The sequence below is a fragment of the Anas platyrhynchos genome, chromosome 21 (genome assembly GCF_047663525.1).
Source record: "Anas platyrhynchos isolate ZD024472 breed Pekin duck chromosome 21, IASCAAS_PekinDuck_T2T, whole genome shotgun sequence".
In the NCBI taxonomy this organism is placed as follows: Eukaryota; Metazoa; Chordata; class Aves; order Anseriformes; family Anatidae; genus Anas; species Anas platyrhynchos.
Genome location: NC_092607.1, coordinates 16027434 through 16097579, shown reverse-complemented (window position 1 = coordinate 16097579; position 70146 = coordinate 16027434). Strand labels below are relative to the sequence as shown.

Below are 70146 nucleotides of genomic sequence, written 5' to 3'. Positions count from 1 at the left end.
CTCGCTCCCTTCTGTCTTTTTAACGCCAGCCGAGGCCACTTTGGATTTTTTGGGGTCTGGCTGCCTGCCCTTGGCTTCTTACCCCTCACTACCTGCTCTGCAAAGAACCGAGGGCTCGTTCTGGAGCAGAACTGCCCCGTGGCTGGCACCTCGCCCCAAGGGTGCAGGGAAGAAGCCCGGGTGGTGCAGATGTCCCGTCCCCAAGGGGTGACCACGTCACCACATCATCGCCCCTGACTTATGGTGCTGCCAAATGAGGTCAGAACGGTCCCGGGACCTTGCCGCGCTTGACGGACGAGGGAGCAAGGCGGTCTCCGACACCTTGCTACGTGCGCTGCTCTACTGGGGAAGAGTTTAGGGGGCAAATCCGGCTTCTCTGAAAGATCTCTGCGTCTCTAGAGCCCTCCCGATGGAGCTGGGGCATCCTGCGCCTCGCAGCCTCTCGCCCTCTGAGCTTCTGCAGTGACACTGTACCTGGCCTCGCTGGAGCAGCGCTCGGGATGGGGTCCGCAGGAGAGGAGCCGCATGGAAGGAGCCGTACGGGCACGGCGTGCTTCCTCCCTCCTGCCTCTTCCCGGGGCTGGATGCAAGCCCCCTGTCCTCAACCGCTTGCTTGGGCGATGGATCTGCTGCGGAGCAGCCCCGCGAGCTGCGCGTCCTCCGCTTCTTCCCTCCTCGCCTCGTCCCGCATCCCCCGGGAGCCCTCCCTAAAAGCGCCTGGGTTTTCCAGGCGAGCGCGAAACCAGGCAGTCCCACAAAGGTCGGGCGAGGGTTTTCTCGCCCCTCTGCTACACAAGGAAGATGCTCTGCTAGCGGCAAGGTCGCGTGTCCCACGTCAAACACTGCAGGGATGGAGGATGGAGCTGGCTACGGGCTGGCTTCCTTGGGCAGACGCAATGCTGAGAAAAAGTGGAGCAGAGCCGAGGAGGGGAGGGGGCGCCGAGAGTTGGGTGTATGCGGCTGAATCCGGCTACGTGGCTTTTCGCAGCCAAAAATAATGAAAATCTTCCCTCGCCCAAGTCCGGCTTTCGGGAGGCTCGGGGCTCGGCGTGGCTTTAGGAAGCTGGAAACAACGAGTCTGACAACAGAGGTTTATTGAGGTCGAAAGCCTAACCTAGGAGCCGTCGGGGGCTCTCGTGGTCCCCCTGAAAATGCCCAAGGGGACGCGCCCCACCTTGCAGGCTGCTGACAGAGCCTGGGGGGGGAACCGGAGGCTGCCGTGATGCTGCAGCCCCCCGCCTCGCTGGACCTCGCTGCTTTTGGAAGAGAGCAGGCTGGAGATTTAGCTCTGCGAGGCGCTGAGCTGCAACGGGGCTGTTGGGGAGGTCGGGCAGGAGGGGACCACGGCCCCGTGCTGCGGCCCCGCAGCGTGCAGCGAGCCCCCCAGTGCGGGGGGCTGCGGGGAGCGGTGGCGAAAAAGAGGCAAATGTAAAATAAAGCAACAAAACCACCCCCACCACGGCAAAAAAATGATAAAAAAATCAACCTCCGCAGGGGGTGGGTTATTCGGGGAGCTCGGGGACTGCACCGGGCTTGCCCTTGGGGGGTCCCGCAGCGCAGGAGCTGTGCAGCCGGGGGGTTATTGGGGCCCGGCTGCTGCTGCTGCTGCCCTTTGTGCTCCGGGGCCGAGCCCCCCTGCGTGTCCCCCCCCCCCCCTTTTTCTCCTTGGTGCCCTCCCCGCCGCCCCCCGGCCGCAGCTGCCGGGCATTGTTCGTGCTGCTCGTCCGGGGGGCGAGGATGCTCCCGGGAGCGCTCCGAGGCTGTTGTTGGGTGTAATTAAGGGGGGGGGGGGGGGATGGTTTAAAGGGGTGAGGGGGGGGGAGGTTTATGTCCCCGATTTCCATGAAAATGAAGCTGTGAGGCTCCTCTCTTGGCATTCACCGCGTGCCTTAATTGTATGGACATTAAATCAAGGTCCGCTGTGAACACGCAGAGAGGGGCTCGGGCTCGGCCCCCGCTCGGAGCAGGGCGGGCGGAGGCTGGGGGGGGGCTGGAGGAGGCTGGGGGGGGGCTGGGGGCAGGCGGAGGCTGCCGGTGCCGAGGCCGCCCCGGTGGGCTCCCCCCCCCCCCCCCCCATCCATCCCAGGGCTCCCCATCCACCGGAGGGGGATGCGGGGATGTTATGGGGTTGGGGAGGGGGGGGGGCAACATTAAGCATCGCCCCCCCCCCCTTCTCTGCCCCAAAACCCCGGGGCTCGGAGGCTCCCCCCCCCGGGGGTTCCCCGCGACAGGACGGACGGACGGATGGACGGACAGACGGACGGACAGACGGCAGCATCCCCGGCTCCGACCCCTCCCAGACGAACCACCAAACGCCCCCCCCCGGCTCCAAACCCCTCCGCCGTTCCCCATCCCACCCCCCCCCCGGGGGGCCGCCGTCCCTTGCCCCGGCAGCCCCCCAAGTCGGGGGGTCTGGGGGGGGGGCCGGCGATGTTTCGGGGGGGTCCTCAGCCCCCTTCCGCCTCCTAGGATGGGGAGGGGGAAAGGTAAAGCCCCCCCCCCACCTCTCCGTGCTGGCGGCGGGGGCCGAGAGCATCCTTCCCTGTGCGCCCCCCCCCTCCCCGCCCCAGCTCCGCCGGGGGTTGGTGCAAGCAGCGCTCCACTTCGGAAAAAAAGACGAATGCGGAAAAAAAAAATTAAAAAAAAATAGGAAAGGATTAAAAAAAAATGAAAGAAAGAAATTTGGGAAGGATGGGGAGCAATAGGAGCGGGTTCGGTGGTCGCTGCCGGCCTCGGAGGCGTTTTAGGGCTTTAGGACGGTTTCGCTCCCGATAGCGCGGCTGCAAATCCTCACCCCCTCCCCTCCCCTGCCTCCCCTTCCTTTTCGTCCAGAAAATAAAAAAAATAATAATAACAATAATTTAAGAAAATAAATAAATCACAAGCCCGTTAAGGTCGCTTGCAAAAGGGGCGAAAAAAAAAAAAAATATTAATTAATTAATTAAAAAAAAATCCTGCTGCTCTTCCAAGGTAGCAGTGGGGCCGGGGCGCTCCCCCAGCGCTGTGGCCCAAACCCCAGCAGTGCGGCTCGGCACGGGCAGCCCGGAGCAGATTTTTACCCACTCCCGTGGAAGCAGCGCTCGGCGGCTCCGGCGGCACAAACTCTGCTGCCTCGCTCAGATCCAGTGCAAACGCCCTCCCGTGGCTCAGGATGCTTGTTTTTGTGTCGGCAGGCTGGAGATGAATAAGAAAGGCGCCTAGTCTCTCATTAGCTTTGAATTTCAGACTTTTTTTCTCTTTCTCTCTCTCCTTTTTTTTTTTTTTTTCCTTTTCTCTCTCTCTCTTTTTTTTTTTTTTTTTTTTCTCTCTCTCTCCTCCTGCCCTGGAACAATGCAGAAGGACCCCAGCAGAGTGAAAACCAGGCTCCCGCTAGGCTTTAAAAGCAAGATGAACTTGGTGCACCACCCATCTTTCTCTTCTCTTCTCGTCTCCAAAGCTCTTTAAAGGGGTTATGAGGCGTCTCTCTCAATTTATCCCTTTTCTCTTGATCTTCCTAGCAGAGGGGTTTGGGGTCTAGTCCTGGCTGTTTCAGCTGATCTCATCCAGGCTAAGGGATTAGAGCTTCTTCTCCGCATCCCGGCTCTCAGCACATCTGCTGATTGGGTTCAGCACAAGAGGATTACATTGGGACCCAATGACGTCACCGCCAGGACATAAGTTCTCCTCCATTAACCAAATCCTCATCAGCAAGATGTCCTTGAAACTGGAGGAGGAACATTCAGGACTCCATCACCAGCCCGTCCCCACCTTCCTCCCGGGCGGGCTGCCGGGCTTTTCGGAAAAATATTGTTTAAGCTTTGAGCACTTGCAGCTGCAGCGATAACGTACTGCTCCGGGCTGGCGGACCGAGGCGGGGTAGCAGAGCGCGCGCCCTATAAATAGGGTTCTGCACCTAAACTGTTAATCAGAGGAGCTTTATATATTCTGTTGCTTTTTCTTTTTTTTTTTTTTTCTCTTTTTTTTTTTTTTTTGTTGGGAAGGGAGGGGGTGGAGGGGCAGGGGGGGAGGGGAAAGCTGCATCCTACAGTTATATTTCCAAGCTCAGAAAGACATCAGCGGTAATTTTCTTTAAAGCTGACACGGCTGTAATTTTAAATCCTTTTTTTTTTCTTTTTTTTTTCCCCCATTTTTTCCATTTTTCATTTTTTAAAATTATTTTAGAAACGTGTAGGATTTCACCCCCGTTCCCTCGGAGAAGAGACAATGTGCCCCGTGTTATATAAAGCCGGAGCTTCCCCGTAAAGCACACAATGCGAATTTTACGTTTGCACTTTGAACGCCAGCTTGCTCCTTGCTCCCCGCGCCCGTGAGACGATGAGGGCCTGCGTAGCCGAAAGGAAACGCTTCCCACTTCCAACCAGCAAACTGCGGGAGGATTTTTGAAGTTAAACCCTTCCACCCTGGCTGTCGGAGCAGCGCCTCCGGCCCGTGGCCTGCCCCAGGCTCCGCGGCCCCGCTGTGAGCCCCCGCCGCAGCGCGCCCGTCCCACCGGGTTTGGCTGCGGCTCTCGTTGGCTCAACTTACAGACCTCGTCACCTTACAATGCAAAGGGGCACCAGGATTTATTTATTTACCTAGGGTCGCCAAATTTCATCTCTGGGGAGAGAAAAAAAGGGTTGGAGAGCAGCAGGCTGGGTCCCGCTTGGAGAGGTTTTGCTCAGGAGCCTTGCGTGTGTTTCGTTTTCCATCAGCAAGCTGCTGCCTCGCTGCTCATTATCTGTCCCCCCTCCAAACATGCACACCCCAAAAATGCAGCTGCACACGCACACACTGATACCGATTTGGGGCTGGGAGCTGCAGGGCTGGGGCTTTCCGCAAGCCCCTGCTCCTTGCCCAGAGGAACTTTTATGGCCAGGGCGCGATGCGCATTTGCTAGCAGAGCTTTCAGGCGAGGATTTATTTGCGTCTGTGCAGTCCCCCAGCCCCTGGCATTTCCCTCCTCAGGCAGGGGGGAAGGCAGGAGGCGATTTTGGTGGCAGGCATCTTGTTGTGGCCCTGGAATTCTCCCCCAGCCCCAGAAACAATTGTTTTCTGGATGGCGTCTCCCTTCCCCAGAGCCACCCCAGGCTCCAGGGGGGTGGGTGGTGAAGTGGCCTCCAAATACCATCTCCTAAGGAGCAGCTTGGGTAGCGGTGAGCAAGCAGCAGTGCTCTGCAGCGAGGTGCAACATCACCTCCCGAGCCAAAGAGCCATGTTTAGCAGGCGGCCTCAGCGCCGCGAGCCTTCGCCCTGCCTGCGTGCGCTTTTCTCCTTCCCTTTTGTAGCGCCGCAGTGCCCGCCGTAGGCACCGAGCAGGGGGGCGAGGGGAAGCGGCGTTACGCAGCGAGGGGAATTCTCCCTCCGCTTTCCCTCTTCCGAAACGCCTTCGTTTCATTTTATTGTTTCAAACCTGCTTAGTTAGAGCCGTATTGACCTATTTACCCCGACAGACCGCCGCTCCCGACCCGGCATCGATCGAAAGGAAAACAAGGCGACCGAGCGCGGCCTCCCCAGGGCCCCCCGCCCTGCTCCGCACCCCCTGGAGACCCTGGGGCCTCCTTTTCCCCCAGCCTCCAGCCCCGACAGTGCTTGAGGCCGGCCCCATTGGGGCTCAGTCCCCATGGGGTGCCCATTCCCGGGCTGGGGATGTGCGGGGACGCGAAGCAGCCTCACCCTTGGCCTCTCCATCAGCCTCCCCATCGGCCTCCCCTTGGCCTCCCCCTTGTACTCCCCCTCTCGCTGCCTCCGCCGCCTCCCGGCCTTCGCTGTCCATGGTATTGAAGGCACCAAAGGGAGGCTCAGCTCCGGCCTCCTCGGGCCAGGAGGTGCCGGGGGGGTCCCTCCAGCCCCCCGCAGCCTCCCGGAGGTTCAGGGATTTTTGGCTGAGGTTCAACCCCGCTCCCCTCTGGCCTCCCCCAGGGGGCTGAGCGGGCACCGAGCAGCATCAGGGGGCCGCGGTGCTGCTCGGCGGGGCGGCAGCTCTGCAGGACAGAGCCCCCAGCCCTGGCTCAGCCCCAATAAAGTTTGCAGGACAATAAATTCCCCCGAAGGCTCCTTCCCGGCCCTGCAGCCTCCTCCAGGGTCGCCAGCACTGCCAGCGAGACATTTTGTGCGGAGCTCGGCCCTTCCTTAATCCCCAGCGCAGCATTTCCACGGCCCGGAAGAAAACAGTCAGATGATTTGCAAAGGGCCCCCCTTTTTTTTTTTTTTTCTTTTTTTGGCTTTTTTTGCTTTTTCGTTTCTTTCTTCTTCTCTCCCCCCCCCCCCCTCCTCTTTCGCTCTCTGCCTTTTTAAACCTACCACCTACTGTTCCCCGAACAAAGGGATCCCGGAGACGAGCGACATGCCTCCACTTTCCTGCCATTTCCAAGCCTCGCCATGCGTAGACGACCGCCGTTACAGAAATACCCGGGATTGAACCCAAAATCGACTGCGGCACCGCAAAACCTGCGCGGCCCCGGCCCAGGCCACCGTGACACGCGCACACACCGCTCACAGATCACCCCTTCGCCTCCCCAAAAATGCCCCCTCCTTTATTTCTGCCGTATCGGGGCCGCCTTTGTCTGTCCCTTCGGCACCGGGCTGCGGCCCAGGTAGCGGGGCAGCACCCAACACCAACCCCAGCACCACCTCCGAGCCCACCCGCGGCCGGGCAGAAAGAGAAATCGCCTTAAAACGAGGCCCAGCTCTGCCTCTGCATCCCCCCCCCCCCGAGTTTTTTTTATAGGCTCTGGGCCTCTGCTTTCTGCCCCAGAAATCCCAAAAAGGGACCGGCGGAGTTTGGTCCCCCCGCCACGATTTCAGGCATTCTTCCACATTTCTCCTTTTTTTTTTTCTTTTTTTTCTTTTTTTTCTCCTTAGAAAGCAAATCATTTTCTTAGAAAGTAATGACACTTACAAGAGGTTTGGGAACGAGATCTTTCTATCATCACGTCTCCTCTCCCTCTTTTTCTCTCTTGTCTCCTTTTGGTCTTCTCGGCTGCTGCAGGGTGCTGGTGTTTGGTGTGTTGGTTTGTTGTTGTTGTTTTTTTTTTTTTGTTTTTTGTTTTTTTGCGGATCTGTAATAAAAAAATAAAATAAATAACTCGCCTCCCTCCCCTCGTCCCCGCGCGATACACAATTTGCTGATTTGCAAAGCCTCTCCCCATGTGGAAGAAAGCCGCCTGCTCTCCCCACGACTCGCTTTCCTGGCCTCCCAGCTCCTTGAGAAAGGAGGAGGGCCTTGTGCATTACAATTCCATTCAGCCTCATTCATTCTGCCTCTTTCTAACGGTCTTTGGGCAGCAAATCCACACCGACGGGGGGTCAGAGCCCCCTCCTCGCGCCCCCCCCGGCCTGAAGCGCACACAATAGCCGTCAGCTAACAGCACAGCAGCAACTTTGAAACATTCAGCCTTCCGAAGCCAAGAATGCCTGCAGCTCCCCAGCCCCCACCCCTGCCACTTCTTCCTGGGCTTGACATTTCAAAAACATAGAATGATCTTCATTTATTTATTTTTTTTAAAAAAAAAAGGGAAAAAAAAATTATCCGCACGTGGTTTCCCAGGGCAGAAACCCCGTGTCGGGAATTTCCCGGGCAGGAGAGGGTTGCTGCATCCCGTAGCTAATTACCTGCTGCCCCTCTCCTTGCTGGAAAAAGGTTTTTAAATTATTTTTTCCTTTCCCCGGAGGTGTTTATTTGGTCGGATCAGCCAGCAGGATGGATCCCAGCCTGGTTTTTCCCAGCTGTGGGCACAGCTGAGGGCCGAGAGCTGCCGGGGGGTCCTGGTGGCTGCGTGGGTGCGGAGCGCACGGCCCCATCCTGCTCCCGGAGATGCTCCATCCCCATTCCCAGTGCTACCCGAGGGACTTGGGGCTGATTTTTCTGGGGCTTTGAGACCCCCAGGGCTCTGTTCTCCCCTGGGATGAGGAGCAGTGAGCAAGCAGCAGCCGGGCTGAGGGCCGAGCTGTGTCCCCAGCCTCTCGGGTGCAGTTGCAGTTCCTCCTCTTGCTTTTTGCTCTGAGGCTCGTGTGCTTTCTCCTCTTTCTGCCTGTCCTCAGCATCCCACAGACTCTCCTCACCCCTTTCTTTTCCCGGGGAGCCCCCCAGCTCCCAGCAGGGCTCCCCCAAACCCCAGGATGTTATGCAGGGAGGGTTTTGTCTGCAGGGAGCAGGAGGTGCTGTGGCACCGAGTCCCCACTGCTGTCCCCACTGGGATCACGGGGACTTGATTAGGGTTTCAGCGGTGGCAGAGGGGGATCAGTGGGATCAGTGCCTCGGTGTCCCCAGCTCCCTGCGTCCCCAGGAACTGCTGAGTCCCGGGGACAAGGCTGGGGACCCGTCCCCTTCCCGTTGGACTGGGACAAACCCAGGGATGCTCCATCCCTCAGGGGCTAGCCTGGCTCTTCTCCGGAGAGGGAAAGGTCCTGGGAGGAGCGGGCAGGCACCTTTGGACCTGCTTTGGGTTCAGATTTGGGTTTGGGGAAGGGCTGTGCTGTCGGGTCAGGGCTCCGCCATCCCCCCGTCGCTCCCACACTGGGGTTTAGCCGAGGTGGTAGCAGGAGGGGAAGGCCACAGCTTCCCTCCACGGATCTGAGGGAAAAGGCCGGTCCTAGAGGCAGCCCGTGGCTACTGCAAGCCTTTTCATACAATTAAAAATCAATGACACTCGGTGCACGCCCGCAAATAAACGTCGCCCCCTCTGCCTCCCTGCTCCCCTGCCCACCCCCTCCGCCGGCCGGTGGGGAAGGCATCTTCTCCAGAGCCTGTTCATTACTGCTCTACTTAGGTGGGGAATTGCTTAACCGCTCTCTCTCCAGTAAATCATATTAACTCCAAGCACAGCTATTTATAAAATGTTCCACAGCCCAAGAGGACGGCATCCAGATCACTCGAAGAAAATTAGGCGATTAGGCGTGCATAATCCCAGCCCGGCGCGGCTCCGTGCAGAGCCTCGCCAGCCTCCTGCCTTCAGCCAGTGCCTGGAAGTAAAGGAATCGCCGGGTTTATGGGAGGCCCAGCCCCATCCCGATCCTGGGCAGGGATGGGGAAACGACCTTCTGCTGGGCAGAGCACTCCCGGCTGCCTTCTGATGGCTGCGAGACGAAGCCAGGCTCGGGGAGGGCTCCTCTCGCGGCCCCGCTGCTGCACGAGGGCCCCTGCGAGCATCTGAAGCTCTCCGGGCCGAGCTTCTCCCCCCCCCCTTCCTCCTTTTGCGACCCATTAAACGTCTTCTATACATTTCCTCTTCATCTTGTCAAGGCCAGTTGCTCGATGACTGCTGGTTTCCCAGGCAAATCACACCAATTTCGGAGTTGATGTTGAAGGTCCGCATTGGCTCGGCAGGGGTCCCAGCGAAGCACTCATCCATGGAGCCGGAGGTCAGGCTCTGCCCTGCTTCGCCAGCTGAATTATTATGATTTTTTTTTTTTTTTTTTAAGGCCGCGTTGCTCTTTGAACATTCACGGATCGGCTGGCGACGAGGATGACAACAATAACCAAAGGCAGGGCGTCCTCGCCGCGAACGCGCTTCTCGAGCCTGGCCGAGGCTGAGCGGATGCCGAGCGGTTGCAGCTCTTCCTTGCACCCTAAAACCCTCCAAGCGATGGGTTTTTAGCGGGGTGCACGCGTGCAGCACCCCATTACCTCCGAGGGCTTTGCCCTCAGCACCAGGAGCGCCCGCTGCATGGCCCCTCGGAGTCTGTCCATGCACGTCCAAGTTTGCGCTCCTTTTTTAAGGTTTTTAACACCTTATTTGCTAAAGGGTGCCACATCTGCACCTTGGCCCTGGAGCGTGGGCACACGTACACACACGCACCAGGACCATTTGTGCATGTGCCTTTTCCCTGCACCCCCGGGGACTCCGCCGTGGAGGTTAAAAATAAAATAAACCGGGCTCCCGCTTTTCCCCTCTTAGGCTCTTTCTCCCTTTTTCCCGTTTCCCCTCTGCCAGCTTCAGCGTTTTTAATTAAATTAGGAGCCTCAATGATGTTTTGCTAACTGCAGCTCCCCGCTTCCTCGTGGAGTAGCCGGCGGAAAGGTATAATTTTGCAAACAGTTTCTTTAAGAGCTGGGCCTGAAGTGCCATCAGCGGTGCGTGTGTGAATGGAAAAAGAAACACCTCCACAAAAGAGGGGATTGTTCCCGGAGGACAATCCGAAGGGGGCCCACTAAGGCCTGTCCTTCACAATAACGACGGAGGGCGATGATTTGAATGCAGGGGGCCCTACTTTCAAATCTGGACAAAAACAAAATGGTAATAAGGGTTGAATCCCTCACTGGTCAAAGCAGTGGGCAGCAACTGGTCTCTTTAACTCCCCCCACCCCCTCCTTCCCCCGAAGCGGACCCCAAACAAGAGGAACTCTCCTCCTCTTTAACTTTATTTCCTTGATTAGCTCTAAAAAAAAAAAAAAAAAATAATCACCCAGGCGGACTCGGGGGAAGTTTTTTCGGGCGGTTTGAAGGGCGAGGAGGGCTCCTCTTTGCAGGTGCCGTGGGGACGTGCCTGGCAGCGGGCAGGTAAGCGCCGGGGGGGCTTCTCCTTTCCTACCACGCTCAGGGGGCTTCTGAGGGCTGCCCAGGGCTGCCGAGGCAGGGACAGGGAGATATCGGGGTACGGTCCTTGCTGGGAAGGGGCTGGGATCCATGGGGACGTGGTGGTGGTGGCCGTGGCCGCCCTACCTCCAGATGTTGCCTGGTTTCGCGGGGTCACTTCGTTTTCGGGCAGCGCTCACAACATCCTCGCCGCCGAGCCAATTAAACCCTCGCGTTCGTAGGGTGGGCGCGGGGGGGAATTAATAATTACAGAGCTATGTTTAAATACCGCTTGCCGCTTGTTTGGTGGGGTTTCTGCGAAATGTTGGCAAAAGGGGCTCTGGAAAACCGGGCGCAGGATCTGGCTGCGCCGAGGGCTACGGGAAGGGGGGGTCTGGCCACTGATCGGCCTTGCCCACTGGGCTAGGGGCACGGAGGCTGGCCCCTCGCTGGGGACACCTCCAGCTGCTGCCACCCCAAAGCCCCCCACCCCATCCCTTTGGCTTTGCTCCCCCCTGCAGCCCCCAGTTCAGCCCAGCCAGGGCTGCTTATCCCATCTGGGGGGCATCCAGCACCCGCACCCCATGTCCCCGTGCACCCTATTATTCTGTATGGACCTCACAGCGCCCTACAGCTCCCCACCTCCTTCTCGGGGCATCCCCATCCCACTCAGAGCCCCCACAAGGGATGAAGAAAGGGGGCAGCCCCCCGCATACCCACAGCCCCACTCCCACTTGTGCCACGCTGCCCGCTCCCCAGGGACAGCTTTTTAGCTCCACTCGCATGGCGTTGCCAAACACACCGGGCTCCCCTTGTGCACGTGTGTGAGGTGTGTTTGCGATGTGTGATGGAGATAACTCGCAGAATTTATTTTTAAGCTGACACAGCTCCCATCAGCAGGGAGGACATCCCGCTGCTGGCTGTCCGCATGCATTCTGCACCCGTCTGTGCGCCACCGTGGCAGCCCCAGCCCCAATTTTGGCTGTGCACCCCTTGTTTTCCCCCATTGAGCAGCGTTTCTGCTCACTCCTTCCCCTGCTGTGGACCCATGGAGAGCCGGGCTCAGGGCTGCCCAGTGCCCCCCAGCCTCCAAGCCCACATCCCACCTGGGTTTGTAACTTCAGCACGTGTGAGCAGTTCTGTCCCTGTTGGGAGGACAGCACAGCATTGGGCAGAGCCACCAGGTACACCATAGCAAGTCCCTTTTCTTTGAAAAAAAGGCACAGAATGGCTTAAATTGTAGCTTTTAGGGAATGGGCTCAGCCCCAGCCTTCCCTGTGAAAGCATTCCGCAGTCTGGGTGCTTTGGGGAGATTGTTTTACTCTAAGGAAAGGGGAAAAAAAATGTATTGTCAGCACGTGTTTGCCACCCTCCCTTAAAAAATCAGCCTGGCTCCCTAAGGAAGGTCCCGGTGAAGGCAAAAGGCACCTTCCTGCCTGCCTCCTGCAGGTGCTGCGCTCACCCAGCCACCGCCGAAGGGACAAGCACACATCTTTGTGTGCTGGATGTCACCACCGTCCCCTTCCCCTCTTCCTTTATTTACCAGGAGTGCTTGGAGAAGGAAAAAAAAAAGATCTCCCTCCTCCCCTCACCCCGCGAGTTTCACCTCTCCTTCAATATTTACCCGAAAAATCTTGCTCCCTGATAGAGGCGGGAGCCTGTTTGCTTAGAGGAGGCTTTCCAAACAATTTCAGCAGCGGGTGAGCAGCCGGGCAGCATCCGTGCAGGGTCCAGGCACCGCTCCGAGCTGCTGCCGCAGCCGCAGCATCCCCGGCAAGCCCTCGCGCTGCAGCTTCAGCATGGAGAGACTGAGTTCAGATCCCCTAAACACCACCCGGGGAGATACCCCTGTCCTCAATTCCTCTGTGCCAAGCCTGGCGGTCCACCAGAAATGAAGGCCCCTCGGAGTTTATTATGGGAGGGGGAAGTGCTGCATCTCTGCTGCTGCAGCATCGCAACCTGCAGCGGGGTTTTTTTGGGGGGGATGCGTGCGCTCGGCGTGTGTCGCAGCGACGCTTCGGCACGGCTCTGCCAGGCTATCCCAGAGCATCCGTCCCAGTCCTTTTGGGGTTTCATTGCTTTCAGTCTCGGTGCTTCACTGGATGAAGTTTGGGGCGGTATTTTCTAGAGGGAAGAGCGGGTTCGTGGTACCCGCGAGGCTGCGGGGGTAACACAGTGTAATCTGTGGTAATGGGGTCCTGCCGGTCCTGCTCACCCCCTGAAACGTGCTCAAATCTCACTTTAATGCTTGGATTGAAGGCAGGGGAATAATGCAAAACAATCCCTTTCATGGGGAGAATCGGTAGAATGAAAAATGCAACCTCAAATGTTCCTAGCTGAGACAAAACAAGAGCATGTTCGACAGCGTCTAGTTAAAAATAAAGGGGAAATCTCTTAATGCAATGACTGAATTGCTGTAACAGGCATCAAAGCACCCCGATGCTTTGAGGGAACTTTATTTCCATCAGTCTTTTTAAAGAGCACAACATAAAAAAATAATAATAATAAAAAAATCCCTTACCATCCCGCCTCCCTGAAACCCTGCCATTTTCCTCATTAATTTTGTAATTAATCAGTTTAGAAGTTCTGACTTATTGGATTAAAGGGACGGGGAAATGCAATTCCGCCCAGCCTGATTTGAATGCGCCGTTGTGAAATTGCTCGTTGGAGCCTCCTGCCTCAGCTCCGTGCCCACGCCGAGGAGGTGAGCGGGCGGCGGGCATGGGAGCCCCCCCGGGACCCTTATGGGGACCCGCGGCCAGGAGGTGACGGGATTTTCTCCCCCTTTTACCACTGGGGAACAGCAGGACTGGGGGGTCCATGGGGGTCTCCCAACTCTGGGGTTCCCCTTACCCTCTTGGGGCTGCCCCCAGCCCTTCCTGCTGCCTTGGGGCTCAAGGAGGAGCCCCCCACCCGCTCCCACTGCTCAGCTCCCCCTGGCTCAGGACATGGTCAGTCTGACAAAACAGAAGGAGAGGGTCCCCCCCTGCTCCCTGAGAGCCCCCTCTGCTTGTCCCATCCCTGTCTGTCCCTTCCTGTCCCTGCCTGTCCTGTCCCCAGCTTTCAAAGCTCCCCTCCCGCTGGTGGTCACCTCCCCGCTCCCTGGCACTTGGCAGCTGGGGCCTGTGGATGGAGAAGGGCTGCAGCACAGGATGGAGGCACCGCAGAGCATCTGGGGACAGGAGGAGGTGGAGTGACAGAGTGTTGGGTTTTGGGGAGACCCAGCTTCTCCTCACCACCCATAAAAAGCCACGAGGATGCTGGCACCCCAGCAGCTTTTTCATCCGGGTGATCCCCAAGTGCCAGCCAGCTGCCGTGTCCCCAGCGTGGTAGCCAGTGGCCTGGTGACCTGCTCCAAGCCCTTCCCTCAAAAACCTCTCCACATTTGTCCTTCCCCTGAGCCACACACGTCCACAGGACAGGCAGCACGGTGCGGGGAGCAGCACAGAGCCCACCGCAGTGTTCCCCCGGGACCCAGCTCCGCCTGGACCCAGCGCCGTGCAGGAGGCAGGAAGCAAGAGACACGGCACGGGCTGATTTTGTGCAGTGCTCACTTGGCAATTAGACACGTCCGGTGGATTATTTTTCTACCTCTGCCTTTGATCTTTTGAAAACCCGACAGCTTTCTAAACGCCGTTCCTCTCTTTGCAGCCATTTTGCATTTCTGGTGCAATTAATGTGCAGCGGCGTTCCCTTCCCTTCTCCTTCTCCCTCCAGTTCTTCCCCGAACTAACAGGCACATTTCTTCTCTCTCCTCGTGTCATCACCAAAACACCAGAATTACATAAAAAAAAAAAGGTATTTTGTTGGTCATTTGAGGACATTCTGTAAACCTGATGCCCTGACCCTCCTGCTCAAGATCTGTTACTAATTTGTAAAACTGGCAAAACTTGCACACGGAACTGGATGCTTTATGCTAATTATTTTCTAATGATTTATTTATTTATTTCAGTAGTGCAGCAAATCTCTGGAGTTTCTGCATTTGGTTTGCCCTTAAAAGGGCTCGGTGTAAATGTAGGCAGCACAGCAAAGCGCATCTCCTCGGAGGACGGGGAGCGGGATGGGGTCTGTCCCTCCCACCTCCGTGCCAGGTACCAGTGACCTTGGAGCAAACCAAGGCTCCTTCCCGTGGCGTTGGGTGTTTGGGTGGTGCTGGTACTGCTCGTGGTTCAGCGTGATGCCTCCCTGCACCCTTCTCTCCCTTGGTGTTGATGTGGTAAATGATGGCACTGAGCATGGAGCAGGGAGCATGTGCCCGGCTCTCAGGAGAAGAGCAAGCAGAGCATTTAATTTCCCTTTCAAAGACTCGTCTCAAGGCTTTTCTGTCGCTGGGTTTGTTTGCACCAGCATCCGTCCTCACCCCTTCCCTCCTCCCATTGCCCCAAAGCCTCTGCCAAGGCACCTGGGGACATCCACAGCACCCTTGCCCTGCCAGGCTTCCCAAAGCATCGCTCCCTTCTCCCTCCGAGAAGGATGAGCAGAGACCTCGTCCTGCTTCATTCCCTCCCTGCATTCTCTTTCCATTTCCCCAATCTCTGCTCCTCCTTTCCTGTCCCCTGATAGTCCCAGCCCTCCCTTGGCAAATCCCTTTTGGGATCAAGCTGTTCTCAGGGGCATGGAGGTGAAAATCCATCCAGAGACCGTAACACCCACCGGCTTGGCTATTTCTTCTCCCAAAGATCTCAGTAAGACACAGGAGGTAGGGACAGGCATGGCAAAGGCATTTTCTCACTCAGGATAAGTCCCTGTCCTACTCCTCAGGACAGACTATTTCATACGGTGCATGTTTGCATAGATTCAGCACAAGGCACAGGCCATGCTGCTATTTCCCTAATATTTCCACTTTTCTGTCTCCTGCTGTGCCACGGTATCGTCTTTACTAGGGACACACAGATTTTTATATCCCTTTTTTTTTTTTCCTTCCCGTGCATGTCTGACTTGCTTTTGGGGGGTTATGGTTTCAGACTTATTGTTTATTATTCATAGCATTAATAATAGGTGTCAGCTTGCTGTAGTAATTAAATAATTAAGAAACTCGTTCCCGTTTGGTCAGCCAGAATGCCCCATATGGCAGAAATATGCCTTACGCTGCAACGAACTAAATATGTACGTAGCTGGGAACTCAATGTTAGGTTTAGCTACCCATAAAGTTAAATATGTGCATTTCTTACCCAGCCAGATCCTCCACAGACTCATAAAACAAGTGATACAGTGATCTGCTCTTAAGATGCTCTAAAAGCTCGGAGAAATTTGTTACGAGTGCTCCTTCTGCAGGCTCTCGTTCCCGTGAATCGGCACCGAGATTCATGGTTTGCCTTCCCATCCCCTGCTCTGGGCTTTTCCAAGCCTCCTGTTGGGAACTGGGCACCCAAGTGTGATGCTGCTTTGTGGGAGATGCTGCTTTTTGGAAAAAAAAGATCATTGTCCTCATGCTGTAATAGTTTAGGCATTGCCAAATGCTCCTCGTGCTGCCCATCACCTCCAAAGGGTCACTCTGCCCAGGCAGGTGATGGGACCAGCACCCCATGGCTCAGCACCTTACAGTTTGGAAGCAGCCAAGCCCAGCCTGGCTGAGAGAGCATCTCCCCACTCCCCCATCCCTCCCTGGCTCCCTCCTGGGGAAGAGATGGGCTTTCACTATGGCACAAGGAGTTCCCAAGACCAGGAGCTGTAGAAACCCTCCCTGCACTGAACCACAGCCAGTGCCCGAGGGATTTCTGCCCCTTGGATGAAGAGCAGAGGCTGAAAACTGTGTGAATAAAACCAAAGGTGCTGAAGGTCTGATGGCTGTCCTCTGTGCCTCAAGGTCAGATGTAGCTGAGGAAGCCAGGGCTGCACCTCTGCACGTCCCTGCTGCCCTTCTGAGGAAGAAGGGAGCTGAGCTGAATTCGTGGCCTCTTCAGTTTGCTCCTTTACCATTACCCAACAATTGCAGGCCAGCAGAAAGTTCATTATTTTATTGCCTGATTTCATTCCTGGACTTCTCTCCACCAGCTCCTGTTGCTCTCAATGTATATGATCATTTGCTTGTGCATTGGCAGACCTAAACTTGGAGTGGTGCAGAGCTGCCCATGGCCATCACTCACCCTCGCACTCTCAGCCCAAGGTGGTGGCCAGGTGAAACAGCAGCAATCACTGCTCTGACCTCAACGAAATTCAGCTCCCTCCATAGTTATGGCACACCCGAGGACAAGACCCAAAACCCCATAAAGAAATGTAGTTACCCAGGAAATCTGCAGAGCGAAACCAGAAGGTCCTGAGCAGGACACAAGTGGAGGAGAGCCAGGTGCCCGTGCAGCTAATGCCTTCTCCCACCTCGCTGATACAAACTCCTGAAAGGTCAAGAAATAAGTGATTGATTGGAGGCAAGGTAAATAGCAAAGGAAAATACAAGTTCAATCACACAGAGGTGAGCTCAGTTATTTCTTTACCTTTTTTTTCTCTCTCCCCCCTGTGCCCAAAGGACAAACGTTGGCCACACGCCGGAGTTTAGTGCAGGTGGGCTGAAAGCCTGTGGAAGGGAACCGCGAAACCACAAAACCAGAGCCAGCAACATTTCGCCAGCTCCTTTGTTTAAAAAAGGGGGAAAGCATTACTGTATGGCGTGTGATTTCAACAAACCTCATTTCTGTGCTTAAATATACAAACCCGGTGAGACGTCTGCGCCCAGGAAAGGTCAGGCTTGGCAGGTTTTTCTAAATTCCTCGGTAGAAATTTGTGTGACCCGGTCTGGTAGTTTTAAAAGCCGGCAATGGGAAAATGAAAACAAACTGTTGATGGCCTAGAACACGTATATAGAAGGGATCTGATGATATAGCTCCAAGGTCATAAATGCTTGGAATATTAAAATAAACAGCGGAGCTCTCGAGTTAATGAAAAGCCGGTTAGGCCAATAAACATCTAAAAGAACACATATGAGCAAGCATCCATCTTTTCAGTGCATCGAGTGAGTGCTGTTTACAGTTTTAACAGATTTTAGGGCCGGTTCCTGTTGGAGTGGGCAGTAAACAAGTGAATCACATGGTCACGGTCCAGGCTGGATTTCGAAGTCACGCAGAGCAGCATCCAGCAGCAGGCAGCCCTGGCTAACTGCTGGGTGTCCTCGGGAGTGTGGATGGGGGATGGACGTGGGTTTGGTACGTACGTGGCTCTATTCACACACCTCGCACCCTCTGCACAGCCCCAGCAAAGGGCTGGTTGCACACAAAGGAAAAACAAATGCATCACAAAGAGAGTCCAGCACCAGCTCTGAAGGAAGAGCTTGAGATCTCCTCGGTGTGCTCAGCATCCAGCACTGCCCAGGGGCTGGAGAATCTCTGCACAGCGTAGGTCCGAGCCCATGTGCTGAGATGATTGCAGGCCAGTTAGCGTTATCCCCTGCCCCTTCTTTTATTTTTCTTTTATTCAGACATGCCATGAGCATGTCTTTTAGCCAACAAAGAGCTTGTGCCCAGGTTCAGCGTGCCCCTCCGCGGTGTTTTGTCCATCTCGCCCGCCCCATGCTCCACCCCGCGCCGATCTGAGAGCTGCCGAGAGCAATGAGTTTCACCCTGAGCATACCCGGGGAAGGGAGGAAGGCTGCACTTTGCATTTTAAATCCTGAAAACATATTTTAAGGGCTCTGCTTCTGTCTGTTCTCCAGTTCTTGAGAAAAACTCAGCTAAGGAAAGATTTTGGTAGGAGCCCAAAAGTGACATTCGCCTGCCTTTTCCAGGTAATGCATATGCATGCATGCAAAACTCAGGCATTGGTTGTTTCTGCCTCAGGATTAAAAGCTATGGCATGAACAGAAATAGAAGCCCATCTTTACAAAATTGCTTTTAAAAACCCCATATGCCGGTTGCATACCCTGCAAAGATGTAGAGCTGGGGTAGTGGCGAGGCGATGGGGCTGCCAGCCAGGAGCATGAGCAATCAGCTCGGCTTCCCTTTGTCCTCGGGTCAGTTCTGCTTCCCCGCTCTGCTTTCCCACCCCTAGGAGCAGGGAGGTTAATCTTAGGTGTCTGGTGTCTTAAAATAATCCTCAACAGGGGCAAATTTGACTGGGGGTTGACCCCAGGTTTGTCCTGAATCCCTACAAACGCCCCTTTAGGTTTGGCGTCACAAGCAACAGCAGGAGAGCCCTCTGAACTGACCCTAAACCCAGGTTTAGGTTTAAAGGTGTGGACAGCCCATCAGCAGCAGGAATTGGGTCTGAAGAAGCCGTGCAGGATGGCTTCTTGCCATAGAGAAGAAGTTCAGGCTGCTTTGGGAGAGCAGTGCCCTACGACTGCTGTAAATTGGCCGGCACAGCCCCGACTTGTGCTGTCCTCAGGAAAGCAGCAGCTCAGAGCTGGCTGCTCTCGGCCCCGCTCTCAGCAACTTCTGGGGAGAATAAATCTCTTCTCCTTTTCAAATAAACGAGAGAGCTTCACAACGCCGGGGCCGCTTAAATTTACAGCAAAATAACACCAGGAAGCAATTCACAACCTGATTTGTATTCCCAGGCTTCTGCCCGTGGCGTGGCGGCGAGTCCGGCCCCGGTGAGGCTGAGCTCACGGCACAAGCAGAAAATGAGCACGGCAGAGGACTCAGCCCTGTTCTGCCCAAAGCCTCGAGCTTTGCCTTCAGCAGGGTCGGGCCCTACAAGACCTCTCCCTTCGCTGCACGCCGGGGTTGGGGCTGGGCTGCTCCATCAGCCGCCGGGGACTCTTTGTTCACCACAAAAGAGGAACGGGAGCGCCGCGAGCAGCGCCGCGCTGCAGGACGGTCGCAGCAGCTGAGGGGTTCTCGTTTTGGTCAAGTGCCATTGAAAAAAAAATAACACGAGGGCTAAACGAACCGCAGGAACCTCGTGGATGAAATACGGAAATCATTTGGGGGGAAAGAGGTAGAATTTGTAGTCGGGAGCTGGGCAGCAGCAGGGGGGTTTGCTCTCGCCCTTGCCCGGATGATGCTGCAGCATTTTGGAGCGTGCATTTTCCCCTTTCAGGGCAGCAAGGAAAGAAATTTTGGAGGTTGTTTTGGGAGGTCTGGGGACTGCCATTTTCTTTCCCTTCAAAGATCCCATTGGAAATGACAGGCGCCTTTGCGATGATTTTCCTAGCCCTGCATTAATCTATCTGATTTAGTTTTGCTTGAATGAGAACCGAGGCGTTTCCTGCTTATTTCTTGCAAAATTCTCCAGTCTGCTTTTGGAGCCGCCACAGTTATGTTTTTTGAAAAATCAGCTTTTAATCTGAGAAAACATTTCGGTGGGATGCTTTCACTGTGGAAATCTGCATTGCCTTTAAACGTGTTTGTAGGATTCCTAATAGCAGGAGTTTTATGTTTCCCCAAACTTTTGCAATATTTAAAACCAATCAGAGGACATGGGACTGAGGAGGGGTAATTGCAAATGTCCTACATGGTAACAATTTGAAACAGGCTGATGGTTTGGTGAGGATCTCAGCTCTCCGAGGTGCGGGCTGGAGCCTCCTTCCCCTGGGATTAGCTGGGGCATCACTGCTGCCTCTGTGGCGACGTGAACCAGTGCCTTTCTGCCTCGATTTTGAAGGCAGTTTGGAGGACGAATGCCTGGACCCAAACTGTGTGAAGCTGCACAGCCCTGGAAAAATTAGGAACGATGTTAGCAGCAGCAAAGAGAATGAGCACCTGCCTGGGAACCTCAGGCAAAAGCCAGGCGAGGGGAGCACAAATGGGACTGCACAGAAATCAAGCAGGAGGCTGTGGCGTTTTTTCCATGTCTCTGTTTTCAGACTCAGAGCTCTAAAATGGTTTGAAGTGTTTTTTTTTTTTTTTTTTTTTTTTTTTTTTTGTAAATTGTGAGCAAGCTCAAAGGAACCCGAGGCTGCAGCAGAACATGGTCCTTTCCTTGGGGGAGATCGAGTGGCAAACAGAGAGCAGGGGCTAAGGAAGTTTTACAGCATGAAAGCCTGAAAGGAAGATGCACGTGAAAAAGGCTTTGCACTCTCTTCCCTCTCTCCTTCCTTTCATTGGGATGATTTCTATTTTATTTGTGGATGTTGAAGAAAACAGCCTACTGTTTTTCTCAACTAAAAAATAAACAAACAGAAATTAGAGCTGATTTGAGCTAAGAAATCAACATTTGAAAACTCAGCTGAACTTGCCCATTCCCCCTCCTGTTATTCTGCACAAGCTGGATCCATTTTTTCCCCCTGAAATCAGCTGTGAAGGAGAACTTCCCCTGATTTCAATGGGAACGAGCTAGAACATGTTATATTTAAATATTTGAATCCTCAGCTGTGCTACCAAGGCATGTCAATCTGCCTTAATACTTTATTTCAGGTTATTATATTAACAAAACTCAATGACATGCTAGAACAAAATTGCATTACATGCTAGCGCTGTGTTTTGAGCTATCGTACTCTGTCTGCACTGGCATTCCTCCGTCAGTAAATGGTTGTCTGTGATCTATTTGTCTAACCCCGTTTCGAATACGTTACAGTTTTTATCCTTAAAGAAAAAAAAAAAAAGATCCTGGAACAGCAAAACCAAACAAACACGTTTCTCAGTGCCTGGATCCGGATTCTCGCCGATTTGTCCTCAAATCATGCAGAGAGAAAGAGCAAACGCTCTTGGGTTGGAGAGAGGATGCCAGACGTGCTAGCACACAGCACCAGGGGATAGCTCAGCCAAAAGGGAGCCCGAATTAGCGACTGATATTAGGAATAAGCCGGTCATGCAGCACAAACATGATCCTGCAATTATAACCCTTCCTGCTTCGGGCGCGCCTGATGCACAGTGTATGCGTGGAGGCACACAAAGCAAAACAACCTCGCTCGCAGAGTTAACTTTGTAAATCTGGCTGCGGTGGAGCGCTGAACACGCAGGCTGCAGTCTGTAGGGCAGCAGCAGCTCCTCATAGTGCTGGGATGCCCGCATGGGACGCCCAAATGGCTGCAAGGAGGGCAAAACCACCGAGGGACCAAATAAAAACCCTACCCAAATGCGGAGCTTAAGCCCTCCGTTATTTGGAGACAGAGGGTCAGCTCCCAGAGCCGGAGCTGCTCCGACACCGGGTGTCTGCTGAGTCAGGTCCTGCTGAATGCCCGGCCCACGGCACACTGCAGCTGCTGCCAAAAGTGCATCCAAATTATTTCGGGCACCAGGGAGCTCTGCAGCAACGGGGCCGGGGCCGCTGGCTGCGTATCGGGGCGCGGGGGCTCTGCGGAGCGGGCTCTGCGGAGCCTTTTTCTTCTCCACCAGATGACTTAACCCTTCCAGCTTCCTGACAGCTGAATAAATAGGCAAATGAAGCGGGGCTTAATCTAGTGTCCACCCCCCCTGCAAAGGCCCTGTATTAAAGAACTTAAGGAACTAATTGCTTCTGTAGTGTTATTGCTGCCCTGCGACTGCTGACAGGCTCCCGGAGGTTTGCGCTCAGCCCGCGCTCCTTATTTTGTGAGCATTTGCTATATTTCCATATTAAAACAGCCAGGCTGGGGGAAAAAGAAAAAAAAATGGAAAAAAAAAAGAAAAGGAAAAGAAAAAGAGCGACTCATTAAAACTGCATCATGTCACCCGGCTGAACTTCCCATCCCTCCACTTCGCCCTTCAATCAGCGGCAGGGATAACAATTAGATGTGAGAGCTGCTCCGAGCGGGCGGCGCTGCCTAAAGCAGCCGAGCCCCAGCTCAGCCGCTGCACGTTGGTAATTGATGAGGCTCGGATGGCCAAATACAGCTCTCCTAGCAGGGCAGGAATTGTGGGGCTGTGCCCCTTCTGTTTTTCTGGTTCTGATTTTTTTTTGGTGCCCTCCCATCTAGCACGGCTGTGGCGCATCCCAAACCCGCTGCTCACATTCCCACTGCCCCTTGGTCCTGGCACATCCCAAAGCTGCTGCCATCCCTGGTCCTGGTGCATCCCAAACCTGCTTCCATCCCTGTCCCTTGGTCCCAGTACATCCCAGCCCTGCTGCCATCCCTGCCCCTTCAGGCCATCGATGAGGGGCGCTCGGCCAGGGCAGCAGCAACGCTCGGCTTCACTCAGCCAGAAAATTTGGTATTAGGACTGGGAGAAAAGGTCACCTTGGAGGATCAGAGATGGAGAGTTAAAAGAAAGGGGATGGGAGTGGGAGAGAGGGAGGAGGAATGGGGGGAGGCTGCGAAGGGAAGGGGGAAGGGGACGTAGGATTTCTAAGCAGGCCTGACCCGGGAGGATAAAATATCCTGTTTTCATTGGTTCAAATGAACCATTAGGGAGAGAGTAATTTGTTGACCTTTTTGCTGCCTTATCATGAGATGAACAGCCTTAACATGGGCTTCACGTTTGCCTTAACCCTACCGTAAATCATAGAAGAATCGATTTTTTTTTCCCCCAAATAAATAACTAAATAAAAACCAGCCTGTGTTTGGAGATGATTTAGCAGAGCAAGCCCAGGTAGATATGCACATTGGTTAGACTCTGCAGAGGGCATCTGCTGCCTTTCTTGGTTGCTTTTGTTCCCTTTTGGGCGAGCGAGGGGGAACTGGGGTGTGCAAAGGCTCCGTTTCCTTCGGGAATTAAAAGCAGAGGGCAGTGATTTTCCTCTTATTTCCATCAAGCCGGGGCGGCAGCGGGTCCAGTGGGGTCAGTTCACATTCCCCTAAAGCCCATCTCCTTCCCCCACTCCTGCAGACAGCCTAGCATGATTTTGGCCTAGGAAAGGCCAAATCCTCTGGGCTCCGTCCATCCCTCCCTGGCCCATCTCTGCTCTGGGGAAGGCAGCAGAAGGAGTGAAGCTCTGCCCGAGTGTGTCCCTTGGTGCTTGGTGCTTGGAGCAGGTTGGTGCAGCAGTGAAATTCAGACTTGGGAAAGGCTGCACGCTGAACAGCACCAAGAGAAACACCCAATATACTGCACTAGAGCCAAGCATCGTCAGGAAAAAGCTTTCCCCATGCACAGGTTGGGTTGGGAAGATCTCTCCGAGGGCTTCTTGCGGATGCGGTCGCGGGTGAGGTGGGATCCTGCCAAACAATTCCTGTGCTTCGAGGAAATTCAGGCTCAGCCTCAACCCTGAGCCGTATCTCACGTCCAGCTGGGCAGCTGAATGCTTCTGATCTGCCCGCAGCGTTTTGTTTGACTTCCCTCGCCGTGTTTTGCCGTCTCTCCCCGGCACACAGGGGAAAACGTGACACACGCTGCAAAAATTGACCCACTCCAACTAGAAAATGACTTGAAATTGTAGCGTAGCCGCGATTTTTCCCTTTGCAACACAGGTATGTTTTGTGCTTCTTTATTATGGGAAATTTAGATATGGAGCAGAAGCATCTGGCCTTCAAAGGACTCCCAAATTGCCACGGGATGTTATGATAACGCTGCTTTTATGTGGCTGATCTTTTCCATTTGTCCTTTGCTCTCCAGGTAACAGCTTGGAAAATGTCACCTTTCCGTAGGTAAAGAGGATGCTGTAGGGCTCGGGATAGGGCCTTTTATTCTAATCACCCTACACGAGATGCAGAGCTCCAAGTAGCCAGCAAATTCTTGTCAAACAAACCCAAATTGGGGAGGTCAAATGTTCTCGTGAAGAAGGAGAGATAAAGACGGCTTCTGTGCCATTTCTTGACGATAACACCTTCTGCGATTGTTCAGGAGGATATTTAACATGACTTCTAGTGGCAGGCTGGGTAACAATATACCCGCGTGTGCCAGGCTAAAAATAAGCTCCAGAACCGCGTTTGTACTACGCTGTGAAGTACGGGATCGCGGGGAGAGATTTCAAACGCACTTTCTTGTTTTATGTCTCGCATTAATTACGCTTTTCCTACAAGTCTCTAACACACTGGATGTCAGGTTTTCTTCCTCGCTTGCATGTTCACCTTGGTGTTTGGAAGGTGTTGCTGGATTTTCAGTGTCAGTGCCGCTATTATGGAGGTGGATTTTTTTTTACATTAAGCGTTTAAAGGAGTTGCCATCACGATAAATTACAAACCAATGAACAAATATACATAAACAGGGTTTCGTAAAACCCAATGGCAATGCTGTATATTCCGTAATTTAGGCAAAACTGGTAAAAAATAATTTATAGAGCTTTATTTTAAAGCTGTTCCAATGCAGTGCTTGAAAAATAAACATTACAACATGCTGCTGTATGCAAGTAAAAATGTATTAGTTAAACCAGCTTCTAAACCGGTGAAGGCAACATGTTTAAAGGGGGAAAAAAAGAAAACCCAGAGGAAATTAGGGGCAGAAAAATCCCTTCTAACAAGCTTCTTTTTTTTTTTTTTTTTTCTGTTTGGTTTTTAAGCTGATAGCGTCCTTGCATTGGACTTCAAAGCGAGTGTGTGTGTGCGTGTGTGCATGCGAGATACGTGTGTTAGAGAAATCCTGCTTGGGCATCGCCTCCAATTTGTAAGAATCGCTGTGTTTCTCCCCATTTTTCACCCTGGAAGCCTTACCTACCCTAAATGACTTCCCCAGGACCGGGCACTGAGCTGGACTTGCAAGCTGGACTTGGTTTGGGGATGTTCCTTGTGGGTTATTCCCCACTGGGAGCCAGCAAACCTCATGTGTCTGCTGGTGCTGACGGGGCTGCAGAGCACTTCTGGGGGGAAATCTGTGCCTTTCTGATACCTCAGGGGGGTCTTCATCCCTCTTTTTGCAGCCCTGGTACCCCAGGATGCCGGCTAAGGGACAGGGACACCCAGGGCTCAAGCTGCTGCTGGGATACAAACCAGCAAAGGTACCCAAACCCTGAGGTTATAGGATCAAGGTGCCAGACAGATTTCTGCCAGCAATGAAAATGTGGTCGGAGGGACTCAGGAGCTGTTCAAATCTGGGGTAGGGTGAGGAGGAGAAGCTGCAGCTCCTGGGCCCCAGGGCATTGCCCACCCACGGTCTCCGTAACGTACCATCACAGAGGGTTTCCTCTCCAGACAGTTGTGAAATTCACTACTGAGAATTTTTTATTAAACACCTTGAAATTTATGTAGCAAATACCCATTGCTAGCAGTGAAAGGGAAGCGAGACACCTTGCACGTGTGGCCACCAGCGGCCTGGGAGTGCCAGCAGAGGAGAGGAGGCGATGCTGATGAGGAAGCTGAGGCATCAGTGGTGGGGACGTGGGGCAAAATCCTCAGTTAGGATTTTGTGATCCATCCCAGGCTCACCTCTGCTGCTGCTCCTCAGGCACCAGCCAGGGGCAGCCCCTGGCTTCTGGAAACCATGCCAAAAAAATCCCAGGTCTCACAAAACCCAACGGGGCCGGGGGCATCCACCCCCTTCCCTCTCTCTCTGTTATCTGCCCGTGGAAGATGCTGGGGGGTGGCTGGCAGAAGCTATATTTCGATAACAAGAACGAAACCAACATGTGTACACAGTTGTTTTCCCTGCCTGGGGTCCGTGTAGTTCTCCTGGAAGGTTAATAAATGGTATGCAAATCCTCTTAAATGGCCGTGTTTACACCACAGCTTAGTGGCTCCAGCCATGTCCTCTACTTTTAACTCCCGAAGTTTGACTGCAAAAAGAATTTGCTTCCCCACGCTCTTTAGAGCTCTCCCCAGGTTTTGTTCTCGCTTTTCTTCGGCGGTCTGCTCTTGTGAACGTAAAGGACATCACCGGAGGAAAAAGAAAAAACTAAAAAATTTGCCTATTGAAGAAAAAAAAAAAAAGAAAAGGAAAAAAGATGTTTTGCTTAAAGACAGGAGGCTACTGTAGTGTAAAATGAATGATTAATAAGGATGAGAAAAACCTGGTTCAACAGGGCAAATGCTCAATAACAGCTCGTTTAATCACTGGCAGATTAGCTGCAAATGCAAAGTGCCGGCTGCAGCGCTGTGCTAACTGCTCTGGGAAGTGTTGGCTACTCCTTTAATGACAGCGTAACCTTTCATTGTGCGTTTATTTTAAAAAAGGCCCGGCCTTAAATATCCCAGCGCTTGATTTCTTCCTTTCTCCTCCCTTTTTATTTATTTATTTATTTATTTATTGGCTTCTCCTGCCCTCGATGAATTTTCTGATGCGGGGACAGGCTGTGAGCCGTGTCACCTCTGCAAATATCGCCGGGCTGGAGCCGTGTCTTTGGGGGAGAATCAGATTTCAGAAGGTACAGGCTCTGGCAACCACTGTCTTCTCTCTCTTGATTTCATTTTCTGGCAGCATCGATGCTGTCCTTGCGTAATTGTCCTTATGAGAACCAAGTACACCAAAGCAAGTGCATTTATTTGTCACCACGAGGAGAGTTATCTAGCTTGGAGAGAGGCATTGATGGAGGATGTTCCCTTGATCAATACATTCATTATAAACAGAGGACCGGATTCATTAAGGGCGCCTTTAAAAAACTGTAATTATTTCTCTTGCTAATTGTCCAAGGGCTGTATGCAGATTGTCTCTCCTGTTTGTGTCGAGGAGGGAGGCAGCAGCCGTGCTGGTGGGATGGAGGCAGGGCCAGGCAGGAGCCCCCCTTGTTGCCCTCCACGAGCAGGTCCCCACACCCCCAGCACCCCCCTGGCCACCCACGTGCAGGTAAGTTGTGTCATTACGGGGTAAGTGAGAGGTGATTTCCCTGATAACCCATTAAATGTGGAGTTTCTGCTCAAACCCCTAACACAAAGAAAAACAGAGTTTGAAAAAAGCTGAGAAAGCAGCAGGGGGAAACGTTGTAAGTCCCAGCCCACAGTAAGAGTCAGAAAGGAGATGGAAACGAAGTCGCATGTGTAGGAATTGGATCATTTGAGCTGGTTTTAAGCTCATTTCAATTAACTTGGTAAACTGTGGGCGATAAGCTGCCCCTGGCTGGAGTCACCTTCACCACTAGGAATGGATGCGGGATGCACGAAGTCCACCAGAGCTTCAGCAGTACCCCAATAACCGTACGGCGATGAGAGGCTGGTAAAGCACACTGTCATTATCTTTAGCACCTTATATTTATATTTGGCTTTCGTGGCAGAAATGTTCCCGTGGCTGTTGTAAGCGAGGCATCACCTGAGTAACAGATTTGCTGACGCTTCCTCTTTGCTTCTCAAATCCAGAGCGCGAGGTGTGAGCACGCCGGGCTCCGGGAGGCACTGGGAAGGCTCAGGGAGAATCGCAGCAGCTATCAGAAGGTCTTACAGGGACCAGGAGCTTTTGTCTTCCCCGCCTGCAGGTGGGACAGCGTCACAAAGTCAGCTCGAAGATGCTCGTAGATTGGTCCCCAGGAGGACAAGGTTTTCCGAAGCAGGTGGTGGCCTTCAGAGCACACGTACGTGGTCTGCAGCCTCCCGGATCTGCAGAAGCCATCAAACCAGCTCCTCAGATTTTTTTTTTTTAATTATTATTTTATTATTATTATTATTTTTAATTTGAAAGGGGATGCAAAAATTGGAGAACATGCTTTTTGCTCCCCTGGAACTGCCCTTTGTCCCAGTGTGAGGTGGCTTTGGTGGCATCCTACACAGAACAGTATCGGTGCCATCAGGAGCAGGAGGCAAGGAGCACCACTGGGCATGGGGACAAAAAAAAATAATAATGATAATCTGGGGGTGATGCCGTTGAGTTTTTGATGCTCATTTACCGAGATTTGTGCTGGGCACACAGACCTCATCACCCCTTTTTCGAGCATCCGTGCGTGCTTTCGGTGCTACCTCCACCACCAGACCCGTGCTGCTAACTGCTGGGTCTGCCCTGGTGAGGACTGGGGAGAGCGGTCGATAACCGATATGTATTTCATAAACACTTAGCCAAGGTCAGCAAACAAACACGGGGACGGACACGCAGTACCCTCCTGCTGAGTCCCGGGGTCTCTGGGGGATACTCATTGCTATTGGGGTGCAGGTGGTATTTCTGCCTCTCTGTTTTAATTCAGTCGCTCCCTGAAGAATCCTTATGGGCTTTGGAACCCTTCTGGCCGCACCTTTTATCAGCTCACACTATCCATCTGTGGCACTGTGCTGGCCTTTCGCGTGACCTTGATTTTGCCCTACCACTAATCTGTGCAGGCAATTCCGGCCCCGCAACCATTTAACCCTTCAGCACTGTGGATGGGATTGCGCTCGCACCACGATGGGAGCAGAAAACCAGCAGCATGAGCAGCTCCTGCTGCCATGGGGATGTCCGTGGCAGAGAGAGGCAGGTGGGCACACTTAACTAATGAGTTTTGCTGGAGCCTTTTGGCCAAGCATTGAGAACAAATGTTGGAGATCTTCTGAAACACCTGGCTGTGGCGCTGGGTGCCTTATACAGGTGAGGCCATTCAAGCTAAAGGGGTGCAGCCAAGTTTATAAAGTCACTAAGAGGAGCTGGTGGTCCTTGAGCCACCCAGGTCTTCATGCCCGTGAAGCTAAAGGTAATAGTTCTGACTTCAATTCTCTTTTTTATCCTAAACTCTTGTTTAGGGGAATTGCTCGCTGGGGTAATTCTGCAGGCGCTGGGGCAGCCAAAGCGAGGATTGCATCGTTGGATTAGTTTGGTTATTTGAGAGACTGCCATTCTAAATAAGAGATCACCAGCTCGTGCTGGTGATTAGGCCCTCGTGCTGCTCTGCTCAGATTAAAAGCCCTGTTTCTCTCCCTGTCAAATACTGTAAGGAAGGAACTTCATCTCTGTAAACCAGCCAGTTTAAGTATTTGAACACTAAGTGGAAGTTTCTGGTGATCAAAGTAATTTCCTTGAATAATGTATTCATACATAAACCTGAAAGAAATGTCATAATTGCAATAAGGTGTCTCTGGGGAGTTTGGTTATCATGATATAATCACATCCCTGGAGAACGAGAGGCACGAGGCATAGCCTTGTGCTTAATAACACCCCAAGGGTGTGATTATCTCATAGCAATCGCACCCTCATTGTGCCATGTGGCCTCGAGAGCTGCAACGGGGATGGAAATGCACAAAATTTCAGTAGAGACAACAAAAACATGGAAACCTGGGCTATTTGGACACAAGTTTCTGCATTTTTTTTTTAGATGAAAAGAAAAAAAAAAAAAAGCTAGGAGCAGCATGACAAACAGCAGAGAGTGAAGCTGTTTTCTTGCAGAGCAAGGAAGAATGGGCTGCAGTATCTGTCCTCAGCCATCTGCTGCGCCTTGTCCTGCCTTCCCTTTATTTATTTATTTTCTATTTTTTTTTTAAATCCACCGAGTTGAATTAATGTGGCGGGGCTCGTTCTGACGCGGCGCGGATCTGACAGTGCGTTGGCAAAGCGGCGCGCTGCCTGCGGTACCTGGGCACGGGAGGCAGATTGCTGCCTCGCGGGGAGGAGGGGAGCAGAGCAGCTCCCTGCCACCCAGCCTCCTCTCCCCTCCTCTCCCCAGCCTCCTTCCTCCCAGAAGGGAGGGCTCAAGGCTCGTGCTTTGGTGGGAGAGAAAACGGGGTGATGCTGTAGATCCTATTTTAGCTCCAGATTTATCACCCCGCTGCTCCTGGAGGATGCTCTCAAGCCAGGGACCTCGCTGCTTGGTGTGGGTCTGCTGGAGCACCTCGGAGATGAAGGAGAGGTTTCCTTGCAGCAGCCGTGCCTTAAAGTTTTGTTATTTTCTGTGTGGTCTCTGCTGGTTTCCACGGGGCTGGGGTGCAAAGGGATGATGCTGATGGGGTTTTGGCTCCTTGCCCTGCTGTTGCTCCCTGTCTGCATGCATGGTGTGGGCAGCACGACCCTGAGATGGTTCAGAAGGCAGGGGAGGGCTGCTGGGTGTGGATGGGACAGTTGGGTGCAATATTAAAGGAAAATCACTGAGTTTGGGTTGTGCTGAACAGTGAGGGCAAGAGGAGAATGTAATGGACCCCCAGCTCAGCCCTGCCCTGTGGCTTTGGAGGGCGTCTGCTCAGACAGCTCCTGGGTGGGATTCCTGGGATCTAAAAGTGGAGAAATTAGGGTTAGGTGCTGCCCCTAATGCTCAGGCACCATCCATCTGAAACACAGCCCTATGGGCCCGCTGCTGCAGGGTTTGATTAGAGGCATGCGCTATTCACAAGGGAGAGGCAACATCTCGCTTGCCTTTTTTGTCCTTTTGATTAAAAAAAGAGGCACAATTTGACTCCTTTTGGATAACGGAGGGGTTAAGCGGTCACCCAGAAAACGGGGGCTTATCGATAAATGCGCGCAACCTTTGTGTGCGTGGCAGAGGCACCTCCTATGTTCCCAGCGTGCTGCAGGGAATATATCATGTTTATAGCTGCTAAAAAAAAAAAAAAAGGCTGTTTAAATCTAGTGTCTGCTCTCCCAGGTTTGCAAAACCAGACTTCTTTGGGAGAGAAATCCTTAATATTTTAATGAAAGCTGGGTGGTTGTTATGTAAGTGTAGGGGAAAAAAATGCTATTTTATTGTGTTTTTTGTAGTTTGTGATGACTTGCGTGTATAGCTAGGGGGATAAGGGCCAAAATTCCAGCCGTGCCCCTGGGCAGCAGGTCCAGGCTGTTCTGACTGTGGTCTAACAACATCCCAATTGCTTTGTGGCACGGACCCTCCTTGATTTAGTGCCCCCGTTGTGGCTTTCCTCAGCTCTCAGTGGCCGCAGCGGATGCGGCAGGTGAGCAGGCAGAGGTGGTATCTCCCTTCTGAAGGGTTATTTCTGTGTCTTACCTCCTCGAGAGCCTTTTCTAGAGACTTTCAGTTTGGCTTCAGGAAAAACACTCCGCAAGCACGTCCAGAGAAAAATCCTGGAGTGAGATGAGAATAAAACAAATTTGGGAGGTCGGGCACTCATTGCCTCAGCTGCTGATTAGATTTCTACAATGCTTTCTTAAACCCAACAGCCCCCAAGGTGCAACTAGCATGCTTTATGTTTTTATGGAGTCTCGGCAATTTCCACAAATTGAAAAATTATTTTAAGCTCTCAGAACACGCCGCGATGATGAAATGAGTAAATTCTGTGCATTTCTGATGGCGCTTTTTCATTCTTGCACATGGTAGGCTTGTTTTTGTTTACTCTTAGCTGATGTCAATGAGTTCCGAGATGGGTTGTTCATTGTTAAAATCACAAAAAGTATATTTGATCTGAGGGGAAAATGCCTGTGAATGCAGATCTTGCACACAGGAGAGCAGGGGAGCAGCCGGTCAGGCTGACCGCTCTCGACAATGTCTCTTTAAGAAAGCTCTGTACTCTCTTGCAATATTAAAGTTGCTAAGGTAACTGTGCATTTTTTTAGAGCACAGCAAAGTAAATAGGTACATGACCTGTATAAATTCTCAGTGCATAAATTACTGGAGCCCTCAAGCTAGAGTAACTTACACACTTCCTTATTTCCAAATGACTTTTTAGCTTCTCTGCCTGTCTAATGCACAAGAATTTGATGTGCACGGTTCATGCAGCAGAACATCCTCTAGAAATCCCGAGGCATGGGTTTTGGTGCAACGAGGGGCCAATAAAGCTTGGTGGGACCTCGAGGAGAGAAGTGGCTCAGTGGTCTTCAGCCCTTTGGGTTTGCAGTCCAGAAGGTCTCACCAACTCGTCTGTGCACAAGGGTTGGTGTGATCCACATCCACGTGTGGGCTCCTGCTGGAAACCTGGGTCTTCTGCCTGCTGCTCTGCCTGACCACGTCCCTGGGTTCAATTCCAGGAGCTTTACTGGCTGATCTGGAAACAAGCCCTTAGTGAGACCTCCAGTATGTGCACAGACCTGGTTTACATCACCCAAACCAGCACTGTTCAGCAGCAGCACCGCACAGGCACTGACCCCAAACAATCTCAGGAAAACTGAGGTTGAACAGCTTCTGCTTTGATGCCAAATCCTGCAGCCCATGTCCTTGCCCTTCATCTGTCCTCTTTTGCTCAGTGTGTTTTTGCAGCATCCCCGAGTGCGGCGTGGCTGGAGGGGATAGCACAGCCTGGCTGATTTCATGCACACCGTACGTGTGGCATGAGAGCGGTGCTGGATGCTCGGGTCCTGCTGTCTTATGACAAAAGGTGTCGTGCTCCTGATTGAGGTTTCTTGCACAGAAATATGTGCGTGTACATCACGTAACACGTGTACAGTGATTTTTCAAGCTGTGTCAGCCCTGCTGCACAGATGCTGCAGGAATAGCTTGACCGCTTGCAGCAAGCCCGGTTGCTGTGTGTGGTGTGCTGAGATGCTCGGTGTGCACGGGGGTCACTGCTCTGGGATTTTTGGGTACCTGAGCAGGCAAAATTGTCCTAATCCATTCAGGCAGCACACTGAAAGAGGGCATGGATGGGGACGTCCAGGGGTGAGACAGCCCTGGCTTGGTGGGACTCGCTGCTGATATCAGTTAGGGGCTGGGATAACCTAATTTCTGGAAATATCTGGACCCTGGTCATGGCTCCATGCTGAGCTCAAGGCAGGGCTGGCAGTGCCAGGGCCACGGGCTCCTGATCACCAATCCCATATCCTGGGGGCATCGCTGCTTGGAAGGGGTTGCTCAGATGTGGCATCTGACCATGGTGTGCACAGCAGTGTTTTCATGCACACCTGTGGATGTGGAAGGGTGTCTGAGTAAAGAACGACTTCTGAAAGGTAGCAGCTTACCTTCCCCTTACACACACCTTAATTTCTATTTCTGCTGCTAGTTACTCGGGGTCTGGCTGAGCTCTGAAGCTGAATCAGCTCATGTTGAAACAGTCCCCGTGGATGTCAGGTGGGAAGAAGAATTTAACTTCCTCCCTTCCTTTGGTTCCTGGGTCTGTTCTTCTCTCTCAGCCAGAGAAACGCATCTCTGGAGACTTCTCACGTGGCGTAGGAGGATGTGCGCAGCCTGGCACTGACAGACCTGAGTGGTGGCTGAGGGCAGGGGAGCTGCTTGGAGGCCAATTTGGAGGGCTGCTGCTCCCTGGGTGCCAGGGCTCGGTGCTCAGGCAGGGTCAGTCGTGCTGAGGACACAGGTCCCAGACCACCGGCTCTGCCATCCCTGCCTGTTGGCTCTTCCTCATGTGCTGGGGCTTTACAAGATCCGCAGGAGCTCACTGGTGGCTGGGGGGAATGATCTGAGCCCAAGTCCCAGCAGAAAAATGGGGAGCTCGGTTTCAGGCACTGGAAAGGGCCGGGCATTTCAGTAGGAACCATTTTAGGAGCAGGAGGTTGAAGGGAGCACTGCAGGGAGAAGTCTGATGCCATGGCTGGATTGCCACAGCCTTTGCCTGAATTGCCTTCCATTGTCTTATTTTTAAGGCAGAAAGGAGCTGAGCTGGAAAAGCTCCCTCTGCTCCAGCAGGGACAGAGCCAGTGGGTTCTGGTTTGGTTACACTGCGACTCAGTGGGAGCTGTTGGAGAAGTTGTGCTGTGATTTTTTTTTTTTCCTCCAGCAAAGCGCCAGAAGGTGGGAGCGCTCCTTCCCGCAGCCTTCAAGGATGAGCTGCTGGCTTGTGACTCCTCACTGCAGTGCAGAGTCCTCTCCTTTCCTCAGGGCAGGAGCTTCGCAAGCAGCCGCCTTGGGATCGAGCAGGGGGGCTGAGCAGCTCCTTCTCTGCTTTGTCCCCAACCCCGGGGGCTGGATCCTGGCCGTGGGGCTCCCAAATGCTGCGGTGCGTGGTCCCGCTGGCCCCTTGCTCTCCGCGAGCCGGGGTTGTGCATTCGGTGGCTTTTTTTTTTTTTCCTTCATGCACTATATTCAGGAGGAGATGGACTGCGCTGGCACGGCTCCAGAGGCAATCCTCTCCTTGCCAGGAAGCCAGATGCATGGTCACATTGCCTGCCTCTCCCTGGCAAGGCTGGGAGAGCTTCAGCAGGTGTGAGCGAACAGCATGCGGGAGCCGCAGGTTGGGCGCAGGCTGCCTCGGAGGGGCCGCCAGAGCCGCGCCGCGGAGCCCCCGGCCGGGCACTGCTGCAACAAACCAAACCCCTGGTGGGTTGATCCTCCCTAGCCCTATCCTCCCTGGGTTTGAACCGGAGCAAGGAGGCAGCAGGATGGAGTGGTTTTCCTCCTCCCCCCCCCTCGAGCCTTCCACCTCCTCAGCAATGTTGCGGCGAGAGCGGGGACTCGCAGTCAGCAGACTGCAGTGACAGATGGCAGGTCATAAGCCCTCGCGCTAATCTACCACCGCAAAAGAAAATAGGGCTGGGGGTGATTCAGCTGCTAGGCCTCAAAGCGAGAGCATGCCGGGATAGCGTGCTCCTCTGACACGTCCTTGAAGGATGCTGCGTCCCCCAGGACGGCGGGGGACAGAAGTAAAGTGGCGACGAAGCACAAATGTGTTTGCAGAATGAGGCGAATTCTGCAAAACCTGGGTGGTGTGCTCGTAGTCGTTCGGAGTAATTGGATTTCTGGGAGCAAGATGCAAGTATCACTAACAGAAAGCTCTGTGAGGAATGATTTGGGATCCAGAGATGAAGCTAGCTGGGCATGGTCATCATCCCAACCTTGGTTGTCCCCTGGCTGGAGCTGCCAGCACCCGTAAATGTATCTGCCAAGCTGTCACCGTGTGGATCTGAAAGGAAGCTGAACCTATGCAGCTCAGCACAGTGCTCTGGAAGCTCTCATGTGGCAGGAGGAGTTTCCTGATGTTTATAAGCTGCAAGGTGCATTTGGAGCTGATGTGTTTTCTTGAAGGAAGAGCGCAGGCTGCAGCCCCAGCCACCCGTATGCTGCGGATGCTCCTGGGCTGGGTAGTCCTGGTGGAACCAGTGGGGCTCTTGGCTATGGGATGTCATTTATTGATTAAGGAGGGGACAAATGAAACCTTGGAATGCCTCAGATTAGGACCCGTGGGCCAAGTTTGCTGAAAAAAAAACAAAACTTAGCTCAGCTGACATGGATGGAGCTATGGGTGTTGTGGTCCTGTCTCCTGGGTCTGCATGGGAAGACCTCGTTCATGCACAGCGTAGGTGTCGGGGCAGCTCCTGCTAGCCTTGCTCAACCACTGCTGATGTCACCCTAAAAAAGAGGGGGGAAATCAGTTCATTATGAAAACAGGTCCCTGTGGAGGGAGTTTTGGGGACTTTTAAAGTGAAAATGCACCAGACGATGGGTGCTGCTGTCTGTGGTGTGGAACACAAAAGCTGATAGGAAAGTTTGTGTGGGATGAAAGAAAAACCCTGTAGGGTGAGGAGCAGTCTGTTGAGAGGTTAAGGGAGTAGAGAAGAGCTGGCTCATTGGTTTGACCTTGAGGTGGAGCTACCTGTTGACTTTACATGGCCACAACTGATGGAAGTTGGCGTGCCAAGGAGTAGCTTCCCTTCCCTTTGGGTGCCCGAGGAGTGGTGTGGCCATGGTGACAAATAACGGTGTGTGGCTGGGGCACAGGAAAAGGTCTGGGGGCACCAAGTGGCTTCTCCCAGCCCCGGGGAGGCCTGTGAGCTCTGCAGCCCCGTTTCACATCAGTCTTTCCCAAGGGGCCCAAGCTGCATTGCTAATGACCTGCTGGTGGATCCGGTGGGAAAGGGCCATTTAAAGTGTAAAACCCCCAAGAGATGACTAAATGGGCTTATGACAGCCTCTTGGGGAAGAGTTACCCTCCTTGAAATCCCGTATAGAGCAACCTTCACACCCGGGAGCTACATCCAGAAATCCTCCAGTGTGCCCACTCCACTGCTGGAATACCAAAATAAATAGCGTAAATCTATACAGTTTTACTGGAAAATGAAGATAGGGAGGTGGGTGAAAAAATGTTGAGTGCAGGGTCTTGTTTTTAGGGTCCTTCCCATGTAAGTGCACCCAAGGTGCTGGAGGTGAAGGAGCTGCTGGCTTCAGCCGTGTGCCGACGATAATAAGCGGTGGTGAAGCTGGAGGAACGAGCCTGGGCGAGGGAGCTCCCGCTGTGTAAGTCACTCCGTGCAATTCCCCCAGCTCTCCTTATCTCCCCGTGCCTCTGGTTGGCACAGCAGCCAGACAAAGGGCTCGCCGCAACTCGGCCTAGCAGCTGGAGAAATTGTTAAAAATTTCCAGCAACTACAACAATTAAGGGAGCTCTCGAGCCGGGGAGAAGAGCCGTCCCCTTAGGATTCCTATCACCGAAGGATAACATTTCCAGGCTTTGTCCAGCAAGAGATGTCACTTCATTTACAGAGATCCCACAATGTCGAGGTATATTGGATATTGCTTATTATATGCAAAAGACTATCGGGAATCATCTCGGCCGGGCTAATTGTTCCTGGGATTGTGGCCGATGGCATTTTAATTTCAGTAGTGCTGGTGGCTGGAGAAGTTTCCCAGAATTATAGGAGATGAAAGGGTGAGGTTTTTAGAAATAGTGATTGCCCTGATCCTGGGGATTTATGAAGTCAAGTGCATCCATGAGAGAGAGCATCGTGGACTGGCCCTTCTTGGGATGGAGATGGGATGGGAAACCAGTGAGTTCAACAAGCAGTGGATGGGTTCCCCAACAGCCACCTTGATGTTATCATGTCCTTCGATGTTTGTTTTTATGCCTTGCAAAAGAAAAAAAGGCATTGCCCAATGTTGTGTCACTGCTGATCTTACAGTCTTTCTAGGGTCTTTCTAGGATCCTTCTCTTCCCCTCTGGTCCTGCTCTGGGTTGAAGCTGTTCTGGGTTGAAGGGCACCGTGCCTCCAGCTCATGTCCTTTGGCTGGGGGAAATGGGAAGGGGTGGGGGGAGAGGCAGTGAAATGGCTCTGCCGTGCTGTATAAATAGTTGCTTTATTATCATAAAAAAAAAAAAGGCACTCTGAAGATTTTTAGGATCAAAACATACCAAAGAAAATGTAAAACAAAATTAAAATGAAGCCGAGGATTCACATTGTCAGCAGTTATTTTGTCACTGCAAAGCATCTCCTCAAAGGAATATTGTGCGGCGCAGCAGCAGCTGAATGGAGCACGCGGCTCCGGCGCTCGCTTGAAAGGGAGGAGCGGGGACATCTTCAGACCCCGGTAATGGATCCCTGGGGCTCCTCGCCAGTCTCGTGGTGGCACCGACATTCCCTGTGAAGTCGGAGGCTGGCAGGTTGCTAAAACTTCCCGGTTTTAACCACATCAAGTGTTGCTGCGGTTTGTTGGACGTATAAAATCGCTTCTCCACCTCCTTTTTATTTTTTTGGGGGGGGGAAAAAAATCCAGATATCAATAAGGAACTTAAGAGAGGAAAACACTATAATTATAGCCAAAAAGCTGGCACGGTGCCTGCTGTATAAACCCGTTATTTTGGTAGCATAGAGCTCGGTACTGGAATAATTCTCTGGGTGGAAACTTGGCAAACATGATCTCAGCCTGTGAGCTAATCTTTTCTTTTTCCTCCTGTAATAACATTTTTTTTCCTTCTCCACAGATTTAGCCGTTTGAAAATTGTGCATCCTATTACCGGGATTGTGTATGCACAAATGACCTATGTTATGGGCCTCTGGGGTGATGTGAATGGAGACAAGAGATCTGCATGTTAGATTAAAACCCCTTTGCTGGAAAATTGGTGCCCTGTAGATTCAAATACAATTAGCCTCGATCTGAACCGCTGCTGTGATGGGAACTGGCTGTGGTGGAGGGCGACAGGAGAGGATGGGGCTCCAGGGAACCCCAGGAAGGGTTTGGGGATCAGGGGACCCCAGGAAGTGTTTGGGGATCAGGTCTGTTACGTGGTTGGGAACATTTCTGGTTCAATTCCTCACTGCTAGGTGCAGCAGCCTGGCAGCTCGTGATGTCCTAGAGCAAACTGGTCTTGTGAAATAACCACCCAAACGCTTGCATAGATGGGTGGGTCGTGCCCCGTTGTGACATGGAGGTGGTTATTCCTCCGCAGCACTGTAAAAGGCTTCATGAGCCATGCATGAAGCTCAGGCTTCATTACTAACCCTTTTTTTTAAGAGGGAAGAGACAGCAGAGCACCTCTGTGAAACTGCAAAGAGCTCAGATGATGCTGGAGAAACAAATTTTGCATTTTGACCTATGTCTGTGCTGAAGGAACAGCTCGCCTCTGCTCGCAGGTCCTGGGAGCTGTGGATGCTGTGGGAAGAGAGCTGGCCTTGCGTTGAAATCCCCTTCAGCCTGCCACAAACATCTTTCTAAAAGAATATAAGAAGATCAAATCTCCTACTGCTGTGGATGCTGGCGTTCACTTAGGGCAGCCAGCAAACCTGCCTGTGGCTGCAGAGAGGCAGAAGTTCCTCCAGGTCACACAAGTGCTTGGATTTTGCCCCTGCTCCCAACACCGTGCTCGATGCAGGCTGCAGCGGTGAGCACGAGGCAGGGTGGGGAGGTGTGAACAGCATCAGTGCTGGCAATTTGGGGACTTGGGATCAGAGACATGGATCCTGCTCCCAAGATGATGTGCCTGCAGTCACGCACTGCTCTTCTCTGTGGTGATGCTGAAGTGGCAGCAACCAGTGGGCTCCTGAGCAGCAACCTGTCCTTGTGTTTCTTTGTCAGAGCTGCCAGGACAGCAGCCAGCTTGGACCCTCACCTCATAGTGCTGTTTTTACGGCTTGGTCGAAGCAGATGTGCCCTGCTGATGTGCTCTGCTGCAGCTCTCAGCGGGCTCCTTGGCTCCATCCCAGCACCACGTGAAGGTGGCTGCAGAGCTGCTGGATGAGCGCAGGCTTCCATCTGGCTGGTCTGGCATGGGGCAGAGCTCAGGCTTTGCCCTTTGTATTTGTGGGTGGGGGGCAGCGTGCAGGGCTTCCCCTCTGATCCTCTTCTACCTACAGGAATAAACTGGGTGAGTCTGGAAGAGATGGTCTCATGGTGGGGAGACCTAAAGTGATGGTGCTGCTATTCAGCAGCTTGATGTTGTTGTGCCTCACCTTAAAAACCCACGGGTTACCTTTCTTCACTACAAATCCATGGGGTTGATACCAATTTTCAGTGCAGGTTTTGGGAATGACAGCCTGCAAGGGGTTTGCTCCTTGAGAGCAGGTCCTGGAGAAGTAACCCCAACCCTCTCCATCACACTCCAGCTGTGAGCAGCGATGGAGAGGCCAGAGCTCAGCCTGTCCCCAAGGCAGCAGCCAGCAAAAAGCCTTTAAAAACCTGAGGCTGGGCTGATGGTTGTGCATGGTGCCACCTGGATAAGGTGCCACCTGCAAGTGGTCATCAGAAATATACCAACGAGCTCCTGCTCAAAAATCACAAGGGCCTAAGGGGAAGGGAGCCCAGTGTGCTGTGCTCTCCTTTTCCAGAGCTTTCTTTAACCTTTGGAAACTCACATTCGAGCCATGAAACTTCTTAGGAACAGAGAGAAGAACATCCTGGAAAGAAAACTTGGATGTTAACCTAAGAAATCCAGGTGTTTCTGCTGCCAGGGGAAGGTGTCGTGGTAGGGTCTCCATCTATGGGAAATGGGTCTGCATCTTTCATCTCTGCTGCCTCCAAGAGAAAAAAAATAAAGCCACAACCCTGGAATATTTTATCTTGTTCCGCAGGACCCTAGCAGATCTCTCCCCTGGGCCCATAAATCCTTTCCTGACTGTCACTGCTGCTCCCGAACTCCAGTGCGGCACAGGGGGAGAGCGAGCTTTGTTCCTGTGCAGCACAGAGGACGTGCCACAGATAATTTAAGGGGCCGTTTTTCTTTTGAGATGACATTAAATATTCTTTACTTTAAGGAAAAAAAAAATAAAAATCATCCACACCACTTGGCATAAAGCGATATATCCAGAAGAAGGGCAGATGCTGTTTAATAAAAGGCACGGTGCTTGCATCCATCCTCCTGGCGAGGTGCGGGGTGGCTCCTTGACCAGCAGCAAGCTCCACAGCTTCTAAGATGTGCTTCATACCTGCAGCCCCACTGCAGGGAAAGGGAAATTCTGAATTGACCGAAACCTTCTGGAATTTGGGGTTTTGCCTGACCTATTTTGGCATCTTCCTGTCCCCTGCGTAAATTGTGCACTTGTGGCCTGGGCTGGGGTTGCGGGAGGCTGTGGGCAGCCCAGGGAAGGATGCGGCCCCTGGAGCTTGATCTGCTTTGCTTGGGGGCAATGGCTGAGCCCAAGGAGGGTATTTCAGTAGCAGTGGATCAGAAGCTCCTGAGATAGGAGTGCTCAAGGCTGGGGGAGAAGTCCTCCTGCTCTTACAGTAACCAAATTTGACCAGGAAAGCAGTGGAAGAAAACAGAGCTCCTCTGCTGGTACCTTGTATCAGGTCTCTCTCAAGGTAGAAGCATGCAATAAGCTGTCTGCAATAAACTTTCACAGCAGTGAAAAATAAGAGGAATACGTAATGGGGAAAAATCTGATTCTGACCCACTTCACCCCCTCTCTTATTTTTTCCTTTTGCTTTCCCTGCTACAGAACCAAAATTAGAAAACAATATATATAGGGAAATGGCATCCAGAAAAATGTTATGGGAAGGAAAGGAGTGAGTCAGAAATGGAGTAACACCAATCAAATTGATTTTCAAAGACCCTAAAAATATTCTCGTGATTCAAGCAACTAAAACTTCAGGACGCCATGGACTCAGGAGCGGGTTATTTTCCAGTCCCTCACTCTGTCAGACCCCAAACGACCCCTCTCAAAAACCTATTCCTCTAACCTTTCCATGCCTTTAATGGAAAGTTTGCCACTTGCTTATCTCATTCCTCCTTTGAGCTGTCAAAGGCACCTTGACTTGCTTCCAACACTTCCTTCCAGTGCTAAGGTCTACATGTGCCTCTTACTGCATGAGTCAAGAGTTTGGAAACGAGACTGGAGGGTGGAGAAATCTTCTGATTCCTAACTAAATGTAATGGGTGCTTACAAATTAAACTACACAACTGAGTCTTTTTTTTTTTATTATTATTATTTTATTTGTGTTATATCCTGAGAGTTTTTTATTGTGTAACAACTTATTTATAATTTGTGAGCAATTAATTTGGGGTATCTGAACGCATGCACTGCTGGTGCAGGTGGGATGGAGATGACTTGCAGATCCCAGCTTTTACTTGGCAGCTTCTTGTTCCCTGTAACAGTTTGACCTCAAACAGCCAAGGATCTGATTTTAGAGCGGCAGAGAAAAAATTTCAGAGCCGACCTGAACTCGGTCAATGCAAAATTATACATGCCTTTGCCAAGTAAACACTGCAGCGTGCCCTCAGTTTAACTGTGCCTGTTCCAAAGAGGTGCTCGTGGCGACTTGGTACAGCAAGGAGCTGGAAATTGTCAGCTCGCTGCTTTGGTCTTTGCCACTTTCGTACGAATTTTCCTGAATGGCTTCGTGTGTTTGTGTGTTTTTGTAGGAGCGTCGCGGCGTGTTTGATCTGGGCGCATCGTGCATCTGCCTCGCGTAGCTCCCGTCTATCCCATGTTAATTACATCGCTCTGGTGACATAATAAACACCGAGCGGGTTGTGAATAGATTATTTATGATGCCACCTGAACTCTAAGTAATTATAGCCGTGTAATTTAGCTTCCCCCTATTTCATTTTATATATAATGTAATATTTCAAAATATTCCCGTGCACATCTATCTTTAGCGCTGTGTTTGAATGAATAAATTGTGATTCTCTTTCAAAGGTAATATATCAGCAGTGCCCTTAAGGGAGGGCGCTGTAACTCTGTCAAGAAGGATCCATAAACTAATTTGCACATAAACAGAGACAATGGCTACTTACACCTAACGCACACCTTTGTGCACAGCAGATAATACCCTACTCACCTGCCTGGGTGTATTTAAGTCTAACGTTCCCCTGTCAAAGCACTGAAGGAGGGAGTGCAATAAGTCTCAGCCCAATGGTTTTTAATACGGGACCTTTCCTGTAATTCAAGCTGGTGGGGCAAAATTGGTATTGGGCAACAAATATCTCATGGTAAGTGGGATGGAAGTGTTAATGCTTACATCTGGGGGGTAATGTTGCTTTTGGGGAGTGTTGTTTGCTGTTTTTTGGCATTTGCTTACGGGCTGCAAGGATCCAACTTCCAAACCTACAGCAGCCTGGTGCTTTGGGAATGAGACCTTTGAATGTCTCCGCAGGTCATTGAGGTGGCTGAGCTGGTGCTGACAGATCAGGAGAAGTCCCAGCCCAGCCCGTGCATCCCTTCTGCTCTAGGGACTGCCCTCTCTGCTCTTGCTAACAGGCAGCAAATGCTCACCATGGGCTCTCCCCACCCCACTCCCACCTCTTTCCCCCTGTGCTCACTTGCTGCTGGACAGGGGACCCCGACCGCCCCTTGCCTCAGTTTCCCCGGCTGTAGATGTGTTAAAATAGTGCTTTGTAACCTGGGAGAGGGTTACGTGATTCAGTATGGGGACAGGTTACTGCTCAAAGGTGCTAACCAGAAGCTACAGACTTGACTCAGCGTGAGAACATCAGTTAGGAGCTGGGAAATCAGCCAAAAATATTTGTGGGTTGGCTTCCCCAAGCGCTTTGAGATCTTCATACGAGAGACCATGTAAATACGCTGTATTATGATGTCGTATCCTTGAAAAACCCATCTGCTATGGTTTCACCCTCTTTTTTCTCTTAGAGCCCTGTGGGCTCATTCTTCATCCTCCCTGCCCCAAAGCCGTGGCTGATGGCAGTGCCCTTGAGCAGTGAGCAGCACCGTTGTCTGTCCTGCTCCAAAACCCATCGCACCCAGGGCTCCCCCAGCACCGAGGGTGTGCGTACGTTTATGGCGATTAAAAGGTACTTAAGAGAGTCAGAATCTTTTTTTCTTTTTTTCTTTTTTTTTCTTTTTTTTTTTTTTTAATTAAAAATGTCGGGATTCAAACTTTGCACGGGATTTGCACTGGCTCCAGTCCCCAGTTGGCATGTGTGAGGCGGCACCCGGGAGATTCGAGGTTTCCATGACATCATCCGGTAACTGTGAGCCTATCAGTTAATTAAATACTATATCCATGTATTCTAGTTAATTGATGCTTCCTTTACATGGTTTATTGTGCTGCAAACTGGTATTGCTTCTGTCTCACTGAGCAAACACAGAGAGGGAGAGAGAGCAAGAGCCGCCGGGATGCTCCAGCTCGCCGCGCGGCCGGGGGAGCGGTGGCTGCTGGCACGCCGTGCCCGCCGTGTCCTGCAGCATCCCCTGGGGTTACCCATCCATGGGGCTTCGTGGTGGTCCTGTGGGTGCTGTGGGCATCTCTTGTGGATGAGCCGAGCCGAGCAAGGCTTGTGGTTTCTCCCATCCAGGTTTGTGTCGGGCTGCTGAGGGCTGGGTCCTGAAGTTGGTGCGCAGAGGAGGGATTTTGGTGGGACCTCCTGCGTTCCTGCGGTGCAGGAGAGAGGGGTCCTGCAGGAACATGGCTGAGCCTAGAGCAGGCTCTGGGATGTGGCTGCTCCTTCTGCCTTAGGGGAGGGGAAAACACATCACCCCTGTGGTTTTTAGCAGATGGAAATATCTTAAGTCAGGATATCCAGTGTGGTTGGGAGTTGGTAACGTAGCGTGGTCTGGCAGCAGGAGCTGACCACTGCCCTCCATCAGCATGCCTCAGGCTCCTGCAGCTTTCCCCAGGGGTTCAGTCCCAGCAGGACCTTCTCCACAGACTGTTAGAGCAGGGAGACAAAGCCTCACGGTCCCCACAGAACCACCACCTGATGGTTGCCTCTTCCCCTGCCCCAGCCAGCTCCTGGGGGCAAAATCCTGTCCTTATCCCTCTGCAGTGTCCCAGGGCATGTGCACCTTCTTGTTCTTCTTAAGCTTTGACTCAACGGCAGCTGCTAGGAGGAAGAACAGTATTTTCGGTTACTGGATTGCAATCCAGGATGTAATTTCAGCAGCTTTTTCTCAGGAGTTTGGTCATCTCATAGTCTGGGACTGGCAGATCTCTGGTCTCCTGTTCTGACCTTCTGCTGTCCGGGGGCAATGTGTGTGCTGGTGGTGGGGGGGAAGAGATGTGAAGCAGGATTTGAGGGAGCCTAATCCACAGAAGATTTGACAAACCCCAATTTCAGCTCAGGCTCCGCATGTGGAAATTCAAGACACATCTGCATGGTGCTGTGAGTGTGTCCATGCTGATAGCAGAGACCCTAAAACATGAGACAGTCCAGTTGGCAATAGGAATGTTTCTTCAATTTAACTCCCAAGGAAACACTATTTCAGGGGCTTCAGATGAGCATATTCAAAGAGGAAAGGATAATAGCCAGTGGTCAGTCTGTATAGGATATCTTCTCTCCCTCCATATTTTTTTTTGCCCTTTCGTTCTCTTCCTTCTTCTCACCAAATGTAAAAATTCCCCTGAGAGAAGCTGGGATGCTGCAAACACGCAGAGAACCTCTCCCAGGGGTGACCTTGTAGGGTTTCCACCTTTACTCTCTTGGCAGCTTCCAGGCTGTCTTTTTACAAGCACACAGCTCTTGTCCTCCTGCAGCTCCATACTTCGGGAGAGGGAAGGAAACACCACGAGAGTTGCCTTCTCCAAAAGGTTTGCTTCTCAGCGCTGCTCTGATTTTCTTCCAAAAGGCAGAGTGGCCCTGGCCCTCTGAGCAGCCGCTGCAGGTGGAGTCAGGTCCAGGCGAGGGGGCCAAGGCAACAAATTTACATCCCATCGCAGTAATCCCCCTCCAAATGATCCCCTCTGATCCTGCCACCGCGCTAAGTGCTGCGGTGGTGGTGCACTTTGGAAAATGGTGCTGTCTCCTATTAAAGGCAGGTATTTTTTTTCTGTAATTCTCTTTAGTGTTGCCTTTCGAGGCCCCTCTATGTGGCTCCTTTCACTTCTAATTACTGCACTAGGAGATTACAGTGTGGTGCTGGCGACAGAGAGAGGAAGGGGGAGGAATGGGATGGTGGAGAGGGAAAGATTTCTGCGGTAATTTGCATTTAAAGCTGGCACTCAGCATTATATCTCCCTGTTCACCCATTGTCTATAAACATTTTAGCTCTTCCTTCTGCCTCATCAGAATGAATTAAGCATTTTCATTGCACCACCAGCCTAATTAGAGTCATTTACTATGTTGACACAAAGGGTTTTTTTATGAGCATCTCAGCTTTAATACACTACAGCAACATTGGAAACCTCCGATCAAAAGGTAAATGTTTGGGGGTCAGAGATATTTTTCAACATTCTCCCAAGAATACAAACAAGTTCCCGGAGAGGTGACGAATGCGCTCGCGGCCCCGCTGGGACGCCGGCGAGTTTGCACGGGGAAGGAAGGTGCTCGAGAGCTCCTTCTGCCTCTGGGTTGTACTTGTTGAAGGGGAATGGCTCAGCACAAGGCTGGCTTCGTGCTCGGCAGGCTCTGAGCAGCGCGGGGCATTCGTTGGGTGGCATCGAAGGTTGGAGGAGGAGGACTCGGTGTGGTTCATCAGCTCAGAGCTGGGCACAGCGTGGTGCTGGGTGCTCCACGTGGGCACCTTGCAGCCTGAAATGTGGAGGTTTTGGGTGGCTCTGGGTGCCCTGCTTTATTATTAACTATTATTATTGCCCTGCAATTATTAACCCAGAAGAGGACGCTCCCTCCTGTGCCCCAATAGTTTGGTTTCTTTAAGAGTTTTTAGAGAGGGAAGTGGCCAGAAGCTTCTCAGAGATCCAAGCACACTCACAACATCAGCACCTTTGTGCTGGATGCAAGCCACACCTCTCAGATCTGCCCCAGTTCCTGGGGATCTGTATGCACACAGAACTGCAAATATTTTTTTGCTAGCTTACAAGAGCCACACGCACAGGTCTGTAGTCCCTGGGTTCAGCGTTGGAGCCCTTTTGAAAATGGCTGTGACATTTCACACCTTTATGGTGGCTGATTTCTGCCCAGGTTCCTCCTACAAAGCTGTGCTTGCCCAAGGCAAGGAGGTGCCCTCCTGGTACAGGAGCCTGGATGCGCACAGGAATCTTTGCGGGAGGCTCGATCCTCACAGTTCTGAGCAAGGAATGTCCCCGGGTGAGCTGCTTGTCCAGGTCTCTCACAGTCAGCAGCGAGGAAATCTGAATTACACAGAATCACAGAATTTCTAGGTTGGAAGAGACCTCAAGATCATCGAGTCCAACCTCTGACCTAACGCTAACAGTCCCCACTAAACCATATCCCTAAGCTCTACAATTACCATTTTATCAGAAATTTTGTGGATCGGGGAAACCGTTTGTGGCCTCTAGTGAATAAAAGCAATGGTTTACGGAGCCATATTTGAAATATTTTAATGTCTACTTTTCAACATCCATATTTTATATTGAAGGTTAAAGGAAATTTGTTGTCAAAATATCCCATAATCTTTCAAATTGTTTAATATTCCTCAGGAAAGAGATGCAAATGGATTTTTTTTCAATTCAGGAATTTCACAGGTTTCTTTGAGTGGACCACGCTGACCTTAGCAGCCTCGTGACATTTTGTCCTTCTCTTTAAGGGTCTCATCTCACACCCTGTGCCTAAACCACTATCCCAGCTTTGTGATACAATCCTCATCTTGCTTCATGGGTCCCAAGAAAAGCCTCAAAATCTCCTGTGAACATTACATCGGGAGGTCAATATAGTAATTTTGTAATACCCTGACTTCAAGCCAGTTCTTTGACCTGATGAGGGCCGAACTTCTAATTAGTAGCAGTAGATATGGTGCATACGTGTTTGAGATTTTTTGGGAAGATTTGTGAGAAATAGGACAAGAGCCACTAGCTGTGCATGTTTTGATGAGGTTGAGTGTGCTGGAAGAGCATGGGTACTACAAGGAGCTTTAAACCTAAAATGTAGCGCGTCAAAGGCTAGGCTATTCTAAAATAACTTCTGAGGGGGGAGGACTTGGGAGGGTTAAATAATTTTTTTTCCCTTACTCTGTTGCATCAAAGATCTTTGCACTGCAGCAGATAAAATGCAGCTCACTCCAGGCCACTTCAGATCACAAAGTCTCTTAAGTAATCTGGTCTTTAAATATGTAGGGCAAACACGGCCAAGGGTTGTGCCTACACTTGTACCAACTCCTATTTATTAATCATTTATGAAAAAAAAAGTTCACATGTGCAGAAATACAAAAAATAAAAACGAGGTGAAGAGATTTGGTCTTCTGCACCTTTAATTTTTTTCTGAGCATTTTTGTGCTTCCTGCAGATGAATGAGATAAAAGTGGAAGCTGTGCTGGGTGTCTTCAGCCTCTAGGTGCAGCCTTGACCTAGCAAGATGCAGGAGGTGGGGAGGGATGAGCTGAGGCCATGCAGAACTGGCAAGCCCAGGACAGGAACAAGAACTTCATTCGTGCCTTCTGGACTTTTAAGGAGCTTCAGGGTTTTTTCCTTATGTAAAAGCAGCCTTAAAAGCAGATTTTGCTTGGCCTGCAGGAATGGCAGAAGTTTCTTGCTGATTTTACTGTTTTCTGTTTGCAGCAGCACTCATTTTCATAGCTGTAGGTGCTCTTATGCTCAGGAAAAAGGAGCAGGCCATCATAACCCCCTGGGCTCTCCATGCTGCAGGATCCTAGCCCAGCCCCTGCCCAGCCTCCCCCATCCCATGCAGATCTCATTGCTACTACCCCAAAGCGTGGAGAAGAGAGGGGACCATAAATTGGGCACACCACTTAGAAAAACAGGAATTTATACATGTATTTACCTTTCTCTCCTCTTTGTGAGAACTGTTTTTACCGTACACAATGAGTAAACCCCACCTTTCCCCTCCTCGAGTGCCGCGGAAGAGCTTTTGGTGTGTCCCTGTGTGTCCGTGCATAGGCTCACATAGGCTGGCCGCAAGCTCGTTCTCTTCTGGAAAATTAAATACTTATTTCCATAATCCTGCCAGGCCTGGCTAAAGCCTGGTGCTTCCCCTCAACCCCTCAACCCCCTTGCTGGGCTGGATGTGGCTGTGGCCTGCGTTTTCCAGCCCCTGGCCTGGTTGGGGCCAAACTGCAGCCAGAGCAAATAGTTCCTGCGACGTGGAGGAGCAGCAGGATGGAGGAGCAGCTAGAGGAAAGGCTGGATCTGAAAAATACATCCCGGGGATCACCGAAGCCTCAGGCATCTCCAGCTACATATGCACCCAGTAATTATTCCGCAGACTACAAGAACAGTGAAGTGTTGCTTCAATTTACGCATTCGCTGGCCTCTCTGCATTTGTTTCGTAGTCAGAGACTAATGGCTCGGGCACCGGACTGGAACCCAGGAGACCTAATTTATTTCAGGCTATGCTACCAGCCTGCTGGGGAGCTCTGACCGAGCCTTCCTCCTCCCTCTGCTGTTCCTTCCCCTCTGTAAATCAGAGCTGGCGACGGCCAACTTGTTTGCAAAGTTTCCGATAAAAGGCACCGAGTGAGATTTGGGTATTAATAACGTAGCCCAGCGCTATGAAAAATTGGTTTTAGCCACCGGATTATTAGCAGAGCTAGTTGCTCACTGTGATATTGAAATGCTAGTTACAGGGAGAAGCATTGCAGTTTCCTTTTCTTTTTCTTTTAACCGGCCCAAGTGCTCTGAGTGTCCACCGAGCCCAAATCCGGATGCCATCGCAGCGCGCCCGGGGAGGGGGAAGATCGAGGGAGCAAGGCCGGGGGCTGCAGAGGAGGGGAAGGTGCTGGAGGGGGAATGTTGGATGGGAAAATAGAGCAGAGTGGGCAGATTGGAGAGCGACAGATTGTGAAAGCGGGGGAGAGGGAGGGAGGGGGGGAAGCGATCCTATTAGAAATACCATGTGTGTGCGCGGGGAGGCTGTGCGTGCGGGGAGGAAGGGACGCGGCGTGCGCTGTAATATTATTCAAGCAATCACATGTATCGTGTGTTAGATAACTCTTCTGGTTGGTTAGCACCGCCAGGGCTGTAAACGTGTGTGCTTTAATCCCAGACACATCACGGTTCAATCGCAAACGCACCGGGCTTCTCCTGCACCGCGAGGAGAGGGAAAGTTGGGGCTCGCCGCTGCTCCTGGCCCTCCCGGCTCGGCAGGGCTGGAAGCAAAGGGTGAAGGGCGAGGATTTTATCTGCTTCTGCCCAGGAAAATGGCTCCTGCCTTGACACAAGGAGCACAGGGAGGCCCGGGAGGGAGCTGGGTGGGAAATAGCCTCCGAGAAACCACGGCACGGCCGCAGCGGATTAGGGAGCCCCAAACCCTCCGCCTAAACGGGTGGGAATCAAACTGAAGGGGTCTGAATTAACCAGGCCAAGCACGAGAAACGTTGAAATGGGGCTCCAAACCCTGTGCTGACACCATCAGCCTTAATTTCCCCCCGAGTGCAGGAATAAAAATTCATAGAGACGTGATGAAAGGCTGGGAGTATCAGACAGGAACCCAGAGACTTAACCCTGAATTCACTTGCAGTCGGGATATTTCCACTGTGCAGAAGCAAATTTGGGGTTTCTGTTTTCACGTTTTTATTTTTTTTTAAGTCGATAGAACGTTTCTTGTGCCTTAGACGTGAGATAAGTGCTGTTTATTAGCCTTTATCCCTGTGTGTATGCATGCACACACATGCACATCCTTGAGGGTTTTTTCGCAGCATCGTTCAGATGCGAGCACAGTCATTGTGCACTTCTTACGCCCGTGTAGATTCGGAGATAAAATGTTTTTTGCAGCTCAGGGATGCAAATTTGACCCAGAATTAAATTATTTTTAAAATCTTCCTCTGAGTAGAAAAGAGAATTAGATTCGCAGGGAAGGGAGATGGGGAGAATTGGCAAATTGCGGGCAGGTGCTGGGCACGCTCCCTCCCTACGAATCTGTTAATGCATCTTAATCCTGACCCGCGCGCCCTGCCCGGCTGGTGCTGTGGCCTCTCCTGACCAGGAATTGCAAAGGCTGCTGAGGCGCGTGGCAGCTTGCGTGGGGGTTTTTTGTAGCCGCTCATTTTTCCTCTACTGTAGGCAAACCTCGGCGAGGTTGCTGACTGTGTTTCGTTTGTGACCCAGTTACAATTTGAATCCAATTCTCTGTTTTGATTTTTTTTTTTTTAAACAAAATCATTCTCCTTTTCTCTGTGTGTGCCCCTCAATGTTTGCGTGTTGCCCCCAGTTAAACTGTGAGGAGATTTCCAGTGCGCACAGACAAAAATGTCTGATTTTGAAAAAGAGCCCACGACGCGTTTTGTTTTGATTAAACGTGGCAGCTGAACACGCTCCCCTTCCCCTTCTTTTGTCGCTCTTTTAATTTGTAAACAGGTGACTGTTTGTTGTGGTGCTCCTCAGATTGGGGTGAGTTACACGTGAACCCCGTGGAGCTCGGTGTTGCTATGCAGATTGCTGATTTTGAAGGCAGAAACGCAAAGCCCTGGAAGGAAGGCAGCATCTCCGCGAGCCGGGCACACGCGCACCGGCAGTTTTCATCCTCCGTCAGCATTATCCAGCGTGGGGGGAAATTGGAATGATGTGTAGGGTCCGAGCAGGTGCTAAATATTGGGCTGCAAATGCAAAGATTAAAAGTTGGGGTAATGGCGTTAATCAGAGGAGGATGCTCACACAGCGAGATTGCAGAGAAACTGTTTGTAATGCTCCCCCAGCACAGAATATTGCAGTTCTCAGTTTTCCACGTTGTAGTGGATTTGCTTTTAAAAGCATATAAGTATGAAAACCTAAATAAGTGCATCCTCTAGCCAAATAACGGAGAAACATGTGTGTCTGCGGAGCTTATAGAATGAGATTTGGTTATATATTTTTGGCTTGCAGTTCAAAATAATTCAGTTCCCCATTCGGTTATGTTCTGCCTCACTCCATTCCTTTTCTATTTCCTTTTCTCCCTGTAATCTTTTTGGTTCAAACCCACCCTTCCCTCCCCAGTTTGACCGGCACGTATTTGGGTCGCCAGCCTCGAATTGTGACTTTTGCTCCTTAGAGGAGGGGAGCAGGACTGGCAATTTGGTTTTGCCTGGATGTAACTGAATTGTACCGGGTACTGAACGTGCAACGTTGGAAGGCAGCGCCGTGCCTTCCCTCTGTAGGCTCTGCCTGCCTCGGCACCTTTTTATTTCAATTGCTGACAAAGATACGAGCCCAAGTGCTGGGTGATTACGTTCAGGTTTTCCACTCTACCCATCGGGGTATTACTTACAGCTCCTAATGACTCCCCTCCAGGAGATTCCTCGCTATCACAGAAATGCATCTTTCTCTGAAAGTCCTGTATACATAATACAGGAACCGGAGAAATTTGAACGTGATGAAAATGGATGTATTTTCCCAGGTTAGGTTGTAAGTGCTGAGCTCACAAATGTTGATTTCTGGCCAACAATTTTTCATTTATTTTTAATTTAATCACATGTTTTAGTTTGCAGGCGCATTCTGAAAAATGGTCTTTATAAAATATGCAGTCCCCATCACTGCCTCATTACATCACTACTGCGCTGGGAGAAAGACATCTCTCGGAATTGAAAACCATTTTAATGAATTGTTGTTTTATTTTAGGATCCCTTTAGGTTTCCTAGAACATTCGGTCTGAGTCGTCCATCTGAAGAAATCCCGCTCTAACAAATCGGAATAAAAAAAATATTCCCCAGCCCTCGGCCAGGCTCACAGCAGCCTTCTGTTATAAAACAAAGGGCTGCGCTGATGGGGGGGAATCCCACTGTGAAGTAGAAAATCAGCATTATTGCTTAGCCGTGGATTTTGAATTACATCGCACGTGAGATTTAAAAACTTGATGGGAATCTGTGACCTTCTGGCTTACCTACCGCTGCAGCGGAAGACGGTGACCCTAGAAGAGCGTGATTTACTGGGGAAATAAAGGAAGCCGTAAAATCCGAATGGGATGGGTTATTGTCAGTAAAAGGCACAAAGACCAAAAAAAAAAATAAATATCTGAACCCTAATTGCCAGCGTAAGAAAATAAGAGGAAAGAGGGAGATGAAGGGCAGAACAAGAGCATCCCCAGTGGCAAAATGGTTAAAAGAGAAGACTGAAACCCAGGAAAAAATCAAGCAGTCAAGTAGTTAATTGACTTTGCTTTAATCAGCCCAATGAATATTCATTAGTGTGCTGGTCCTAATCATGGGGGCCATGTTGTCCGCATTTAGCAAGCGCACGCTCAGCATCATGCATGCCTCAACAGCTTCCCTTCCTCTCGGCGCTGACATTAAATTTCGGGGCTTTGCGCCTTCCCAGCTCGCAGCGAGCGGGGATTGGCCCAGCTGCTCGCCTCCGAAATGCCATAGCAACCCCTGGCTCGTCGCCTTGGCAACGTTTTTTTTTTTTTTTTTTCCTTCTGTAAGGGCCTGAGCCAGTAATCCATAGGCTTAATGTAGAAAATATGCCTTTGTGGGGCATGTGGATATAGATATAGAGACGCGAGGGAGAGATTGAATGGGCGGCAGGCGTGCGTGCCTGCCATTGTGTGCCCCCGCCGCGGCCGTGGAGCGCGGGACCTCCTCCTCCTCCTCCTCGAGCTCTGCTTTGGGTTATGGGCTTTGCACTTTTTTCCTTTAAAACAGCACAAAATGACAACAAACCCAGCAAAACCGCACCGGCTCTCCGGCTGCGTTCGTTTGCAGCCCCATGCGAAGGGAGGGGAAACGTTGCCCTTCGCCATAATTCCCCCCTCGGAAGGACGCGGCGAGTGCTTTAAGAGATATAGGAGCTGGTTATTCACATCGAGCGAGGTTCCTCCTCCTGGAGGAGGTGGATCTGGAAATGAGCTGCCCCATAAATCAATGGAGAAGTGCAGGCAGGGAACCGGAGTCCCGCAGCGCTGAGCATGGCTCTTCGCTCCTGGTGAGGTCGGGTACCCCGAGTGCGGCTCCCAACACCCCTGGGTGCTGCTGGGCAGAAGGTGCTGGGCCGGTCCTGTGCTCCTGGGGCAGCCCACGCTTCTGTATTCCTGACAGCGAGATGCTCTGTGATGTTGGACTCAGTTCCTGGCTTTAAAAATAAAATTAAACCCAACTAACCAAAGAAAAAATAACAAATCCACTGCATTCAGAAAACCAGCAAAGACTTTGGGGCTAGGAAGTCCAAACGGTTAATGCTGTCTTGTAAATACAGCTCAAAAATAATAATAATAAAAAAAAGCCGACCTCGTGTGACATCGTCTCCAGCAGAACAAAACAAAACAGCTGCAGGGGAAAAGGCCCAAAATAGCCTGTCCTCAGTGGGCTCGGCTGCAGCGTGTGAGGGGCTCCGCGAGGCTCTCGGTGTGCAGATGGAAGCTGCATGGGAACCCAGGAATAGAACTGCAGAAGGTTAAGCAATAGGTACTTTAAAAAAAAAAAAAAAAAAGCATTAATAATTTTTAATACTCCCTTCTATCGCGCTTTTTTATAGCTCTTAAGATAGAGCAGAAGTGGCTACAAGTGAAAAACTAATTCAGAAGCTGTGAAAGGAATCGGGTTTGGTCTCTACAAGAGTTTTTTTAATGTTTCTATTATCGTTATCTTAAATTATTCAGAAGTGTCATTTTGAGCTCACGGTGCAGGCACATGGTTTCACAGAAGCACGTGCAGAAGGAGCCTCTTCGTGTCACAGCCCAAGGCAGAGCAGGGGAGAGGTGGCCGTGCCCCTGCCCTGTGTCAGCAGGTCTTGCACCCCGGGACCATGATGTGCAGCAGCACCTGGGTTTGTAGGATCAGCAGAAAAAGGTTTCACAATGATGTTAAAAACATAGGAATATTTAGGGCTGGTTTTCAGGGCGGTTGTAGGGCAGCACAGGAGGGAGCAAACTTTATTTTCCCAATTCTCCTGGGCTGAATGGCACCAAAACGATATCAGGTTTGTGAGCTCAGGGCTGGGGACGGCAGGTTTTGGGGTGACCGATGGTCACGATGGCTGTGGCCCCTGGGGGTGCAAAAATGCTCCTCTGCATCCTGCACATCCCAAGAGGAGGTTAACCAGCTGCCCCTTCCCCATCAAGCAGAACTACTGAGGTTTTAAGTGTGAAAGGCAGAAATCTGCCACCCATGACCACATGTGGAAGTTGAAGGCTGGAGGCTTGGGCTCCGAGATCTTCAGCAGCTCCCACCCAGCTTGGGCACCCTGGGGCAGCTCTGGCAGGGAGAGACGGGGATGGGACAGAGCTGGGGGCCTTTTAGTTTTTTATTTTTTTTTTTAATAAGATGAAATCCACCAGGAATTGTAGCTGCAAGAGCAGAGAGAAGAGAGAGGAACGGTTCAATACGTGAACTGGGGAAGGCCACTTTAATTCAGTTCCATCGGCGGGCGGGTGAGGATCATTTCAGCCCGTGAAGCATCGAGGCAGAAGGGCTCGTAGGATCCGAGGGCGGCAGAGCACTGGTGTGACACAAAGAGCTCCTGGGGAGGGAAGGAGGAGGCAGGAGAAGCGGGTTAACAAATATTTACGGTGAATTTCCGACAAATTAATTTGGGGAATTCTCTCTTTCTTAGAAGAGGTGTTTTGGGAAACCCCTCCAAAAGGAAGGTCAGGACTCCGCAGCTCCGTCGCTGTGCATTTGACATTGGGTTGAGTAGTTCAGAACTGGAGATGTTTGCCCTGACTGGTAGGGGCAATTGTCCTAGAAACTGGGCTGATGGTACCTGGAAATTCGTCTTCTGTTAATCTCGAGTTGTTTTAATTGTCCTGTTGGGGAGTGTAAAGCATGTCATGAGTTTGGTGATAAAATAACCGGGTGGATATGGTGGGATATCAAGGAGCAGCTCTGGGACCACCCTCAGTTTCCAATATGGTAAACGGGGAGGAAGAAAGGGGACTGGAGGAGAGGAACAACCCTACAATTGGCTTCACATCAGAGCACGTACAGTTTCCATCAAAAACGAGGATATACTTAAAAAGATTTCTTTTCCAAAGATTAATCTGATCAGCTGTAATGCTAAGCAAAAATCAAAATAATCCATAAAACAAGTAGAGCTTTCTAAAAATGGCATGCTAATGTAATTTCTTCTTTTGATTTGTTCTTACAATACCTTTTCTTTTTTTTTTTTTTTTCTTTTTTTTTCCTAGCTGCAAAAATCCCCGTGAAGCAGCCCCTGTTGGGAAAAAGAACCCCCCAAGCCAAAATCCAAGGTAAGCGTTGATTAATACGTTTCCTTCACTCTGAAGCTGTCAGCCAGGCAGGCTGCTTTAAATGGATTCTAACACCAACCCACAACAGCACTGCGTCCGCTGGGCCACGCAGCCAGTGTCTGCAAAAAAACATGCTTTTTTTTTTTTTTATCAGTGATGCAAAACCAGGGAATATTCCCCTCTGGGGACACCCAGTAAAGGCAAGCACAACACGCAGGGCACAGATTTGGTCCAACTGCTCCTTCGGCACAAAGGCTGCTCAGAAAAGTGCACGGGGTCGGTGCTGGCACCGTTTCACACCCAGTGCCTTCAGTGAAGCCAGGAGAAGAGGATGGAGGGGCAGCTCAGCTCGCTGCCTCGCATGGTCCCCATCCAAACCTTACCCACACAACCTGCCATGCTGCTGCATAGGGCAGTGGGTGGAAAATGCCTTCTCTTGTGCAGTTGTGTCTTTTCTCATCTGTAGTTTTGTTATTGGCGGATAGGGTGGGAAGAAGAAAGGATGGGGAGGAAAATTACCACCTGATCATGCAAACAAAGTGAGAAGGGATGGAGAAGAAACTAGACGCTAATTCCTGAAGCTGCCCCTTGCACACAGAGGTCAGGAGCCCTTCCAAGTGCTTGATCTTGGCGAGTCCATGTCAGGATCCTAAAGCCCAAACTCGAGCAGGTTTCTCCTCCAAGGAGGGCTCATCCCCTGGCTTGATTCATCAATATCCAGCGATGTGCTTCTGCAAGCAGAGCACTGCTGCAGTGCCCATTGCACCTCTGGATGTTTTGCTCTCAAATCCAGGGAGCATCAGCCAGAGGGGCAGCTGATGCTGTTCTTCCTAAGTAGTGCTGGTACCAGTTGCAGTCAGAGCCCAGTTTGGGAGTGAGAAATGGTTTAGTCTGTCCCAAATTCAGCCGTAGCACGCTCTGAGCAGAGGCAGAACCAAAGGAGTTCTCTTCTGCTTGCAAACCGTGGCTGTGCTTCAGCAACCTTGTGCTTGGTGGCTTCCTGCTGGAACTGGAAGGAGGCCAGGCACTTGTCTTACTGATTTAGGAAGTTCTCCAGAGGCTGAGGTTTTGGAGAGGTTTGGGTTTGGGTTTGGCTTCAGAGGGATTGACTTTTTAATGAGGACCCAGCTACTACGATGCAGCTAGCTGCGAAATCTTGAATGAGGAAGAATGGGTTTTGTTACACTGCTCGGCAGAACAATGATTTTGGGAAACAAAACGGCAGCAAAGAGAAAGGAAACGGCAACAAACAAAATAATATTTATTTCTGCCATGGCAGCTCTGTGAACTGAAAATGGGATGTTTTGTTTTGTTGGGCTCGTACGCAGAACGTGATTGTACCCAGTTGCAGACAAAAATGTGCCTGGGTTTTGGAAAGGGGAAGAGGAGGGTGGGAAGCTCTATGTCTGCGGAATCACTGATGCAGGAAGATGCAAGTGCTGTGTTGTGTCTAGTTGCATCATGTGTGAATCCATCAGCGACTTAAAGAAACAGCAAACGCAGTGCAACCTCTGACTGTGGTTTATCCATCTGCTTGCTGATCCGCTGGTGGTGAGCATTCAGTTTTGCCATCTTGTACCTTCAAGGAGCCCTTGTGGGAGCTCACGGTGATTTATTTTAGCTGCAAAAATACCCAGCGGCATCTGCAAACTTTTGTGAAAAAAGCCTTGATGACGTTGTTACCCTGGCATCCTCCTAGCTTGAGAAGTGATGTTTAGATTTGGGGGTGACTTTCTTAGCTGAGAGCCTTCTAAAGATGCTGATGTATCCAGACATTAAGCCAGATAACAACTGTGGGTGGAAAAGTAGGGGCTTCAGCTTCTCATGTGGATCTCTGCTCTCAGTTTCTGGTGTGGGACCTGGGTCCGTGAGGTGCTGACTGCGAGGTCAAAGCTACTCTGAAACTGTTGTTTGAGGTCAGTGCTAGTGCGAGCTGTCCTAAATCCTCATGCATGGGCTCGGTGTTTTACTCTAAACCAACTCCTTCTCTCTTGCGTTGCTAATTGAATCTCAGGAGAGCTTTTGCCTCCACAAGGAGCCTGCCAGTCCGTGAGCAGCGCTCACATCCACGTCCTGACCCGCTCGGGGACTGGCCGGTTTCATTTTTAGCCCAGTTTAAGGAAAGCAGCTCTGTGCCACCCCATGCAGCGTGTAGGTGTGTCGGTCTGTCAGCTCCCATATTTGTCTAGGCTGTCAGCTAATTCCTACCAGCTGTAACAGAGGCAGAAGCCTTGGCTATATTTAATCCCTACCAGTCTCCCAGCATGGGCAGTGGGGGAGAGGAGACCCCATCAGTGCTCCCCCCATGGGGATGGGAACTGCACGGCTCTGTCCCTGGTAGAACCCAGAGCCCCCAAACACAGCCTGCCTCAGCAGGATGGGGTTGTAAAAATGAGGCAGGAGCACCACCAGCTCCTTTGTTCATTCACTTGGTCACTGAAGGATTTATTTCCTCGTGTCGTGCAGGGCAGTTTTCGGCAGGTGGAGGCTCGGTGCACGTGTGCTGGAAGTTGGGTGCTTCCCTTCCGACCTGTCTCAGGATCACCATTCCCAGGCAATGCAGCTCATTCATTTGTACTGATTATAGCATTATTTTTCAAATGAAACGCAGCCTTAATTACGGTGGGTGGCTTCAGTCGCCGTACAGGAACACCCATGGTTTCGCTGACCCCAACGAGGGAAGGGGCAGTGCCACAGCAACCCTGGGTGTGATGGGGGCTGTTTGGCAGCGATGGCAGGACCATGAACACGAGGCAGCAGCACTGCAATGCCAGGAGGCACCGATGCCTGCATGGAGGAGGGCTCGGGTGAGGCAAGAAAGAAGCCGCAGCACTGCACCGCTACCCCAGCGGTCCCACAGCAGCTACACATCCACCCCTTTGTGCTATCATTTGTGCGCACGAGTTTATTACTCGAGCAGGACTGTTGTGCTCGCAAAGGCTTCCCTCAATGGCAGTAATTTGGTTTTGTCATGGTAATACAATGCCGATACACTGCAGACACAAAAGTGAGTTCTGCATGGCTTGGCAAAGAGGTTTTCACATAGCTGCTGGGTGAGTCCATTGGTTTCTCAATGTTCCTAAACAGGAATGGGTCAATGGTAATTTTTAGGAAGGCAGATGCCCCTTGCTGAGCTTGTCTGACTATAAAGTGCTGCACAAGACATGCAACGTCCATAGCATCCTCAGCCCTCAGTGTAACTTGCAGGCTGTTAAAACTGCACAGCAGGAACGAGGGCTCTTTTAATCCGCTGAATTTGTTGTTTAGCATGACCTGAATAATCCAGTAGGGCTAACGTGATCTTCAGCACTTGTACTCAGCTGCCTGTTATCCTTCTTGAAGCTGCAGGACATCAAAAATATCTGACTGGTTTGGACCGAAGGCAGTTGCTTGGATAGTGTCTGTGTGCAATTTGTTTTTCAGAGCCATTGTTCCAGGCTGTGCTATTCCTGATGCCGCTAAGTCTCTGTTTCTGTGTCACCTTTTGGGCAGGATCTGCCTCGAACATGCTGCTCCTTCTGTTGACCACATCATTACTTCCTTTATTATTTTTTTTTTCTTCAGTGGGAAATTAAAAAAGCAGAGGAGGGCAGAGCCAGAGCCCTCTGGAAAGTTAAAAATGGTTGAGTGAGTGCCTAGCAGGAGCAGACTCTTTCCTCCAGATTGCAGGATATGTGAGGGCAGAGTCTTGATGGTTGTAATTTGCATAGATTAGAAACTGTTCTCACTCAGCCAAATTTCCAGCAGCTATAGGGACGTTTAAATTCCTCCCCCAGGTCAGCAGCCCCATGGCAGCAGCAGCACAGGACTGGTGGGCTCATGGACACGAAGCACAGGACCAAAGCACCAAAACCAGCCTTTCCTGGGGCAGGTGGTTTTGGTGGGCAGACTCTGGTTACGTCTTTCCCCGTGCCGTAAGCAGCCGAGCCGTGTGTCCTTCCTCCCAGCCTGCCTCCAGAAGTGATGGCGTGGGAAGGGGAGGTGTGGTGTGGGGAAGAGGCTCTCGTTACTCCGGGTCTGCCTGGTTGTCTGTCATGTTGCCTTCCTGGCCCTTGCTGTCACTAATGTTAAGAGCTCGTCTGGGGTTATGAGAAAAAATGATGTTGATAAGGGAAACTTTCAAACCCGGCATCCTTAAGAGGGCATCCAAATGCTGCACTGCACAAAGGGATAGAAATTAGCTCTCAATGCAGCTGCCTTTACCTGCTTTATGGAAAAGAGAAACATATTTTAAAAGGATATATTTTTTTGTAATCATGCTGGCTTTATCGTTTGCAGAGGGATGTCTCCGAACAATACCCTGGAAAATTACAATTGTCAGGCAGAGCAGAGGTCCTGTTCTCGCCTCCCACCCCTGCCGCTCCGCTTTTCCTGGGCATAGCGGCACTGAACAAGGCAGAGGATAAAGCACTATTTAACCATCAAAAGGCAGTGCCAGCCAACCATGGCACCGACTTTCGGCTCCCGAGCGTGCCAATAATGAAGTTTTTAAAGGGAGGAGCGTGCACAAAAGCCAGAGCAGAAACCATCCTGTGTGGTCCGGCGAATGTACACGCTCTCCTCCCGGGGCTTCTCAATGGCACGAGGGCTGCCGCCGAGTGGGCAAAACCCTTCTCGAAGCTTGAAGGGCTCCCGGAGCTTTTCAGCTCATTGCAGGATCCTCTGAAACCCTCTGCATCCTCCTCCCCTTGGCACGGCGGCGGCGGTGGAGTCGATAAAATCAGATCAAGGCTTAGCGTTCCCAAACAAAAGGGAGTGGTTAAATGGGCTTTTAAGCACTGGAACCTGTCCAGCTCGTTGGGAGGCTGGAGAGGCGGGGGCGCGGGGGGGACACGGGAGGTGCCAAGCCGGGAGTGGAGTGCCACTTGTGAGCAAAGTTGTCGGGAAGTCATTTGGTTGCCCGCGCCTTGCGTGCGCGCACGCTCGCGCACGTGTGCCGAGCAGCTTGGCAGGCGCCCGTGTGCCCATGAAGGCGGGCTAGGGGCCGGGGGGAGGCAGCTCTGGAGAGGTGCCAGTTGTTCCATGGGCTTTCTGCCATCGGGATTTTTTTTTTTTCTTTTTTTTTTTCTTCCTCCCCCTCCCCGTTTCCCCATCCCAGCCCCCAAACGCACGCGAACAGGCTGGCAGGAAGAGCACGCTGAAAAGGATCTGACAGTTTGAACAACACTCGATGACTTAGTTTGTTTTCCCTGACTTTGCGCCAGCAAGCAGGTCTGCGGATGAAAGGCTTTATTAGGCTTTTAAAGCCACGGCCACCGGTCTTTCTTTGACCTGAGGTACTTGAGAAGAAATGAAAACAACGTGTAACTTTCACGGAGTTGAAAGACTGCCCAAATGGAAGAATGGCGGCTTACAAGAGACCCAAAGCATCACAAAACGCTTCCTGGGGGAAGCACAGTGGAGCGGAGCAGGGGGAGAACCCATCCCGGGCAGAGGGAGAGGATGCTCGGTCCTGCCCATCAGGCTGATTAGAACGTTACGAGACGGTCACATCCAGCAGATGTCAGAGCCAGGCATCAGCTTTCTGTGTGTCCAGCAGAGGAAAGTGCTGAAAATGAACATTTCTTGCCCAAAGGCCATAAAATCGCAGGTGGTTCCCCACCTTCCAGGCAGTGCTTGGACCTGCCAGCAGTGCCGTGCACGCAGAAGCAGGCGCTGGTGGCATCGACAAGGAGAAGTAGGACAGCTGGGTCCTCCTCCTCCTCCCGTGGAGGGTGCCGGGGAGTCTAAAAAGGGTCAGAGCTGGTTCCGAATATTACCTAAATTATCCCCTCCTCGGTCCTCAGGGGTGGAGTGAGAATTTCTCATTAACTTTCCGTATGACTGCTTTGCTCCTCGAGGAGCTCGGCTGAGGGGTTTTAACGAGGAAACCAAGAATTAGGCTCTGCCCGTGAAATAAATAAATAAAAATAAACAAGCCCCTCGGTGAGGGAAGAGAAGGAATCAAAGACACCGCAGGTGACAACAGGAGTGGTGCGATGGATGCTAGGAGCAAGTAGCCGTGTGTGAAGGAGCCCCCCACTTGGAAAAAGTAATAAAAAAAAAAGGGTGAATCATCCTTTTTCCTTCCAAAACCTCATAGAAAGGAAAAGATGGCAAGCCAGGATTGTAGAACTGAAATAGTTTCTCAAAACTGGAGAGCAGATGACTGAGAAACAAGTGGTGCGGATGCTGGTTATCAGCCTTGGAAAAGACTCTCAGAAAGTGCAACTGCAGCTGGTTGAGCCTCAGTAGGCTGGGGATGGAGGCTTCGTGCTCACAAACCATGACCAAGAAGTTTTTCTGGAGCTCTCTACAGGCCTGACCCTTCCTCAGAGCAACAATAAATGCTGTGGCCAGCAGAGACCATGAGTCCACCAGCTCTGGGATGGGCTGGGGCGGTCACACGAGGACATCTCCTAGGGAAAATCCCTGGGAACCACTGGGACTCACCACGCTTCTGCTCCCTAAAAACCTTGCTCTGCTGACAGCACGGAGAGACGAGGGCTTTGCATGGGAACCCCAAAGGGTCTGGAGGGCAGAGGGGACTTCGGGGCAGGATGATGGGGGAAGGAGAATTTGCTCCCGTCCCAACATGATGTGGAGGAGCACGCGGCCACGTCTGCGCTTCTCGTTCCCTTCCTATAGGACTGCATGTTCCCAACGATCCCGTTACTGTACGTGTCTGCTGAGCCATATGGAGGCTGCGAGGCTTCGGGAGTGTTTGGGGAATATCACGCCAGGAACTGATCATCTCGGCAGCTCGTCCTTCTTCTTAGCACATCGCTTTTGCTGCCATCCCCACTTAGTCCCTCGAAGCTGTTCCCTGGGAAGCCGGTGTTTCCCCTCCGCCTTTGGATACGTTCTAGGTAGGAAGGTTTTGGAGGTGCTTTCTGAGGCTGGTTGGGATCAGGGAATGCTTTGTAGAGCCTGTTCTGCCATCAGGCCTCCTGCGAGGCTCTGTAGCACCGAATAACTCGGCCCCTCCGGTCAGAAAAATTCATTTTATGCCCGCAGACAAAGGTGAGATAACCCCACTGTGAGAAGCGGCTCCGACGTGGGGTGGTGCTGCTCAGCCACCAGCATTATTTTGCAAATTGCTTTTCCAGCCTTTGATTCCAGCGAGGCAACTCGCACAACACGCAGGGGGCAGATCGGATCTCCAAACGCTAGCCGGCGCCTCGTTCCTTCGGGACGCGGGGGGCTGCTGTTTTCTTTCTTTCTACCCCTCTGCTTCTCCTGACCTCCTTCCAGAAAACCCACTGGCAGTTGTTTAACAGTTTCGCCGGCGAGCCGGGCAGCGGACACTTTTCCATACCGTGTGTTTTTCTTCCCCCGTGCTCCGAGAGCCTGTTCTTCCCCTGCACCTGCAGAGCTCGTTAATCTCCGCAGAAGATTTGGTTCCTTGACTGCCATCCAAGCCGGCACCATCTGAGGCAGATTGCCTCCTCCTGCCCTTGGGATGATCCTGATCGTATCCTTCGGGCTGGCTCAGCCCCGCACAAGCAAGGATTGCTCACAAGGCTGGCCTCGGATCATATACAGGGGGGGAATATCTTGAAAAAAATTAATTTCTCCAGTGCCTGAGGGGTGAAGTTGGGGCTCCATGCACCTCTTTCCCCCTCACACAGGACCTGTAACATGCAGAGCCTCCGAGAACCAAAAATGAGGATCCCCCCTGTTGGCTGACACAGAATTAGGGTACCACAGGGATAACACCACCCAGGGCCCTTATTGATATTGGGGTTTGCAGCTTCGATGCTGGACCAGCCCCTCTCAGGTTTGTGTCCCCGTGAAGGGGTGAATGCCACGTAACTCACTGGGAAGCCTTTAGAGCCCAACTTCTGCAGCCTGGCCTGCCTTGAGTGCCCTTTGAATCTTTTTAGCCCCTGGACTTTTCCCAACCCCTGTGACATGTTCTGTGATCCGTCAGCCCCTGTGTGCCCTGCCGAGGGTAAATGCCCGCAGTTTTAGCATTATGCATGGTGTGCACCCAGCTGGTCCCTCCGTGGGCCGATCATTTCCATACGAAACCTCGCTTTAAATAACCACAGTCTCAGGGGCTGATTTTATTGTCCGTGTTGCCTGGTCTCAGGCACAGTGCCCTTTGGGATGTCAGGACTTGCTGCTTGTTTCTGGTGATCTTTGGGGCCCCGTCATCACTCCTCACCCACCCATGTCTCACACCAGCAGTCCACCCAGGCCCTGACCCCCGCCACGTTCCTGTCTTGCCTCCAGGAGGACCAGGAGACCCTTTTCTTTGCCATCTTTTCCAACCGTATCTATTTCTCTGGCCCAATGATGGGGTTCTCTGATGGGGCAGAGAAGGGAAACCACATCCCAGGGCACGAGGCTGGCCCCAGCGAGTCCTTGGCGTGCTGGGGACCAAACCAAAGGTGGCACTGGGGAAAGAATGGGAATTTCAGAAGCAGCAAGAGAGACCAGCCAGTGAAGTGGGTATTTTGTTGGAGAGCTTCTTGGTGTTTCTGAGAGGATTGCTTTTAAATAAAAAGGTTTGTAAACAAACAGGGTTGCTTTTGCAGCAAGTCCCTTTGAACGCGCAGCGTTTTTTGATAACGAAACCGCTTTGTGCACGTCCCCCTCCCATAGCACAGCTTCAGTTTTCTTTTAAATTTAAATTTCCCTTCCAGAAAATAAATGCACCTGATTATTTCCAACTAGCTTTTCTGCTAGTCCTTGCAAAGTTGTCCGTATGCGTACGTCTATTTTATTTTTTTTTTTAAGGTCTCTCTTCTTTTCCCCAAATATGTGCGCTGATCTTCTGTGTTCTTTTAATGTCCTCCAGGAGATTTCCATTCCTCGCATCAAGTCTTCCTAAATTGTCTCTTTAATCCCCACGTTCTTAGTGCTTGGCAATGCTACTTGTTCTGAAGTGCCGTGATGGGAAGGTGGAGGGTTTTTTTTTCCCCCTCATTAGCTGCTTTTAACATTCACCTCCTTTGTTTGTGTATCTTCTTTAGATTCCCTTCCCTTTGTGGGCAGGGCTTTGCTCTTCTGAGGTGTTAATAAGCCTCTGGCAGAGACGACATCTGTGGCAGAGGACATTAAGTTCTGAAAAACATACTTCTTGTGTTATGAGGCCTGTTACCTCATCTGAGCAGCAACTACGGCTTTTAAAGAGCAAGGACAAAGGAAACACTGGCTTAGGGCTGCTCCGTGGTGGGTGTGTTTTTTTCAGTATCAAGACTCGAGCTCAAAGTGTTTGTATGGGAGAGGGGGGGAAAGAGACAGCCGAGGGGAGGAACACAGAGGAAAACTTGTGAAGGGGAAAAGGAAAAAGAGAAGAGGCTATTTAAAAAATACCGTGCATCGCTAAAACCAACACCTAGCGAAGGATAAAGGCTTTGCAGTGCGTACACGCGAGCCATCCATCTGTTCCTCCCTTTCATCCGCTCCTATAGTCATGGGTATCAGAAGGAGGAATAAGAGCGGGTAAAGCCTCCCCATCAGAGGCATGTCAGATGTTCCACGCCGAACGAGATCAAACCGGGGATTTGCAGCCTGTGGGATGCAAAAAGATGTCATGGAGGGATGAGTGCTCTTCCCTTCCCATCCCGGCTAACGCGAGGGGAGCGCTTTGGGCAGCATGGAGAGCACCGGCATCACCCGTGTGACGGGACGTGAATGTCTCCCCTTCCCTTTCTGCCCTCCTTTAAATTTTTGATTCACCCAGGGACATTTTTTTTTTTTTTTGCAATATTTTCTTTATTTTCACATTGTTCCAGGGGATGTTGTAGCGGGAACGCAGCCACGTGATTTCTGGTCCATGAAAGTCGGCCTGACGTGCCACGCGAGGTGACAGCCTATTTTTAAATGACAGGATCAATTACCTGCCAGCCCGCTGAGCACCTCCTTGGCTATCAAATAGTTCTGCGGCAGCGTTTTCACAGTCGTCAGTATCTCCAGAGCTGAATGAAGCAAAAAGCTTCACTGCACAGGGTGCAGATCTTGATCTCTCCACCTTCAGCTGCCGGTGCGTGGACGAGAAGTCCTTGCCACAGCCCGGGGGACCGACTGATGGCAGCCAGGTGACAGAGAGCGGTCTGTGCTGGCACGCAGCTCTTGGCAGCAGCAGGGGGCTCATACAGGGTCTCCTCGCTGCTGCTGTTTCTCCTCATCAAAATCCATCCCCTGCCCATGAGACTGACCCCGAGGAGCCCGGGGTCTGTCCCCAAGCAGCGCCTGCCCTTCGCCTGGGGGCTGCCGCCTGCTCCCCAAGGACACCTTCCCTGCAGTTTCCTTTTGGAACAGCTGAAAGGCATCCAAACCCCTGTGTGGAAGCTGAAATGAAAAACTGGCTGGCACACGCTTTCGCCGTGGAACTAGGTGACTTCTGCGCCTGCAGATTGACGGCATCGCTGCTGCTGGCATGACAAGTCTCTGCGTGCTGTAACCCTGGCACCAATCAGTGCCACGGCTGCGAGGTAGCCTCCTCTCTCACTGCTCTCACTAGCTCCTTCCCTTGCCTGCTTGGGAAGAGGAGCTATTTATGGACCCGGACAAGGTGACCTCCATATGGCAGATTCTGCCACTCACCGTGGGGACTCGAGCGAGGCACATGCTCCTCGGGCAAGGCAGAGGCACACACTCAAGCGGTGGCCGCCTGCAAATGTGTGTTGCTCTCAGAGCAGCAGAGAGCTGTTGGCTTTTGTCACGTCTGTTTGTTTGTTTGTTTGTTTTCTTAAAGAGGAAGGAAACAGAATCAAAACGCAAAGATTTCTGCCCTGCCCTGTGCATTTAGGGAAAATGATACGTTCGTGTGGGTTGCGTCTCTGTAATGTTCTAAACTTTCATTTGGAATACTGCAAAAAGAAACAGTATAAATATTTGTTCACATAATCCCCATCACCACGCACCCCTGGAAGAGCTTAATTCCCGTGCAGCAGTAACTCTTTCTGTAGCATCAATCTCCAATTTGTTCCCACTCTGGGGGATTATACAAAAGCTCTGCGTTGGGCACGGCAGCGCGGGAGTGAGGAAGGTGACCCAAATCCTTACAAAAAAAGAGAGGTTGAGGGGCAGCTGAGGAAGGACGAGGAGCAGGAGGGAAGATGGGGAAACCCCCGCACGTGGAGTGGCCGTGCCAGGGGGAGGCTGCTCTGTGCCTGCAGCCCCCGGCTGATGCAGGTCCCCAGGGTCAGTTTCAGCTGGGCACACAGCAGTGAAGTCGTTCTGTGGCCAAAGTCAGAGGAGCTCTGCTCCCCGCAGCCCCAGCCAAATAAAAGGGCAGGTGATCAGCATCCTTTGCATGCGATGCCCTAGAAAACGTAGGCGAGTCCGAGCGCTGCTGTCTTCGTGCCAGTTTCTGCTGCGCAGCTTGCATGGTGCAGCCCTCGCGGCATGAAGAGACTTGCACAGGTGTAGCCAGCAGCCAGCACTCTTTTCCACGTGCATCCCAATAATTGTCAGTATCACGGTAACAAAACTGCAATCTGAGTGAAGAATCGCTCTTAATTATATTGGGGCTGGAAGGGAGTGTGCGCTCCCAGCCCTCGTTTCTAATTTTGGGGCCCCCATCAGCTGCGGTGTTTGCTGTGCAGCCCTCGGGTGCAGCAGGAGGCTTGGAACAGAGGCAGCATGTGCCAAATGGTCGCAGTGGCACAGAATGGCTTTAAAACGTGTATATCTAACCTGTAAGGTGAAGAAGAACAAATTCTGCCCCGCGTGCCATTGCCCCCCACGTTGGATTTCCTCAGGGCACTGCAGTTCTCCGTGCACAGCTTCCCCAGCACAAAAATCTGCGGTCTGGATTGGGGCAGGACACAGCAGCACACAGAAAGCTGAGGCCTTGTCCCACTACTTGTGGCAAGAGATATTTGGAGCTGCTTGAATAATTCATGGCAGAGCTTAACTGTTTCTTTTTACCTGATACTTATTTAAAAGCAATTTTTCTCCTTTTGTGACAATATTTGCTAATGCACTTTGGTATATGACAACAGAGGGAAAGCATAAGTATCACCTCCTTTTAATACCGATCATGGAACTTTATTGAAACAAGCAAAACCGTAAAGGCTCAACAGTTCCTGTTTTATTGGACGTCTGCAGAGATGAGTGCTAATGTCTTCTCCAGCCTGTTCTGCTCAGCTCCCTGCTCGTATGCTCGTCACAAGCAGGTATCATCCTCATAAATCCCCTCCTCAGGCAGCGATGAGAGTAAACACAGCGGATGTGTATTTTGCAGTCAGCAGGAATCTGCTGGTGGAGATCTGCAGAGTTTCACAAGGAGCATACATTAAAATATCGAAGAGTTTGTTTTAAGGGATAGGCTGAAATCCACCTTTCTGGCGCCGCATAAGTTAATACCGTTAATATTCTAAATGTGTTTGTAACTCTCAGCGCCTTATTTCGAATGGGAGGGATGTCTCAGGCTGGGTTTTCAGCTCTCTGGGTGCAGATGCAGGTGAAAATCCATGTTTCACTGATCCTGGCCATCGTCGGTGCGGCAAGGCAGTGAACTGGGCACGGTCCCTGCCTGGGGAGGCTGCAGCCCCCGCGACCTCCCAGCTCCCAGCACAGGCTGCAGATGCCCCAGTACAGCAGCCGTGTTCAGAAACTCTGCTCTGGGGCACGATCCAATGTCTGCTGCAAGGAGGAAAACAAAAACCTCCTGTTGACATCACTTTCAGTAGGTTTTGCATCAGTCCTGACATGTTTTTTCTATTCAGCATATGTATTTTTTTTCCTCTTCTGAATTCCCTTTCCACCCCTCTGTCTTTCCCTTGTCCTCTTTCGAACCGGGAGTCACCTTCCAAGCTCTGCGTTGCGCCGAATTTCTCACAGAGCACAAATAGATCTGGAGGACGAGGTCCTGCTGTGTGACCTGCTGGTGGCTACTTCCTTACATAATTTATTTTGGTTGTTTTTATATTTTTTCATTGGGATTTGTGTTTAAAAGCAACTCTCCTAAGCTCTAGCTGCTCGCTAGCCCTGCCCGGCAGCCTGCCAGCTCCAACCAGCCAAAAATATATCACCTTACTTGGCTTGGGGGCATTTTTGTATCTTTAAAAGTTAATCCAGCTCTAAGCTGGATTAACCATGGAACATCCCTTTAACCAAAGGCACGTAAGGTCAGGGCAGAGCTATGTGGATATCCCAGGCTGGTAACCACAGGAGTCGTTTTTTGTCCTAAATAGGACCAGGGGTGATTTATTTCAGTGGGGTTTTTTCCTGCTGGGCTGAGGGAGGAGCAGGTGAGCAGGAAAAGGGCTAGACTCAAGGAGGGAACGTGAGATCTGGCTAGGGTATTGCACGAGCTGGAGCTTTCAGTTCAGAGCCTGTAAAAAAAAAGAATGAAACAGAGAGCCTGGGGTTGCTGTTTCTATCAGTGGGATCTTGGCTGGACTTGGTCGAAATGCTGCAGGCTGGACATGGGGTGGGAGCAGCGCTGGGGGTTGCTGTAGGATCCAGCAGAACACACATAGGAAATTCAGGCAGCTCGAAATCTGCGGTTTGGGGGCTGTTATTTTTCTCTCAAAACGTTTTTCTCTTCCTTTTCCTCTCTTGAAGACCAGAAATCAATGCCTTTAAAGGATCCCTGATGGATAGGCTGCTGCAGTGCTCTCTTCATTTGTCTTTTTTGGTGTTTTCCTCAGTTCCTCCGGCTCTGGGGTGGCTGGAGCAGAGCGGTGCGGGGCCAGCCTTCACCACTCCTGCCCCAGTCTGCCCCTAGGTGGGCGCTTGCATGGTCTGAGGCTAAGGGCTCCTACCAGGACAGGGTGTTTTAGGGATCTGGATGGACGGGGGACTTCAGCTCAACAGGCAGGTGTAAATCAATGCTTGGTTAGCCTCTGTCTTTGGAGAAAAAGACGGATTTGGTCTCCTTTTCTCCACCAAAACCATTTCATACATTCCCTCTGCATCTCCCCGGCCAAGCCTTTCAGCTGCTTGGTGCTTTCAGAAGGCTATAAAAAGCAAATAATATAACAGAACCGCTGTAAATTTCTTACAGTGGGGGATTTATCTTTTTCTTTCTGATGCTTCCCAAACGCAGGGCAGCGAGGCTGGCTGAGATCCGGCAGCACACTGCAGCTCCTTCCAGGCAGTCAGGCCCTTCAGCTTTATAGATTGTGTGCTGTAAATTGTCATGGTAGGGAACTTGGGTTTGAGTGTGAAACACCTTACAGCTTGGGCTGCTCTGGAGGAATTATATCTGAAACACGTGGAGATAAATTCAGCTATCTATATGTACCTCGCTGCCGTTACTGCTGCTGAAGCGTCGGTATCGAGCATCTCAGCATGTTTATCAATGATGGATGAATCACTGATATTTTTAATATCAGCTCCCCCAAATATTGAACCGAATGTATTAGGCAGCCAGATCACTAACAGAGCTGTGCAAAGATCTCCTAACCAGGCCAAGCACTTTGTTTCCTCTACAGACCCATGCTACGAGATACGTTAGCTGCAAATTCTTACCAGATGGGGCTGTAACAAGCTGCTCGAGAGCATCTCCTCTGCTGCGGGGCCACGCTGCTGAAATACTGCCACGTGGCTATCAGAGCCCAGCAAAAAGCAGACAAGTGGGTGGAGGAGGCTCATCTGTCCTGCTGCTGGTGTCCTGCTCGTCACCGATAGATTCAGGCAAGCAGCTGCCCCCTGCTACACTTCCCCAGCTCCTCGGCATGTTTACGGAGGTACAGGCACCGTGATGAGAGTTTCCTCTTGTTGAACACGTTCCTTTGGTGTCCCGAGAATTTAATGAGTGATTTGGGGTTGTGAGCACCACGTAGAAGAGGTTTTCGTTCAGGTCATGGGTATTCGTGGTACATTAAGGACACCATCCTGTGTAATTTTTCCCCTCTCTTCCACATTTTCAAATGATGGAGCCCTGGTGAGAGTGAGTGAGTCTTTATGGTTGTGACTGCAGCTGTTTGCGCTATTGTACCTTTTGTAGGCATACACGAACCAGTGGCATAGTGCATGCACAGTTAGATGAATGCATATAAGCCCCCAAATATACAGAACTATCCATAGGTGCACTCATATACTTGTATAATGAGCAGACCTATTGAACTGTAGGAGGAATTGGGGAGTTGCTCAGTTTCCCAGAAAATGATCTAAAACTTTTGACCATGGCAAAATAATTACAAAAACAAAGGGTAGAACTGCTTTCGCACAGAGGTGTTGTGTTTCATTAACCCTGCATAC

At 51.5% G+C, this 70146-nt stretch overlaps 1 long non-coding RNA gene across 6 annotated transcripts; it reads left to right on the top strand.

Annotated features, from left to right (window-relative positions):
• The first annotated feature begins 26278 nt into the window (after nt 1-26278).
• LOC139999218 (uncharacterized) lies at nt 26279-40416 on the top strand. 6 transcript variants are annotated; one of them, XR_011804493.1, is made up of 7 exons: nt 26281-26516; nt 26783-26935; nt 27442-27653; nt 28390-28736; nt 35975-36101; nt 36228-36365; nt 37564-38074. It is a non-coding gene; the product is annotated as an uncharacterized lncRNA (long non-coding RNA). The 6 variants fall into 6 exon arrangements; XR_011804488.1 differs by having other exon boundaries at nt 27442-28736; XR_011804489.1 differs by lacking the exon at nt 26783-26935 and having other exon boundaries at nt 26282-26516; nt 27442-28736.
• The last annotated feature ends 29730 nt before the right edge of the window (nt 40417-70146 follow it).